The sequence below is a fragment of the Herpailurus yagouaroundi genome, unplaced genomic scaffold, assembly GCF_014898765.1.
Source record: "Herpailurus yagouaroundi ecotype Mexico unplaced genomic scaffold, PumYag 77, whole genome shotgun sequence".
Lineage (NCBI taxonomy): Eukaryota > Metazoa > Chordata > Mammalia > Carnivora > Felidae > Herpailurus > Herpailurus yagouaroundi.
This window is the reverse complement of record NW_024412388.1, coordinates 714,777-784,500: the sequence shown is the minus strand read 5'-3', so window position 1 is coordinate 784,500 and position 69,724 is coordinate 714,777. Positions and strand designations below refer to the sequence as shown.

General features: G+C 47.6%; 1 protein-coding gene and 1 long non-coding RNA gene across 3 annotated transcripts; one reads left to right on the top strand and one right to left on the bottom strand.

Annotated features, from left to right (window-relative positions):
* The first annotated feature begins 20,690 nt into the window (after positions 1-20,690).
* GNB1 (G protein subunit beta 1) lies at positions 20,691-68,428 on the top strand. Of its 2 annotated transcripts, none has more exons than XM_040458657.1 (11): positions 20,691-20,745; positions 35,800-35,902; positions 41,590-41,628; positions 43,379-43,485; positions 48,345-48,408; positions 49,344-49,506; positions 61,439-61,505; positions 62,873-63,074; positions 63,939-64,155; positions 66,363-66,478; positions 66,701-68,428. In XM_040458657.1, exons 2-10 carry the CDS (start codon positions 35,846-35,848, stop codon positions 66,467-66,469), a joined length of 1,023 nt encoding a protein of 340 aa, XP_040314591.1. In that variant the 5' UTR covers positions 20,691-20,745; positions 35,800-35,845; the 3' UTR covers positions 66,470-66,478; positions 66,701-68,428. The 2 variants fall into 2 exon arrangements, with proteins under 2 accessions (XP_040314591.1, XP_040314600.1); XM_040458666.1 differs by lacking the exon at positions 20,691-20,745 and adding an exon at positions 32,076-32,206.
* LOC121019312 (uncharacterized) lies at positions 38,899-60,441 on the bottom strand. The gene is made up of 3 exons (XR_005785529.1): positions 60,321-60,441; positions 52,691-52,694; positions 38,899-38,909 (listed from the first exon to the last, which is right to left on the bottom strand). It is a non-coding gene; the product is annotated as an uncharacterized LOC121019312 (long non-coding RNA).
* Positions 68,429-69,724: the final 1,296 nt, after the last annotated feature.

Below are 69,724 nucleotides of genomic sequence, written 5' to 3'. Positions count from 1 at the left end.
AGTCTCTGTTAGAAACCATCACCTTGAATTTTGGAGGTAAAAGAAAACATTTGTCAATGGTGACTAGAATATAAACTCAGTGAGGGCAGAGAGCTCCATGACATGTGCTCTGACACGGTAGTATGTCTCTGAATATTTGGGGAATGAATAAATGGTTGAATCTCCCTGCCTATCACTAGGGATTGGTTACGTTGAGGGACACTCACAGAATACTGTGCATCTGTTTAAAAAACATGTAAGGTGGCCCTTTTTTGTCACGAGGAGATGGCCACAGTGCAGTAAATTGGGAGGAGAGGAGAAGGATTATGTATAGTGTCATTTGACTCATTTGTGAGAAATTATGCACCTGCGTATCGAGGTCTAGAAGAAACACATGCCCCTTTTCACCCCTGTGGGTTGATGGGGGCAAGGGACACGTTATAGTAAGGGACTGTTTTTTCAGTATTTTTTGTGGAAAATTTACCAACATCATGATAATTAGGGAAAAGAAATTTTCATTTTGGAGGAAATGTAACAAAATATAATGACTTAACATTTGAACGTATTAGAAGCTTCTCAAAGGTAGCATAACTGAAGTAAGCGTACTACAGAAATCTCAGTAGTTTGAGCTTTTTTTATTGAAGTGTAATTGACTAAGTTCACCTTTGAGGTAGATGATTTTTACTGGTGCTGTCGTCTGCTCCTTCATAGCATCTTCTGTTCCTGGTTTGCTGTTTTTTCCTGCATCTTTTCATTTTTTGTAAAAGATTTAATGCCACAGGTATTGTTATAATTGACATAGAACAACTGCAGTCTCAGTGTTTTTTATTAAGAATTTATGTTTTTAATTAAAACGTTTATTTTATTAGAGAGAGAGAGAGAAAAAGAGCATAAACGGAGAGGGGGAGAGAGAGAGAGAAAAGAAAGAGAATCCCAAGCAGCTCCTGGCTGTCAGTGCAGAGCCTGACACGGGGCTCGATTCTGTGAACTACAAGATCATGGCCTGAGACTAAATTCAGAGGCAGATGTTTAACTGACTGAGCCACCCCGGTGCCCCTTTTAAGATTTTATTTATTTTTTATTATTTTTTAAACATTTTTAATGTTTCTTTATTTTAGAGACAGAGCACAAGTGGGGGAGGAGCAGAGAGGGAACTGGAGACAGAATCTGAAGCAGGCTGCAGGCTCTGAACTGTCATCACAGAGCCTGTCGTGGGGCTCGAACCCATGAACCAGGAGATCATGACCTGAGCTGAAGTCGGACCCTCAACCAAGTGAGCCACCCAGGCGCCCCTAAGATTTTATTTTTAAGTAATCTCTACACCCAGCGTGGGGCTTGAATTTACAACCCCGGGATCGAGCGTCGCATGTTCTACCAGTGGAGCCAGTCAGGCGCATCTGGTGGTTTTCAATAACAGTACTTTATTTTTTAAAAATACTTATTTATTTATTATTTATTTTGAGAGGGAGGAAGGGAGGGAGAGAGGGAGAGAGAGCACATGTGCAGTGGGGGAAGGGCAGAGAGAGAGAGAGGGAGAGAGAGAATCTCAGGCAGGCTCTGTGCTGTCAGCACAGAACCCATCGTGGGGCTCAGTCTCATGAACCATGAGACCTTAACGTGAGCCAAAATCCAGAGTTGGAAGCCCAGTCAACTGAGCCACCCAGATGCCCCTAGTAACAGTACGTTAAAGTGATGTCAGACGGTAACGCTGCGGTCAGTTTGTCTAAGGCAGTGAGGCAAAACCAAAGACCTGGTGGGATTTACTGAGTGAAGCTCGTTGTAGCTGATGTGGACTTCAGGTCCTGGGAAAGAGTGGAGGCGTCCACACCATTCAGTGGATACCAAGATGTGGAGGGCAAGATACTGGTAGATGTTCAGCTACACTCATAACCTCTTGGTTAACATAGAAATTGTAAGGGATAGAATTCTACTTCAAGTGTAAATTTGTGCGTGGGGGGAATCTTCTGTCGAATGGATTTTCAGAATTGACTGTCAAGATTATGAAGTTCGATTTGAAGAAGCAGAGTTCATTTGTTGGAGCGCAGGAGTGTTCGGGGTATCTGACGTGTGAGTGCGCTCTCCAGGACAGCAGAAGCCGCTGCTTGGAACAGAGTTGGTAGGTGAGAAAAGACAACTCTCAGTGAAATTAGGAGGTCAGCTTTTGGTTCTAAGACAGTGGAGATTGACAGCATGTAGCTACTGTGGCCTGTATTTCAGGATGGTAACTGTAGCCATGGGCCCAGCACTGTACTCTAAGCCAGAGGTTGGCACAGCTACATCCGCTGTCTCTTTCTGTGTGGCCCAGGAGCTAAGAAGGAGCTAAGAATGTGTTTTACATTTTTAAATGGTTAAACCAATTGGAAGGAGCGTACTTTGTGACATGGGAAAGTTAAGGGAAATTCGAGTTTGTACCCATAGGTAGTTGTATCGGAGCACAGCCTCAGTCCTCATGCATGTCTGTGGCTGCTTTTGTGACAGCAGAAGCAGCAGCAGAACCGAGTCTGCTTACAAAGCCCCAGACATTGGCTGCCTGGTCTCCATGGGAAAAATTGCCACCCCTGCTCTAAGCTCTTGACCAGCAGAGCATCTTTTGACCTCTTACCAGCAGAGAGTCAGCAGGTCTGAGGGTGAAGCAGTTGACCTGAGGTCACAGGGCTGGGACCCAAACTCACCCTTTGATCCCAGACTCTTTGTGCAACTGACCTTCAGCACGGCCTCTGCAGAAACAGTGCTGAACATGGTTCCCCAGGAATACGGGTTGTTTTCCTTAACAGTGTTCCTGTTGTCAGTCATGTGCTGGCGTGCACTAAGCTGACAGAGTATTCCGCAAACAAGATACATAGAGATAGGTTTTCTAAATTCTTCCAGTTTAAATTCCCTCTGGAGTCTTACTGTGATGTTTGAAATTCGGGTGTCTATGTACTGGAAGTACCTTCTTGGAAGGAGAATTTCTCTGGGATGGATATTTGTACCGAGGAGGGTCTAAAGGTGAACTCTGAGGATAAGGTGTAAATTCTTTGGGTTTATTTTTTTTAATTCTCTTGTAGTTCTCAGGACACCTGGGACATATTGGGACTTAAATCAGTGTGGGCTTAGCCATGAGAAAGGCATTTCTATCTCTGAGGAGGCATTTCTATCAAGATGGTTGTTACGTGTACAACTGTGTGTAGTGTCAGTTTCAGGTGGCCAGCGCCCCCGCCCGTCTCCTTTCCAGGGCAGCAGCCACTGGGGCGGCGTCGCCTGTCTGAATTGTCCAGTGTGCTTTCACTGGCGGATGACCTTGAATATCGCCTATGTCAGTCATAAGTTCTTGCACGGTTTACGTGGTTGGGCATTTGTCACCTAGTCTCTTTGTCCTGTGCGGCCCTCATCGATGCCTCTAAGCTCGCACTGCTCCGGAGCCTGCCCACCAGGAGCTGCTCTCACGGAACTGCTTTGATGGCTTGGAAAACCTACGGGCCATTCATGGACCCTGTTGACAGGCAGTGGGGAGGAACAGCGACTGAATTCTCAGAAGGACATTTGTGGTTGTTATGGTGTGCGCTGTACTACTGGTATCTCCTAGGTAGAGGCTGGGGTGCTGTCTGGCACCCCGCGGTGCACAGGGCTGTCTGGTGTGAGCGCCCCTGATCTCTGGCCTAGCGCCACACCCTTGGAAGGTCGAGGGCTGTGGGCTGTGTAGGGTCCCCTTTTAGGTTATGGTGGCAGTTTGGTGGCCTTGGCCCACTGCGATTCGAACTCAGCTGCCTTCCCTCCCCGTGGTGTTTCCGAATGTCCCCAAGGGGTGATTCCCTGCTTCCGAATGTCCCCAAGGGGTGATTCCCTGCACTCCACTGAGCTCTCGTTCGTTTCTTTATCTTCCTGCGGGGCTCATTAGTTCTACTTCCATAAAAATGAACTACTTTATACCACAGGGTAGTTAACTTAGGAAGCGGGGAGCACAGCCCCCACACTGTGAAGAGGAGTCAGTGGGCAGGCCACACCCCAGTTAGATGCTTGTCAGTCTCCTGATTGCCCGGTCTGCCAAACCTTGGAGGCTCAGAGCATTCCACTCTTAGCCAAAGAGCCAGCCCCTCTGGCTGAGATCCTCCTTCCTGCCAGACCTGGGAGAGGTGAGGGTGTCCCCAGTGGTCACTGATGGCAGACTGGGCCACAGGGAATGTGCTCCTTGTGTCCCGTTTCACCCTACACGTGGTCGCCAGGGTGTTGTCCTGATGGGCACGTGCCACTTTTATGCTCACACAAATGTGAGTTTAAGTAGAAGGCAGGACGCGTGGGGGGCCCAGTCGATCAAGTGTCTGACTCTTGATTTTGGCTCAGGTCATGACCTCTTGGTTTGTGAGATTGAGCCCTGCGTTGGTCTCTGCAGTGACAGCGAGGAACCTGCTTGGGATTCTCTCTCTCCCTCTCTGCCCCTCCCTTGCTTGCTCCCGTGCACACTTGCTTATTCTCTCTCTCTCTCTCTCACTCTCTCTCTCTCAAATAAACTTTAAAAAAGAGAAAGAAGTAGAATGTAAAATTCACATCAGTTTCTCACATCTGTTTCCCGCTTCACCACCAAATACATCAGTGTGTATTTTTGAGAACACAGACGTGTTTTTATAAAACCACGGTTCACTCATCAAAATTTGTAAATTCAACACTGATACCAAGTTGTTTCCTGTTTCCTGTTTCGTTAATTGTCCCTGTAATGTCTTCTACAGCTGTTCTCCCTGGTGTCCGGGGTCCAGTCAGTCCAGAACACGTGTTGTGTTTGGAGGTCATCTGCATTCTTTGAGAATCTGTAACAACCTTTCCCTCTTTGTCTTTCTTGCCCTTGACATTTCCAAGAGAACAGGCCAGTTATGACCCTCACTTTGGGTCTGTCTGGGCTTGCTAATGGTTAGATACAGGTTTTGCATTTTGGGCAGAATACCACGGGAGGGTTGTGTCCTGGGCCTTCTCTGGTGAGCGTTTCTGGCGCTCTGCACTGCTTTGAGGGTCCTGTCTGAACCCCGTCAAGGCTTGGGCTGTGTCTGCTGTGTCCCTCTGCACCAGCTCTCAGTTTCACTTGCCCTGCGCATGCCAGGCCCACTGGGAAGCTGGCTTCGGCTCTGCTGTGGTTGCCCCTGCCCTTCTCTTTCTCTCTCTGTGCCCCAGGGATCCAAGGTCTCCGAGATGCACCCATCCTCAAGGCTGCATTTCAGAACTTGCTTTCTGTGGGAACAAGTCTTTTAGTAAGCAGTTACTAAGTTCATCTTGGGTTTCGTTCAGAGAACACAATGATGAGGAAATCAGTTCCTACCCTTAATGAATTTATAGCTTATTGTCTGATTTTGTGGCTCACACCTGAGGTGGGGGCAGAGAGTAGGCGAGGTTCTCTGGGTGGAGTGGGGCCAAGTGTGGTGGTGTAGGTTGGTGAGGTGCCATCCTACTCCCTCTCTATCCCCCAAGGCCCCGGTCTGAATCTTAATGTAAAGATTCCCAAATTCGTGGCATGTGTAGTGCTTCTAGGATTTTCACAGTGCCCCTACACCAAGATAAATACCTAAAGTTACCTTCGTTGAGTCATTAGAGCCAAAGAACTTAAACATTTATGTCCCAGGAACTTACCAGTAGTCTTTTTATTTTTTAAGTTTATTTTTATTTATTTTGATAGGGATCTAGAGAGCAAGTGCGGGAGGGGCAGAGAGAGAGGGAGACAGAGAATCCCAAGCAGGCTCCATGCTGTCAGTGCAGAGCCTGGTGTCGGGCTCGAACTCACGAACTGTGAGATCATGACCTAAGCCAAAATCAGATGCTTAACTGACTGAGCCACGCAGGCACCCTCTTAGTAGTCTTTTTAAAAAGGAGTATCAGGGGGCGCCTGGGTGGCGCAGTCGGTTAAGCGTCCGACTTCAGCCAGGTCACGATCTCGCGGTCCGGGAGTTCGAGCCCCGCGTCAGGCTCTGGGCTGGTGGCTCGGAGCCTGGAGCCTGTTTCCGATTCTGTGTCTCCCTCTCTCTCTGCCCCTCCCTCGTTCATGCTCTGTCTCTCTCTGTCCCAAAAATAAATAAACGTTGAAAAAAAAAATTAAAAAAAAAAAATAAAAAGGAGTATCAGTACATTAAAAAAATATATACTTTATTGTTAAGTAAACCACTGTTGTTAACTAATGGGCTATGTAGCTTCTCAGACTTCAGTATGAGACTGGATACCACCACCTTCATTTCCTGTTCCATGTTGATTTTCTTGTAGTGCTTCCTTTATTATCAAAGCAACCGCTGAAAACCTCGCTTTGCAAGGACGTGACGTCATCACAAAGGATGTAGTGCCATCTGCTGGTGGAACTGTGACCTAGCCACTCGCGCTAACTGCTCCCTTGGTGTCTGTCCGCTGTCAGGTTTCCCTGTGTGTGTCTCCACTTTAAAATATCTTGTGGTGTTCTGTGAGTTCGCTGCAGCGTCCCGGGTATCTCACCGTGCGTGTTGGGAACTGGGGTTTCAATGGCTCGTGGGTCTGCCTGAACCAGTCACTGCAGCCCGGTGGGCAGTGTGTTCCCAGGAGAAGGGCTTCCCCACCGGAAGTGCCTGGGTGAGGGCGGAAGGAGGGGTTCTTCCCTCACCCGGAGTCAAAGGTAAGCCCTCTTGGTGATGTCACCAGAGGAGAAGTTGGAGGACACACAGAGGCAACCCACAGATGTCGACTAAAGAGGCCTCACCAGCATTCATAATGTGGCTTCTAGACAAAAATGGCATTTATCTTCTAAGAAACTCTACTTAAAAATGGACTTTGGGAGGTAGCAGCTCTTCTTGACACTTGGGATAGATGAACTAAAGATGTGTGTTGTGTCAAAAGAGCCAGTGGCCCCAGTGCTTAGATGCTCTCTTAGCTTTGACGCCATAAGCGGATAAGACTGTGGGGATATTCCCGAATGCCTTTAAAGAAGACAGAGATTAAAGAGATTTTGTAGTTGTCTGTTTTATTTTTTAGGGCCGCATGTGTCTGTTGACCATAAGTTGTGGGGAACTAAATTATTGTGTCTTTGGATTCGTGTATGATGCTTTATGACTCATCCTTTGGAGCTGACTAAAAAATGGTGACAGGGTAAAGGAATAAACGCTTACATAACTTACAGGGGGATGTTTGTTACTATATTGAAGACACCGGTCATTGTGTCACAGCCATAGTGCCTGTGGCAGGGGCTGCCATCCTCTCCTGTGCTGCAGCTGGCTGGCCACCTGGTCTGAGGACAGTCAACCACTGAGCTGGTGCAGAGGAATTTTTCTGGAAACAGACATGGCTGACATCGGGTGCTGGTTAGGATGTGGGATTCTAGGTGGTTTTGGACTGCGTACAAGATGACAGTGGACGGTCCGGAGAGAGGGTGGTAGAAGGATAGAGAAAGCGCACCGAGAGGAGCAGAAAGGTCATCAGGAGCCAGCCCAGACTGGGTTCTGGTTCCTGTTTCTTCCCCATTTTTATGTCTCCTGGAGCCCACCGTTCTCCCTGTCCTTGGGAACTGTCAGATCCCTCTCCACTTCCCAGTAAGGCTTTTTTTTCCTTCTCTTTCTTTTCTTTCTTTCTTTCTTTTCTTTTCTTTTCTTTTCTTTTCTTTTCTTTTCTTTTTTTTTTTTTTTTTTGGCAAACAGAAGAGCCTTGACTAGATCAGTCAAACTTTTGGGGGCAGGGCAGGGTAGTTAGGAGGAATCAGGAGTCATTGTAATTTTTCACTCGTAGAGTTAACCACTTCCTAAAAGATGTAGTTGTTAATAACAACTTTCCTTTTTTTTCCTGTGAGGTTTTTTATTTGCAAACAGGACAGATAATCAGATGATGAATTTATCCCATGAAAGTATATGACATAGTTAAATCAGAGTATGCTGTCCATGTAACTTTTCTTGGATGCCTTCTCTGTGCCATTGTTTCCTGGGACACTTCTCTCAGAAGGCTCAATGGTACGCGAGCCTCTTATGCTCTCTGAATTAATGCTATTTGTCGCTTTAAAAGAAAAATGACTGGTTGTTAGAATTTATATTTGTGATCGTCCCAATGCATCATCAGATTGTCGATTACTATATTAGGTGGGATTGGGAGGAGGAAAAATCATTCGTTGAATTAAAGAATGAACTGATATTAGATGTTGGGGAGGCAGCTTTGTACCAGACCTGGGCGCTCAGAACCGCAGGAAGAATGAGCCGGTGTGGTCGCGGTCCTGAGCTCCGTACATCCAGGTGCTGTCCTCTTGTCTCCACCAGCTCAAGAGTCACTTGACTCACCTCACATTATCCAGCTCTGTGGAAGGACCCCCCCCCCCCCGCCCCCCCCCCCAGCCAGCACGCAAACTGCAGGTGACCTTCCAGGGCTTCCCTCACCGCATAGCTCGTGGTGACTCTGCTTTTCCTTCTCTGGGGTCTTGTTGGACTCCTTGGCTTTTTAAACGTTCCTGAGTAATGAATAACTTGGATGGAATTTGGCTTTCTGACATTCAGTAAGCTTCTTGGGAATTCCTAAAGACTAAGGATTCTTTGATCAGGGAATTTTATCTTACTTGAGTATTTGCTTTTTTACTGTGTTCCCCCACCTTCCCCCTTTTTTATGACCAACCTTTTTTGTAACAGCAAGGTTTCTGTTAAGAGAGGGATAGCCGTTGCACTAAACAGGGAGGGACAGAAAATTGATTTGTCAGCTTCCTGTCCCCTCCAGAGATAAGTGGCAGGGTTACTCGTGTCTACGGGGGTAGGAGGCTTAAGTACCAGGAAGAAGTCAGTGTTCCAGGGACTTTGCACCTGCTCATCCGTCTCCTCAGGACTCCGCTCAGACACCTCCATGCCTTCTCTAGCCGCCTTCGTAGAGGATCCCCGCACCCCTCCTCCCCTCCCCACCTCCCGCAGTTTTGTTTTTCCTTCATACTGGACAGCGCCTGACGTGTCAAAACTACATACTTGGGTTATTTACTTATGCCTTCCTCAGCTAGAAACTAAGCTCCCCGGCGGCAAGAACCGTGTCTTGTTTCCTGAGGGACACCCCTGCTTCAGTGCCTGGCACGGGATAGAGTTTTGGTGAATCTTTGTTGAGTGAAGCGAATGAATGTGTGAGCCGGGCTCACAAATATGCACCCGGATATCAAGGCCATTTTATCGTTAAATCTTTTGTCAACGATTTAAAACTTTCATCCACTTTCAGGGTTGTTGGGTAGTATGGCCGCACATGCCCTCAAACTGGAAGTAAATATTCCTGTTTACCTCCTTGGCCTAAACTGGTGCCAGGCACAAGGATGGGCTCAAAGTGCTTTTGTGACAGTGACCGTGTAGTAAACACAGTTGTCCCGAAGCTTTACTGGAAAGAGCGCTGCATAATTCTAAGCAGTCTGAAGGTACAGAGTTTCTGTCCTTTCCAGCTCCCACTGTAAGTCACACATGAGTAGGAAGAGGAGTTACAGAAGCTTCCAGTGCAGAGTGCTTTCTGTGTTTTGCAGTTATTAGAGGAAATTTGATACTCATGTCTTCAGCTCATACTTGTTGGAAGGACATCCTCTTTCTTGACTGTGGGGGATATTTTGCTTTTTAAAATTGTCTCTATTCTTCCAGGCAAAAATGCATTCATGTTTCTCGGATTTATGTTTAAGAGAAATTCTGTGGAAATGGTCTGGATCTTGGTCCACAGGTGGCAGAGAGCAGCAGACTCTCCTGGCGTGTTTGTGTACGTGTATCTGGCCCTCCTCAGACTTCGTGATCGGAGCCCTAGGGGAGGGCACCTGGGACACGGTGGGTGAGGTGGAGAGCTTTAAATCAGGCTGGGCTAAAAAATTTGATTTTCTTCCGTAGGAGGAGTGTTTGAAGAGTTGAGCGGAGGAGTCAGATGTCAGAGCTGTCCTTCAGAAAGATAAATGAGGCAGTGATGTGTAGGGCGGCTTGAAGAGGGAAGGAGACAGCTGGGGGAGCGAGTCTGTAGCAGGCTTGGCAGGGCTGGAGGCCAGGGGCCTCGGGGCTGGAGTGCAGAGCGGGGAGGGGACGGGTAGAATTGAGTGGCAGCCCCGTGGGAAGGGTGTTTTGAGAGTGTGCTTTGAGGAGAGTGGTGAGCCCAGCGTCAGTTGGTTGGGAGAGGTCAGGCCTGTAAAGAGCAGGACCTTGAGCCCTCAGAACACTGCAGGGTTTGGGGTTCTAAGAACTGCGTGCAGTGAGGGGAAGGAGAAGAAAGCATGGTGTCCCTTAGACCAGTTGGAGGGTGGAGCTCGAGGAGGAGGAGGAAGTGATGAGCAGCCTGGGTTGCTAATACAGGTCAGGTGGGGAGGAGGGCTGGGTTCTGTTGCCGTGGTCCAGGGGGGAGACCGGTGGAGGGTATGTCATCAGAGGCAAAGCATTGCATCTTGGAAAGGCATTTGGGAGTCCTCTTCCAGAGGCCATTTTGAAGCCATAAAACCAGGAGTTCGTGTACTTACTTGCAAGCACCTGGGGAATGGGTGCTTGGTGCTGGCACAGGTGCAGGGTACAGACTGAGACAAACAGCTGATGCTCTAGATTAACGAAACACAAGAAGAATTAATTATAAGGACTGGCATGTAGAGGAGCCTGAGAAGGGACGGGAACAGGGGCAGTGGTGAGCGTGCTCCTCCCGTGGGTCTCTCGCTCTCTCGGCTGCTCAGAAAGCTATGTCCCAGTTGTGAAGGGTAGCCAGCCACAGCTTTCAAGTTCATGTCCCACTGCCAGTCGTGGAGAGCCTGCCCCACTGACAGTCTCAGTTTACGCATAATAATGCGAACGAGTTTGTTCTGTCTCTTGAGCTGAGTACCTTTTCCTGATCTGGTCAGTGATGATTGGGGTCAGTGGTGGGGAGACAGGCTTGTGTAGTGTGAACCCAGTGCCAGGAAACAGTGGATCATCCCAAGACGGGTTGGGAGGAGGATCCATGGGGGTAGCTCCTGGAAAAGGTGGTTTATAAGCTGAACAAACCGCCTCCCCCCCCCCGCCCCCATCCAAAATGGCAGACGAGGCAAGGCACAGGCCCAGCTCCTAGTCTAGTAGGATAGAGAAATAGAAACGGAGCAGGAGAACGCAAGGGAGATCGGTTAGCTGGGGAGAGAGTGGCAGTCAGGAAGTTTTAATGAAATGTGTCTTTAAGCTCTGATTTTAAGGTTAAGTGGTATTTCCTGGCAGAAGGAGAGAGGGGAAAAGTCTCAACAAAGGGACAAGCCTTAATTTTTGTATCTGGTTTTCTTTCTCTTAAAAAAATTTACATAGACTCCTTGTCTTTTTTTTTTTTTCAACGTTTATTTATTTTTGGGACAGAGAGAGACAGAGCATGAACGGGGGAGGGGCAGAGAGAGAGGGAGACACAGAATCGGAAACAGGCTCCAGGCTCTGAGCCATCAGCCCAGAGCCCGATGCGGGGCTCGAACTCACGGACTGCGAGATCGTGACCTGGCTGAAGTCGGACGCTTAACCGACTGCGCCACCCAGGCGCCCCTAGACTCCTTGTCTTAAAATGAGTAAATATAGCATCAGTGGAATCCCCTGGGCTCCGTCCGGTTGCTGGGTATAATACTAACTGTTCGTACAACTTTGAGCTAGTTACTGACCTTTCTTTGCTGTGGATGTCTTTTTTGTAATTTTACAGAATTAAAATTACAAGGAGTGATGATAGTTGATGTGTCATTGGGTTAGAGGGGTTCATCTGGTGATACACAGAGTACTTACTTAGCACCATAACACCTGTCATACAAGTACAAGAACATACAATTTTAAGTTTGAGTAAAAATTTAAGCTTTATCTTTTTTCCAGCTATACTCTTATTTATTTAAAAAAAATTTTTTTAACTTTTATTTTTGAGAGGGAGAGAGACAGAGTGTGAGCAGGGGAGGGGCAGAGAGAGAGGGAGACACAGAATCCGAAGCAGGCTCCAGACTCTGAGCTGTCAGCACAGAGCCCAACGCGGGGCTCGAACTCATAAACTGTGAGATCATGACCTGAGCCAAAGTGGGATGCTTAACTGACTGAGCCATCCAGGTGCCACTCCAGTTATACTTTTAAAATCTTGTTTCGTGGCTTAGAATGTATCTGTTTACGGGGCCTGGCAGAGGAAGAGGTGTGCCGTTCCTCTGTGCAGTCACTGTTTACTTCCGTTCTGTTGATTCATCTCTGGTACTCAGCAAAAAATCATGTAGTACACACAAGGTGGTCTGTTGTCGAGAGGTAGATCAGTGGAGCGGACTTGGAGGTGACCCAGATGTTGGGACTGTTGGATGGGCCTTCAGAATGATTGTGGTGGCAGTTGAATTACATTAGAAATCAGTAATAGAACCCCATCTGGAAAATCCTCAAATACCTGGAAATTAAGCAAGTCAAAGATGACATCATAAGGGAGGTTTGAAAATACTTGAATTTGAATGGAAGTGAAACAAACACACGGACATCTGTGGGGCACAGTGTGAGCAGTGCCACGGGAACCGTGAAGGAACGATGCGCTTGTTGTAGAAACAGAGTCTTCGCGGTCTGAGCTTTCTGCCTTCTGATGCCAGAAGGACACTTTGAACACAAAGCAAGAAGGAAATAATGATGAGGGTAAGAGGAAAATCCATGAAAGTGAAAACAGGTACAACAGAGAAAATCACTGGGACTGAAAATTATTTTATTTTATTTTTTTCAGTAGGCTTCACGCCCAGCACGGAGCCCAGTGTTTGGCTTGAACTCAGGACCCTGAGATCAAGACCTGAGCTGAATCAGATGCTTCACCAACTGAGCCACCCAGGTGCCCTGAAAAATTGGTGTTTTGAAAAGATCAAATTGATAAACCTCTAGCCAGCCTCAGAAAAAGAACACTTAAACACTGTTAAAATGAAGAAAAATTAAATATAAAAAGTAAAAATGAAATATTAATTCATCTATTTTTCAAAGTGGCCTTAGAAACCAAAGAGCATTGATGGTGTCAGGAAGTCATGAACATGTGCTGTGCCTAGTTTCCCGGCTGCTGAAGGAGCTCCTCTCACTGCATCAGTCAGGGAAGAGTCAAGAGAGTTATGAAAACACAGTAATTTCCTCTGATTGATCTGTAGGTAACCTCATCTTTTGTTAGAGAATGTCAAGGGCATTTTAAAAGAACATTTATATTTGCTTTTCATTGACCTTAGTATTCTCCTACCCCCTAACTTTTAGTTTTGAAGCTACAGGAAGTTGAAAAAATAGGTCAGTGAATATTCTGTACCTTTTACCAAGTAATCTGTAACTTTTGGGGGGGGTCCACATTTTCTGTCTCTTGGTGCTTTTTGGTGAATTGTTAGAATGTTGTAGATGTCATGATACTTGATTCCTTACAACTCCAGCCTGGTGTCTCAAGGACAAGGCCATTCTTTTGTGTTTCCACAATAGTATCATTACATGCCAAGCTTTAACATGGATTCAGTGACACCTAATCCAGGACACATGTCAGTTTCTTCAGTGTTCACCCAGATGTCTTCATACCCTTCACATTCCGGATTTAATCAAATTCATGTGTTGCATGTTTGGTACTCGTGGCTCTACCTAGGCTCGCAGCATCTTGAGTGGTCTTCCCACTTTTTTTTTTTTTTTTTTTGCTTGTTACAACATTGACATTTTTGAAGAGTTCAGGCCAATTTCTTGTAATGTCTCACATTCTGGATTTTAATGTTTCCTCGTAATTGGATTCAGGCGTGTTTTTGGCAAAAGTTCTGTGTAGGTGACCAAGACTTCACGTTTTATCATATCATAAGATACCTAACGTTAGTTTGTTCCATTCTTGGTAATACTAAGTATCATCCTTTGATTAAGGTGGTATCTATTAGGTAATAACGTTTGGTTTTTAAAATTAGGAAATTATCTATGAGTGATACTGTTAGACCTTGTGAATGTCTTCTAACAACACATTTTAGCATCCATTGGTGATCTTTGCACATGTTACTACTCTCAAGGCCCCAAAATAGTAGTTTTCTAGACCTCTCATTCCTTATACATCATTGCATTCCTTTTAAAAAAAATTTTTTTTTTCAACGTTTATTTATTTTTGGGACAGAGAGAGTCAGAGCATGAACGGGGGAGGGGCAGAGAGAGAGGGAGACACAGAATCGGAAACAGGCTCCAGGCTCTGAGCCATCAGCCCAGAGCCTGACGCGGGGCTCGAACTCCCGGACCGCGAGATCGTGACCTGGCTGAAGTCGGACGCTTAACCGACTGCGCCACCCAGGCGCCCCCTGCATTCCTTTTTAAAGAAGAGCTCTATCTTTCCTCTTGTTTATTTTTTGAGTATTTGTGTGTGTGTGTGTGTGCATGCGCGTGTGTGTGCATGCACGTGTGTGTGCACGTGCACGTGTGTGTGTGTTTTCAATGAGATATATTCCATTTTACCCTCAGATCTTCCTAAATTTGGCAAGGGGACTCTTTCACATTATCATTTCACCTTCTTGCTCAGAACATCTCTTTTTGTTTATTTATTTTGAGAGAGAGAGAGAGAGAGAGAGGGAATGAATGGTGGGGGGTAGAGATAGAGGGAGAGAGAGAGGATTCCAAGCAGGCTCTGTCAGTGCAGAGCCTATGCGGGGACAAACCTGTGAACCGTGAGATCATGACCTGAGTCGAAATCAAGATTCGGACACTTAACTGATTGAGCCACCCAGGCACCCCCAGAACATCTTGTACTAGAGAATTATTCAGAAGTGAGAAGTTTACTTTGTTTCTTACAAGCCTTCCCAGTCCCTCATGCAAACTCTTAAGACTGGATGTGTTCTGGAATCCCGCCTTTTTCAGGGTTTAGGAAGAAAAAGTGGTGTATATATCATGGATGCACGCTACCTCCAGTAGGGCTTGTAATCAAACACCTTAAAGCCTGTGATAAAACATGACTGCCCACACTTAACAGGGTAAGGACTAATTAATGTCCTTGGGTCTGCTCTGCTCTGGTCTGGGGATGTCAGGATTGCAGGTGACCGTACACCTGAATGTTCTTTCTGTCTTAGGGTTATGTTGATATAAAAGAAATCATTCCCAGGAGATGTACCTTTGCTCGATTTGAAATTTTAATGCAGCCAGTAAAGGAATCCTCTAGATATGTCTCAAGAAGATTCAGTTTTTAGCTTTTGAAAAATATGAAAATAACAATACTCGTAAATACTAGTATTTGGTCCTTAAAACCTCGTGGTGTATTAGAATATATATGTATAGGAAAGTTTATCATTAAATATTAATATCAATATCAATGTCAAGGTAATATTTAATATTGCTAAGTTAACAACTCTGTAGAGTCAACCGTAGGCTCAGCTGATTTTTTTCCAAGAGGCTTCAAAAGACACATAACCTTTGACATAATAATCCCATCTTTACAGGACACCTGGGTGGCTAAGTAGGTTAAGTGTCCGACTTTGGCTTAGGTCATGATCTCAGGGCCGGCGTTTGAGCCCCCTCATCCGGCTCTGCTGACAGCTCAGAGCCTGGGACCTGCTTCAGATTCTTTGTCTCCCCCACTCTTGCATGTGATGTCTCTCTCCCTCTCTCTCCCCCCAAAATGAACATTAAAATTTTTTTTTATTTTTTATTTTTTTTATTTATTTTATTTTATTTTATTTTATTAAAAAAAATTTTTTTTTCAACATTTATTTATTTTTGCAACACAGAGAGACAGAGCATGAACGGGGGAGGGGCAGAGAGAGAGGGAGACACAGAATCAGAAACAGGCTCCAGGCTCCGAGCCATCAGCCCAGAGCCTGACGCGGGGCTCGAACTCCCGGACCGCGAGATCGTGACCTGGCTGAAGTCGGACGCTTAACCGACTGCGCCACCCAGGCGCCCCCAAAATTTTTTTTTTAAATAATGATAATTCCATCTTTTTTTTTTAATATATGAAATTTATTGTCAAATTGGTTTCCATACAACACCCAGTGCTCATCCCAAAAGGTGCCCTCCTCAATACCCATCACCCACCCTCCCCTCCCTCCCACCCCCCATCAACCCTCAGTTTGTTCTCAGTTTTTAACAGTCTCTTATGCTTTGGCTCTCTCCCACTCTAACCTCTTTTTTTTTTTTTTCCTTCCCCTCCCCCATGGGTTTCTGTTAAGTTTCTCAGGATCCACATAAGAGTGAAACCATATGGTATCTGTCTTTTTCTGTATGGCTTATTTCACTTAGCATCACACTCTCTTGATAATTCCATCTTTAGAAATCTGCTCTAGGATTTTAACCTTCTTCAACCAGGGAATCATAATGACCTTGGCTATTGGGTATTTCAGCTAAGTGAGCTGTGATGCCCACAGTTGCTGAGAATGGCTGAGCTACCACCCCTCCCCTTTTTCTTCTGTCAAGCGGCCTTTTCCACAGTGGCCCATGTCTTTCCCCCTGACCCCCAGAACAGGAGCTCTTTCCTCCCTGATCCTTGGAATCCTGTCCTGGCCATTCACCTGTGGTGCAGGGTGTCCTGTGTGTGCATTTCTAGGACTTTGTATGGATCACACAGGCCTGAGTGAAACTAGCCCTTAAGTTTACTTGTATTGGTAGAGCCCCCCCCCCCCCCCGTACATTATAGGCTAATGTCCCCTGGCCTGGGAGACCCATGTGGGGGCACCTAGGCTAAGCTGTTTTGATGGCTTGTGTTCTCAGCATCCAGCACACTGTCTTATATCCTAGGTATTAAAATGTATTTATTGAGTGAACGGATAGACGTTTAGGAGATTTGACCCATAAATCACTTAAAGCCAGGGTACTCAGGTAGACTTCAAAGACTCGTGTTTGAGGTGTAGCCAGAGGCAGCCTGAGACAGTGCTGGAAAGGAGGGCGTATAGTGTCCAGCAGTCTGGTCCTTTTGTGAGGGAATGGTCTGGAAGCTTTGCACCTGACTTGCACAGTAGACCTGTCCACAGGAGACAGAGGGTCGCACAGTAGGGCTCCTGCCTTCTAGCAGAGCTGCCTCCACCAAGGGAAGGGGGTCTCAAAGCAGTGTTGTTGGGTGGGTAAGGAGTTGTTCATTCAAATTATTAAAAATGTTTGACGGGGCACCTGGGTGGCTCAGTCGGTTAAGCGTCCGACTCTTGATTTCGGCTCAGGTCACGATCTCATGGTTTGCGGGATGGAGCCTCGCATTGGGCTCTGCGCTGACAGCTCGGAGTCTGCTGGGGATTCTCTCTCTGCCCCTCCCCTGCTGGTGCTCTGTCTCAAAATAAGTAAATAAACTTTAAAAAGTTTGATTTGTTCATAAGATTGCTGAGACATTTGTATTTACTCTGTTAAATCTATCACTTGAATTTTACATATTTTAAATTTTGATTAGGATTGGCTTTATAAACTGTTAACCTTTTTCTTGAATTTTTGTCTATGTCTTCCTTTATCTTCCTCCAACTTCCATTATGGATTGCTTTCTAAAAAGATGTGAGAAAACTTCAGCCTGTCCTCATGCCACCCCTTTGTTCCACTTCATAGCAGCACCCCTCCCTTGTAGCCAGGCTTCGGTGTAACCCGGGAGGCCCTTCTCCACCTGTCTGAGAACCATCGTTCTCAGGTCTGGGCAGGCACTGCCCCCCGCCCCGCTTGTGGGCCCTAGACACCTGCTGGCTGGAAGGGATCCAGTGTTACCAGCTCCTAGGAGTCTAAGGATGCGCATTGCCTCTCCACTTACTTTTGCCTCCAGGAGGCAGAGTAGCATCGTGAGACTTCGGCTTTGGTCTCATTAAATCCCCAGTTTCCTGATTTTCTACAAGAGTGATGCTCCTGGCTTAGGATCACATGGCTGTGTGCTGCTGTCTGGAACAGTGGTCTTGTCTTCTGCGCCGAATAGTCAGTAAAAGAGCCCCATCTGGGTCTTATTTTTAGCCAGAAACAAATCCAGACAGCTGTACGTGTGAATCCAGGCTGAGGCGGTTTGATTCTGGTGTCCACACCCTTTCTCCCACCGTGACTGTGCCCATAGGAACTGCAGGCTAGGGAAATACTTATGGGGGTGTGGCTCCCCGTTTTCTTCTTCCAAAGAAAAGGAATAGGGAGTTTGCTTTCATGCCTTGAGCCACGGCAGTCTAGGTGTGTGAATCAGAGCAAACTGTGATACATTTTTCCATTTTAATTTTTTTCCTACTTGTCTCTTGACGTGGAAAGTACCTCAGAGGATTTGTATTTGGAGACTGGGATTAATTGTGACAACCAGTCTGAAGGTGGAGCTCTCACCTGAGCCCATATTCTCCCCAGGGACACCTAGTGGCGTCCCGAGTTAGTTTTGGTTGTCACACTGGGGAAGGAGGTGCTGTTGAATATCCCACAGTGGGCAGTACAGCCCCCTCCCCTGAGAATGACCCAATCTAACCAGTCCTGCCGGAATTTGCCACTGCCTGCTTATAGACTCGGTAGTTCACTGACACGTTCACTGACACGGCGGGTGTGCCCTCCCGAGAGCTCCCCTCTTTGGGTTTGTGAAGGCCAGTTGGCCAGCTGTTCACTGATTTTCTTCAGCTTCCTCTTCCACCTCCACACCAACTGGTTTGGTTGTTCTTTTAAGTACCTTTAATGGCACATTTCCTCCCCCCCCCCCCCCCCACACCCTCTTTTTTGAAATACAATTTGTGATACGTTAAGGGAACCAGTTAAACGTGAACGATTTAGTGGCATTTAGCACACTTCCTGTGTTGTGCAGCCATCACGTCTATCTAGTTCCAGAACATTTTCATCTTCTCAAAGGGAGCCCTGTATCTTTTGAGCAGTATTCATTCGCACATCCATGTACACAGAGAGCGCCCCTCGCAACCACTGCATTCTGTCTCTGTGGGTCTGTCTCTTTCCTAGAAGCAGAATATTTTCTATTTCACGTAAATGGAACCATATACTTTGTGATCATTTGTGTGTGCTTTCTCCACACAGCATAATGCTTTCGGGGACCGTCCACACTGTAGCATGTGTCAGTGCTGCACTCTTCTTCGTGGCTGGAGAATATTCCATTGTTGGCTGTGCCACATTTTGTTTATCCACTTATTCATTGACGGACATTTGGGCTGTTAGCACCTTTGACCATTGTGAATAGTGATGCAGTGAAGCGTGTGGACACGCGTTGAGTACCTGTTTTTGGTTGTTTGGGGCTACGTGCCTAGGAGCAGCCGTGCTGCATCACATGGCGAACCTGTGTTTAACCTTTTGAGGAAACTCCGTACGGTTTTCTTTCCACACTTAACTTTTATTGACAGGAAAGCTTGTGCTTCATTACAACTTATGCAATGTAATTCCCAAATAAAAGTATTTTGTGAGGTAAGTGTTTTAGAATTCACAGTTCAACTGGGGGACATTTCATTTTGTTACTACCTCTCCTGACCTCCAGACTAGATGTGTGCCTGGGGGTTTGTAGCTGCACAAGGTAGTGAGTCTGTCAACAGGCAGGTAGGTGGTAATCTGTGAATCATCCAGAATTGGTCTTTTCACATAATTTGGAGAGATCACAAAAGCCTATTTAAATATTTTCAAATTTAGTTTCTGAGAAAGAACAAGCAGAGATTTCAGAAGAAATCTAGAATTAAGTGTACTTCGGTTCTGGCTGCAGTACAGAGAGAGGAAGAGAGTCGGGGATTCTTCCAGATGCCAGAGCTGGGGCCCTGCTGCCGCAGGAGTGGTGCGGAGCTGGCGGGTTGCACGCACACCCCTGTGGACCAGTCACACTTGGAAGCAGTCATGCCTTCTTTGAGAGGCAGATGAGGTCCTTTACATGTCAAATGGCCAAGTCTGGGTGACAGGACTTTAGAAGCTTCTTGAATTGCAGTGATTGTTTTTACCATAATGTAATTTTTCTAGTAACTGGATTCTAAGTAGGTCTTCCCCGTGTATTGTTCAGTTGGATTCAGAGTATTTTCCATGAGGCATTTCTAAGTTTTCTTTTTTTAAAGAAATTGAGGGACACCTGGGTGGCTCAGTCGGTTAAGTGTCTGACTTAGGCTCAGGTCATGATCTTGGGGTTTGTGATGTCGAGCCCTGCGTTGGGCTCTGTGCTGACGGCTCAGAGCCTGGAGCCTGCTTCGGATTCTGTGTCTCCTTCTCTTTCTGCCCCTCCCTCACTCATGCTCTGTCTCTCTTTCTCAAAAATAAATAACATTAAAACATTTTTTTTTTAGGGGCGCCTGGGTGGCACAGTCGGTTAAGCGTCCGACTTCAGCCAGGTCACGATCTCGCGGTCCGGGAGTTTGAGCCCCGCGTCAGGCTCTGGGCTGATGGCTCAGAGCCTGGAGCCTGTTTCCGATTCTGTGTCTCCCTCTCTCTCTGCCCCTCCCCCGTTCATGCTCTGTCTCTCTCTGTCCCAAAAATAAATAAATGTTGAAAAAAAAATTAAAAAAAAAAACAAAACTTTTTTTTTTTTTTTTAAAGATAATGAGATCGAGGGCACCTGAGTGGCTCTGTCAGTTGAGCGTCTGACTCTTGATCTTGGCTCAGGTCATATCTCAGGGTCTTGGGAATGAGCCCCTCATTGGGTTCCACGCTGAATGTGAAGCCTGCTTGGGGTTCTCTCCTCCCTCCTTCTGCCCCTCTCCCCTGCTCCCACTTCCTCCCCTTCTCTCTCTCTCTCTCTCTCTCTCTCTCTCTCTCTCAAAAAAAGAAGAAAGAGAAAGAAATTGAGATCAGAGTTCTTTTGCACATTGAAAAGCCAAATACTAAATTAGTGTAAAGCACCAAGTGAAATGGTTTGGGGCAAGAAATGGTGATGGAGAAGGAATGGATTTATATGCTTCTTCAAATGTATGGAATGTTACTCCTCTCAACCTGAATGCAGTGCATATATAGCCTTTTCTTTGTCTGTTGCAGACAATTTTTCATGCATTGGAGACCAGACCAGAAGCACTTCTGAGTTAAGGTAATGTTGAAGTAATTGATCCTTGTCAGTTTTTAAAGCACAATGTTTAAATTTTTTTTCAGGGTTTCTTATTTTAATAATTTAATTTTTGTGTAGTTTTGCCCACCTCTTTTTAAGCCCATAGTTGGTTTTCAGAACAAATTGTTCCTGAGAAACATGTTTCTTTGAAAGGCTCCATCCAGTGTTCAGAAGGAAGAGTTAAGGCCCCAGAGACGGTTGTTCACGTTCTGGACAAGAGCAGAACTTCTCCAGCTTTTTTAATTAGAAAGCAAGAGAGCCCTTTTTCCAAATCAAATGTTGGTTCAAATACCAGCAGATGGTTCAGATAGACGTGAAGCCACATGATTCAGAGAAAAATCCCCGTAAGTGTGTACGCAGTGAGAGTGTCACAGAGTCGGGGGTCAGTGAATCTGGTTGAGGGTACAGAGTTCCTTGTGAAATTCTTGCAACTCAGGATAAGTTAAGAGAACTTTAAATTAAAAAGCAGAGCTAAATTGAATGAATTCGTTGCTTGAACGATTGGTTGTCCCTGTGCAGAGGGTTAACTTGACACCATAGACAAAAATTAGAGTGAATCATAGACTCTAAATATTAACGCTAAAAAGAGGACATAGAAGGTTGTGAAGACTTCGGGTTTGGCGCAGGTTTCTTAATTATGACGTCAAAGTTAACAATCCATAAAAGAGAACATTTGTAAGTTAGACTTCGTCAAAATTAAAAGCTTCTGCTCCTTCCAAGACACTATTAAGAGAAGGAAAAGACCAGCCACAGGCTGGCAGAAAGCGTTAGCGTGTGACATGCCTTAGATGACAGGTAAAGAGCTCTCAACATTCAGTATGAAGGACGCGAGTGATTTGAACGGACGCTCCACCAAAGAGCATGTAGAGACAGCAGATGAGCATTTGAAAAGATGGCCAAAATCATTAGTTATCAGGGGATGGAAATTAGATCTGTAAGGAGACACCACTGTCCTACTAGATGGACCAACAGGTGATCCCACCAAGTGCCGAGAAGCGCGTGCGGGAGCGGGGCTTGTGGGCGCTGCCGGTGGGAGAGGAAATGGTGCCAGCACTTTGAAAACAGTTTGGCAGTTTCCTGGTGTTAAGCATATGCCTACCATGTATGCTCCACTCCTCGGTGTGCACCCGAGACCAGTGAAAGCAGGTGTGCACATAAAGACTTGTACGGGCAGCAACACGGGTGAGTCTCAGCAGCGCCGAGTGAGTGGAGCCAGACCACGAGAAAGTACATACTCTGTGACTCCATGGGTATACGCTCCTGGAAGTGTAGTGTATGCTGCTGATGTGTCGTGACAGAAAGCAGATGAGTGGTCACTTGGGGTGGGGCAGCATCCCAGCGGGGCACAGGGGGACGCCTGCACACGGTGGAGGTGTTCGTTATCTGAGCTGTGTTGTGCATGTGTCACATGTCAAGTTGTGCATATGTGTCGTGTGACCTACACTTCAGCGAAGATCAATTATGTTTTAAATACTAAATGAACAATTAGAAAGCGGCGTGAGCAGGTCTGACCTCTACCTGGTGAACCCTTGTGTTTCACGGTCGCCACTGTTGATGTGTTCTTGGTTTCTGCAATGGGGCCTACTCTACTGACTCTGGGGAGGAAGTCTGGTGGGTGAAGGAGGAGGTAATTTTCTGTCTCTTAAATCATTTCAGGCTAAAAAATCTTAGTACTACTTTTACAAGTTCAATTTAGTGAGTGTTTACTATAGTTCAGTCAGGTTTTAAGGGCCTTGTGTGGGTTCTCATGGGCTCCTCATAGCAAGTGAGGTGTGGATACCATTACTGTCTCCATTTTTGGACCAAAAACCAGAGTCAGAGAGAGGTTAGGAGCTTAGTGGAGGCTACCTGGTGATGAGAGGGTCAGAATGGGACCCTGGGCCCGAAGCACGTGGCCACCACACTGCCTCCAGCTGGCAGTCCTGCTCAGGTGGGCTGGATGTGCACACGAGGCCAATAAAAACTGTTTCTGCCGGGAAACCCAGGGGTGTCCCTCATAGTTTGCAGGGAGTGTAAATGGCACCGCAGGGAACTTGGGAGTGAGAGCCCCTCACAGGTGCTTGAGGTCATGAAGTTGTTCCCTCCATGGTGCGTGTGATTGATTTCCAGCTCCCATCACCTTCCCTGCTAGACCTTCTTTCTGGATGTGTGCCATTTGTTTCTTAGACCACGTTAATCACGTATGAGTTCTGGCTCTGAAATAAAGGTGGGACTTCCTGTTTGGCCTCAACAGGTTTGCAGGGGCTGGGTTTATTGAATAGTTGTTTTTGTTTTTGTTTTAATGTTTATTTATTTATTTATTAAAAAAATTTTTTTTTAACGTTTATTTATTTTTGAGACAGAGAGAGACAGAGCATGAACAGGGGAGGAGCAGAGAGAGAGGGAAACACAGAATTTGAAACAGGCTCCAGGCTCTGAGCTGTCAGCACAGAGCCCGACGCGGGGCTCGAATTCAGGGACCGTGAGATCATGACCTGAGCCAGTCGGACGCTTAACCGACCGAGCCACCCAGGCGCCCCAATGTTTATTTATTTTTGAGAGAGACACAGAGTGCAAGCAGGGGAGGGGCAGAGAGAGAGGGAGACCCAGAATCCGAAGCAGGCTTCAGGCTCTGAGCTGTCAGCACAGAGTCTGACGCGAGGCTGGAATGCAGGAACTGTGAGATCATGACCTGAGCCGAAGATACTTAACTGACTGGGCCACCCAGGCGCCCCTATTGAACAATTTTTGATCACATAGTATGTGCTAGGTTCTGTGCTCGACACTGGAAGCAAAAAAGGTGACCTAGGCTAACGACGAGATGTGGAGGGAAAACATGATGGCACAGGTGGGTTCCACCAGACATAAGGTTCAGGAGAAAGGCTCACTGGTCATTTCCTGTGACTCCAGAGGGAGAGGTGCCCTCAATGAGGGTAACTCATACCTGCTCTCCAGCACTGGCTCATCCTGGTCTTTCCATGACGTTGCCTGAGCTGCCATCCCCGAAGTACTTTACGGTCCCCACCACGGTCCCCACTGTTCCTCTGATTGCTGTCATCTGGGTGGGTGACTGGTTTGTCAGGGGACGAAAGGGAAGTGATGTGGGGACAGGAGGCAGGGTGGTAGGGACGGATGGGGACCACGCCTCTCTCTGTTTCTGATTGGGAGGACTAGGATTGGCTTTATGCAGGGAGAGCCTGGTTCCTGCTCTTCTAGCAACATGATAAAGTGAATTCCACCCCGCACCCCCCATTGAGTCTCTTCCTTGTGAACGAAGAGATGAGGATGGACTGAGAGCTGTGCCGGCCACTGTGGCAGTCGTACCGTCGGCCACGTGTGACTCGGGCGCTGTGAGTGAGGCTGGTCCAAATCAGAACGTAAACCACACATTGGATTGTAGAAGCTTAGCATGACACACAAATGTAGAATATCCGTTTATAATTTTCTCTATTGATTACGTATTGAGATAACATTTTTGATATATTGGGTTAAATAAATACATTATTAAAATTAATGGTAACCTGTTTCTTTTTATTTTTTCCCTATGTGTACCAGAAAACAGAAACTTCTGAAAGTGGTTCACGTTGTGTCTCTGTTAGACAGCAAGCCAATTGGACAAGAGACGTAGGAGCCTGTGAGCATGGGGGCTGGAGGGGATGGGAGACCCAGAAACTCTTATTCCTAATGAGTGGCTTCTCCTGACCTAGCTGGAAAGCAATTTTAAGATGCTTCCTCTAGAAATGGAGAAACCAAGATCTCTTGCCCCCGATGCAGCACTTGCAACAGGAAGGAGAAAGGTCTCTGTGCTTCCCGGGTCAGAAGGCGGCCTGACGTGTTAACTTCTGTTGCATCATTGTCAGCTTGCCCTGGCGGAGTGATATGTGGGTGCAGGTGACCGAGAAGTGGAACGTCTTTTTATGGTCCTGTGACCGTACCCAGCCAGTCACAGATTGCTTATAGTGCCTGGCGTGGTCAACTCCAGAGGTACCTGAGTCCGAATTGTGGTCTTGCCATTTGTGACTCCCTCTATTTCTCTTGTTTCCCATGTGGACAGTTGGTAGGACCTCTTCCCAAGATTGTGAGGACACAGCATGTGCTCCTGAGTCACAGCTGTGACCTGGGAGTAGATCATAAATCCCTTTTTACTTCTGAAGTGGTTAGGAATCCAAGCGGTAACATCCTGGAGACCTAGGTCCGCAGAAGGACGTTTGACTGTCACTCTTTTAGACTCTGGTGCCGGAAGACAGGGAGTTTGTCTTTTCACCACAGTGTCCTCTGTCCATGGCAGATGCTTAGTAAACAGATGTGAGTGAATGAATAAGGTGTGTGTAGAGTGAGGCCAGGAGTGCTGCTGATTCAAGAATTCAGGTTTTTTGCTCTCCAGCTGGACATCACACCCGATCAGAGTGAGCAGGCTGCACCTGTTCCCATTGCAGCCGAAATGATCTGCTGTCGAAGAAGCAGAGCTGTCTGGTAGAAATCAAGACACATTCAGAAGAAAGAAGTAGTGTTGACGGTGCGAGTCGTGCTTCTGGTTTCTGCAACTTTATGGGGAGATGCAGAGCTACAGACCGTCTGAATCTACAATCTGCCGTGAGAAGACGGCTTAGGACGGTTCTGCTCACCAAGCATAAGACACCAGCTCCCTGGGGTATCGGTCAGACTGTCTCTCACCGCTGTCACCTAGAATGTGGTTCTGCATCCTGGTCGTATGTGTTTCCACTCCCATGGCCTGTGTTTCAAATCATGGACACCCCTTGGCCACTGCCTTCAGGTGGGAGGGAAGAATCCGATGGCCTCAGAAGGAAGCATAAGGGCAAGCTGGGCACAGGCGGAGAGAGTGCCCACGGACCAGCTCGCACGCACACGCGTCTGACTCTGGAAGAGGCTCTGGAGGAAGAGCTGCCACCAGATGAGGGACATCTGGTGAGGAGTGGCAGAGAAGAAGGGCACCCCTCGTCCTGGTCAGAGACAAGCCGCCGTCCGCGTGTCTTCGTTCCTTCGGCTTCCTGGACTCAGGGGGCAAGTGCCGTGTGAGACGCCGAGGCTGGAACTGGGCGCGGGCGGTCTCCGCTTCTCTGAGGCCCCTTCCGACAAGAGGCAGCGCCACAGAGGAGGGGCTGGGCTCAGCTCCCCGGGGCTCTGTCAAGGGCTGTAAGGTCCCCAGGGGTGTCTTCCAGGTTCAGTTTGGTGCTCTGTCAGCCAGAAATATGAGGTGGGCTAAGTTTCAAGTTCTTGTCTAGTTCAAGAATTTTCCTAAACAGGCACAAAATAGTACGCATAGTTTAAATAAGTCTGAATTTAAAATTACTTAGTACAGGGGCGCCTGGGGACCTCAGTCGATTGAGCCTGACTTCCGCTCAGGTCATGATTTCATAGTTTGTGAGTTCAAGCCCTGCGTGGGGCTTTGTGCTGACAGCTCAGAGCCTGCAACCTGCTTCGGTTTTGTGTCTCTGTCTCTCTCTGCCCCTCCCTCACTCACACTTTGTGTGTGTGTGTGTGTGTGTGTGTGTGTGTGTGTGTGTGTGTGTCTCTCTCTCTCTCTCTCTCTCAAAAATAAATAAACATTAAAACTTTTTTTTAAATTAAATTATTTAGTATAGATAGCAGAAATGCCTTCTCTCTCGGCCTCTTTGGTCTTGGCTGCAGAAGCGAGGTGGTGAAGGGGACACTGTCACTTGGGAAGTGTAACAATAAGATGCACAGGCAGTGCCACCACCCTCAGAAGTCAACCTGTGGCAAACGCGGCTACCCTGCCAAGCAGAAGGGAACTTGCACCGGAGCATCAAGGCTGAAAGATGAAACACCCGTCGGGACCAGGTGAATGAGGCACCTAGAAATGGGGTGCTGCAGATGCAGGTCTGGATCCCGGGAGGGGCAGCACCTCGACCCACAAGGGCAGCTGTCTCAGCCCCTGGTTCCTCTTAAGGATTTCAAGGAGACGTCGCACGATAAGTGTTCTCGCTGAAAAAGAAATGATACAGTGCAATCACAGGATACAGTTGACCCGCAAGTGACACGGGGGGTAGGGGCGCCAACCCTGCCCCACCTCGGGCAGTTGCAAATCCTCATAATAGCTTTTAACTTCCCAAACACTTCACTATGAAGAGACTGCTGTTGCCCAGAAGCTTAGAATAAGTCTATTAGGATGTATTTTATACATATGTCATATGCCGTATTCTTAGGATAAAATAAATAAGAGAAAAGAGAACATCTGTAAGAAAATCACAAGGAAGAGAAAATACACTTATGGTACCGTACTGTATTTATCAAAACCGATCCATGTGCAAGTAGACCCGTGCAGTTCAAACCCCTGTTGTTCAAGGGTCAACTATATTTGAAATTAAAAAAAAAAAATTTTTTTTTAATGTTTATTTTTGAGACACAGAGAAAGAGCATGAGTGAGGGAGGGGTAGAGAGAGGGAGACACAGAATCCAAAGCAGGCTCTAGGCTCTGAGTTGTCAGCAGAGCCCAATGCGGGGCTCGAACCCGCAAGCCGTGAGATCGTGACCTGAGCTGAAGTCGGACACTTAACTAACTGAGCCACCCAGGCGCCCCTGAAATTTTTTAAAGAAGTTTTCAGTGACATACATCTTATCAGATTTAATTTTAATATGTTCTGAAGTATAAATTGTTTAGAGTAAAAATTTATTTTATTTTTTATATATTTTTTAATGTTTATTTTGAGAGAGCGTGTGCATGCAAGAGCAGGGGAGGAACAGAGAGAGAGGAGAGAGAGAGTACCAAGCAGGCTCTGAGCTTTCTGTGCAGAGCCTGACACGGGGCTCGAATCCGTGATCTGTGAGATCACGACCTAAGCCAAAATCAAGAGCTGGATGCCCAACCGACTGAGTCCCCCAGGGACCCCTCTGGTAATTTTTAAATGTGGCACTGCATGGCGGCCTGGAAGTAACTTATGCATGGAGGTAGAAATAGTGCTTTCTGAAGAAGGGGTTTAAGTAAATAAATAACCCTTGGAATCTGTAATTGTTGATCTGGCTGCCTTCTCAATCAGGCACGTCTCCGTGTAGGGGAATAGGGAGGTTTACAAAAGTGATTATTGTTATTTTTTTATGTTTATTTTTGAGAGAGAGAGAGACAGAGTGTGAGCAGGGGAGGGGCAGAGAGAGAGAGAGGGAGACACAGAATCTGAAGCAGGCTCCAGGCTCTGAGCTGTCAGCGCAGAGCCCGACACGGGGCTGGAACCCACGAACTGCGAGATCGTGACCTGAGCCAAAGTCGGACGCTCAACCGACTGAGCCACCCAGGCGCCCCATGTTATTATATTTTTTTTGATAAAAAGTCTTACTTTTTGTCATTAGACAAACTGTGTGCTTTACAGTCTGTCCATGTTGCATTGCTTTCCTGTTGTTGTGAGGCTCATGGCTAACTTTTGTCAGATTTTGGTGTACGTGGGCCTGTTCCGACCCCTTGCTGGAGCACTGGTAGAGAGCTGGGAAATCAGGGAGGTGAGTGCCAGAGTGCATTGCGGCCATTCACGGGGCAGCAGGCTTTTCCACTGCACTGATGTCGGGGTTGAGCACAGACTTCTGGAAGGACATGTTAGGTTCCCACCAATGCACTTGAGTGTGAGTGGCATTTGGCTATCAGTGACTCTCTGAATTGCCTGTGTAGGTTTTGTCATTTGAAAAGCATTAAGAACCTTTATTTTTTTTTCAACGTTTATTTATTTTTGGGACAGAGAGAGACAGAGCATGAACGGGGGAGGGGCAGAGAGAGAGGGAGACACAGAATCGGAAACAGGCTCCAGGCTCCGAGCCGTCCGCCCAGAGCCCGACGCGGGGCTCGAACTCCCGGACCGCGAGATCGTGACCTGGCTGAAGTCGGACGCTTAACCGACTGCGCCACCCAGGCGCCCCAAGAACCTTTATTTTTAAAAAGTAGTCAACAGAAGTCAGTGAGGCTCCTCGTCTGCCTTCTAGAATGTCGGTTGGGGACCTCAGGGTAGTCAGACCATTTGTAGGGCTACTAGGTGTGTTCGCTTTCTATAGAGATTGTTTCTTGGGTCTTACTTTTCTGTTCACAGAACTAGCATGCTTGTTGTATGAATTTATTCCTACTGAGGATGATTAAATTTTTGCATTCTCCTAGTGCTTTAGGGGATGCACCTTAAATGGCGTTTACCGGTAAACTGAGAAAATTACACCGCATCACCCATAAATGCAAAACATGCAAAGTGGAAGTCTCTTGCGGGTGCATTATCTGACAGTAAGCCACTTAAGTAAGTGGGGCTGTTTATGATCTGCGTCAGAAAGTTAAGAGCAGGAAAATCTGAGGGGACCAGGGAGATGCTGAGGGCAGATTATTTAAACACACCGTATCCTAGCAGAGTGGCGCACACACATCATCCCTTTTCAAATAACATGTAAAAGTCTGCCGGATCGTTAACACCGAGCCAAATGAGGATGTCCTGTGATTACATTTCCTGTGTTCGTCTTCGTTACCATTTGCTTACCCGTATAAAGACTAGTTACGGTTCACTTTTTATTTCATTGAATGTTCTGATATTTGCTACTTCATAGAAGCCGATTGGGTGGTAATTATCATCAAAACAATTAAGTTTTTATCACTTTCTTAAAGTTTTTTTTGTTTATTTTTGAGAGTGCGTGCGCGTGTGCACACACGTGTGTGAGTGGGGGAGGGGAAGAGAAGAGAGGATGACAGAGGATCCGAAGTGGGCTCTGTGCTGGCAGCAGAGAGCCCGACGTGGGGCTTGAACCCGTGAACTGTAAGATCATGACCTGACTCGAAGTTGGGACACTGAACTGACTGAGTCACCCAGGTGCCCCCTATTTTGAGAGAGACAGAGACAGTGGGAGTGAGAGAGGGACGGGGGCGGGGGGAGAGAGAAAGAATCCCAAGTGGGCTCCGTGCTACCAGCTGTGGAGCCGGGCGTGGGCTCGAACTCATGAAATGTGAGGTCATGACCTGAGCCAAAACCAAGAGTCAGACGCTTAACCGACTAGCCACTCAGGTGCCCTTTTTATCACTTTTCAAACGTGGATATATAAGCTTCTCTCAAAAATAAACATTAAAAAAAAGAATAAAAAATGATTTATTTCATTTTTTTATTAAAAAGATTTTTTTAATTTTTATCTACTTTTGAGAGAGAGACAGAGACAGAGCAGGAGCGGGGGAGAGGCAGAGAGAAAAAGGGAGACACAGAATCCGAAGCAGCAGATCATGACTGACCCAAAGTTGGACACTTAACCAACTGAGCCACCCAGGTGTCCCAAGAATTTAAAAAAAAATTAAAGCAAATCCCAAGATCACATCATTTCACCAGAAGTAGGAAGTATTTCTAACCTTTGAGGGTTTTACTCCCCTTGTGAGCCAAACAAAAGAACAGCAGCTCTCAGACGTCACCAGACCCCCAGGCCATGTTCAGATTTTCTTGATTTTCTCTAAGAAGTCTCTAACATTTTTAAAAACCATTTAATGGAAAATCGAAATGCATCCAAAAGTTAATAGTACAAGAACTTTGTCATCAGACTAGAGCAGTTACCACCTCACAGCCGGTCTTGCTTATGTACGTCTTTGCCTGTTTTCCTCCTTGTTTCAAAGCAAACTTCAGACCCGTCATTCAAGTCTTTACTACGTTAGCATGTACTTCAGATGACGGGCTGTGGGTGGGTCGTGTTGGATGCAGTGTCCACAGTGTGCTTCCCGGGGCGCCTGCTACAGCCACAGTGACCCATCGTGGCGGCGACGGCCTGCCCGGTGTGGCTCGTGGTGTTCGGGTGGTATGTGAGGCGGGGAGGGTTTGAGTTTTTTCTGTTGCCCTTTGGATTTGCGCACTTATAATTTTGGAGATTAACTTGGATTTGGGAATGACAGAACAATAGAAAAACTGAAGACAGGTTTAAATTCCTGGTGTAAATCCCTGTCTCTCAAAATGCTTCATTGTCTTGGAGATGAGGGAGGGCACTTCTGTGGCTGAGCTGATTAGAACGAACCGCTGCCCCGTGTGACGCTGGATGCGCAGCGGCGCTCGTTTTGGTTTCTGAAGTTTGAGAGTTGTGTGAAGATTAAGGGAAACTTCACTAAAGTCCACTGGGGATACTAGAAGGGGAGGCTGATAGAGCCGGTGCCACACGATGTCAGGTACAGGCCCCAGTTGGAAAAGATGTGCGCTGCGGCTCCTACGGGAAGTCCACCGCCCCTGCCCCTCAGCCAGTGAGAAACCTCGTCCCCCGGAACCCCTGCTTCTCTCCAGTGGGCTTTCATTCAGAACAACCCTCCCAACTTCCCCTTCCTCCCTCCCTCCCTTCCTTCCTTCCTTCCTTCCTTCCTTCCTCCTTCCATAACATAACGTTCCTTTCCTTTATTTGTTGGACTTGCCTATGGTTTTGCTGTAGCTCGCCTGTCCGGGATTGCAGTTCTCTGCTGTTCCTGAATAAACTTGTCTTTTGGTGGTAAAGTAACTGGCAGTTCTATTCTGAAGGTTAAGAGGTGCTCCTGCCATTCGGTTCAGTGCCGCACCGTGGGCCCAAGGCTGTGCCAGCAGCTCATGTCTTGGGTTGCCCTCCTTTTGGCCGCGAGACCACGTGTGTGCTCTGTTGCAAGGTGGACTTCACGGTCTAATCGCTGAAAAGCTTACAGAGCACTTTCCAGCTGTCTTACTTAATTTTCATTTCAGCTCTGTGGTTTGGGTGACAGGATTCCCATTCTGTAGCAGACGGGCCAGAGTACAAAGTGACTTGATGTCATGTTCCTGGTATGTGGCAGAACCAAAACTCGGAATCATGTTTTCTTTAACAGGCTTCACACCCAGTACAGAGCCCACCACGGGGCCTGAACTCATGACCTTGAGGTCAAGACCTGAGCTGAGATCAAGAGTCAGACGCTTAACCAACTGAGCCACCAGGTGCCCCCTAAATTTGGAATCATTTTTATACCATCACCCCATTTTGCCATTAACAGACTGGCAGTATGAATGTCATTGTTAGTAACTATAGGGTGCTGGGGGCACCATTGAAGTTCCTTCCCGTACTTTACTGGGGTCTTGAGGAGAGGGAAATGATGCTGCCTTTATCACGAAGTGAGGGGGAGCTACCTGAAGCACGTTATGTTGCAAATGTGAAATATTTGAATAAAAAATTTGGGTTAATGCTTTGACTTACAAAGATGTTGGATACAATCTAAATTAGGGCAGATCATATACTTGCTTTTAAGTTATTTAAATTTCTATGAAAAATATTTTCAGAAGTTCTAAATAAAAGCTAATGGCAGATGTGGGTCATAAAGAACAGATGTGAGATTCTCAGCAGGTCCTGTCTTAGCGGATTAGACTAGGGAACGCACTGAGTCAGCACAGCCAGAGCTTAGCAGTGACTTTGCGGGGAAGGCGAGACTGAGCCCCGGCCACGGAACCTGATGGTGGGGCTTCCAGAAGCCACTGGGGAACCAAGGGTAGTGAAGAGAAAAGCAAAGTGATCCCATGTAAGTAACACTTAAAATGTATAGTTTTTAAATTAGCAAAACTAATATAAACTGCATTATCAATATTTGGAAGATGAAGAGGAAAACATAACCAATAATTCTAATGAAAATACTATTAGTCTTTTTAAATGTCTTTCTTTAACTAAAATATATTTTGATTCTTCTAAAATAGCTAAAATTATTACACACAAATTTGTTTTGATTTAATATACGACAAGCATTTTCCCAGATGTTTGTACCATCAGACTATTCTTATTGATACGTAATAGTTCTCCCAGTAAAAAGTTGACATTAACTAGTCTTATTTTGAAAACTGAAAAGTATGGACAAAAAAAAAAAAAATGTATGCTTCTTGGTTTCAGAGCCCAGATAACTTGTTAACCTTTTATTTAAAAAAGATGTTTCTTCTTTTTAAATACACAAAAAGAAAAGCATCATCATTTATACACTATTCTGTACCTTGTTTATTTCATTTACTTTATCCTCATAGAAGAGCATTCAGGTGAACTTTTAGTTGATAGGAATAAGAAAGTTTTTTGTTTCCTCTCAGTCCCGCTGTGTATTTGAGTGCGCGCGCTCCGTCCTCGATGTCCGTGGGATGCCACTTTCTCTTCGGGTGAGCATGGACTGGCTGGTTTTCCGCCTATGATGCAGGGTCGGTGTCCATTAGCTTCTAGCGAAGGGGGCCATCCTTCTGTGGATGCACATGTACATCTCATCAAGGTGGTCCTGGACAGGGCCCACCTAGTGACAGGAAGGCCAGTATGCTGGAGACCCTGAGTGCCCCTTCATCAGTGAAAGTCCATCCATGTATAAAAAACTCCTTTTCCAGATTTGATTTCAGAAGATAACATCTTTGAGGTGGAGAATGGAGAATGTAATTTAAAAAAAAATTTTTTTAATGTCTAACCATAGGTTTCTCTTTCTCTCCAGGCCAATCATGTAAAATAGGTCTCCCAGGACACTTATTTTAGTTCTAGTAGCGGTAGGAATACCTCTTTTCTTAAAAATGAACAAATGTGGGTTTTGAGTCTCTTTGTTGAGACTCAAATGTGGGCACTGCTTGTAGAGGGATCTGTAATTAAAAGGCAGTATTAATAATTTATGCTATTTACTGATGAAAGAGAAATAGATCTGGTTTTGTTCTCTTTGCTTGTGACTAAAGGTTCAAATCAACAAGTATTGGTATTATTGCTTCTGAAATCTTGTGGGGTAACTGAGTTAAATGGATCTTCTCATTTTTAAGACACGTAGGTTTTCAGTTAATTCATTTCTCTGGTTTAAAGCAATGCAACTAGGTGATTACCACATATATAATTCTACAATATATTTAAAAAGAACATCTAAGATGGGGCGCCTGGGTGGCTCAGTAGGTTGTGCGTCCAGCTTCGGCTCAGGTCATGATCTCACAGTTCATGGGTTGGAGCCTCGCGTCCAGCTCTGTGCTGACAGCTCAGAGCCTGGAGCCTTATGTGTCTCTCTCTCTGTCTCTCTCTCTCTCTCTCTCTCTCTCTCTCTGTCTCTCTCTCTCTCTCTCTCTCTCTCTCTCAAAAATAGACATTAAAGGGGTGCCTGGGTGGCCCAGTCAGTGAAGCGTCTGACTTCAGCTCAGGTCATTATCTCACAGTTCGTGAGTTCGAGCGCTGTGTTGGGCTCTGTGCTGACAGCTCGGAGCCTGGAGCGGCTTCGGATTCTGTGTCTCCCTCTTTCTCTCTGCCCCTCTCCTGCTCATGCTCTGTCTCCCTCTCAAAAAACAAATAAACATTAAAAAATTTTCAAAAAAAAATAAAAATTAGCTCAATATTTTAGTGTTTAAATAAGAAGTTACATGTGTTGACTAAAACTAACGAGTCAGTTCACGTCATGAAAACCATTAACTTATTTTTCTTCACAGTTCTTAAAAGGATGGAATAAAGTGACTTCTTTATAGACTAAGAACAGTTCTCTAACATAGAGGCGGTGGGTGATGTTGCTGGAATCCAGCTACTCCCAACTCTGCGTAATCGTGTAGGAGATGTGATATGATCACATGTACATACGTGTGTGCACGTGAGCGGTGGCAGGACGTCCTGGCCGGCAGGAAGAACCAGGGCAGTCTACAAGCTCAGAGGACACAGCATCCCAGCTTCCTCTTGTGAAAATTCCCTCGTATGTTCTTGGTGCTCTTACTGTCACATACGTTAATGTTCACAGCTTGCAGTCCGAAAGAGTTTGTAGGTGAGGGCTGGAGTGAGCATCAGCCTGTGTGCCACAGGCTAAAGTGCCTGCAGTGTAGCCTCCCCGGTGCTCCCTTTGATCAGGGAGGCTCGAGGCGTTCTTGGAAGCATTCCACATGCTTCCGGCACCCGCTTCAAGTAATGCCTTTAGAAACAACTATTTTGGTCAGAAATATTTCTGAAGCTGTGTCACTGTGTATCACCTTCCCGAGGTGCCTTTACCTCCTGTCCTGTCCCTGTAAGGCCTTTCCTGATGGTTCTGCGGACTTTCACTGCAGGTCAGTGCTGGTGACACGAGATTGCTTTCTGGAGGTCTAGCGTGCACCCTGCCCGCCCCTCTGTCCTCTGCCTGGCCTGTTCTGTAGCTGTGAATAGATGGCACGGTTGAGAGCAGGAACTAAGAACCCACACACGCTTTTTAAAGATACTTCTTCTTGGGAAAGATATTTTTGTTTTCATCAGTAAGTATACATGGAGTTTCTGTAATGGAAACCACGTCAATTTATTCTGAGTGCGTATGTGCAGAATAGGGAAGTTTATCTAGACTAGGAACTCTAACAAACATGCTTCCTGGGTCCTCCAGACAATTTCCCCCAGATATGTTTCAATCTCAAGAAAATGAATAGCCATTGTTAATTAAGTATCTGGTGATTATAATATTAACTCTGTGACTTTTGCATAAAATCTCCTTTGTGTGTTTGCAGAGGACGATGAGGCCCCTGGATAAGCCACGTTTGCACGGGGGAGCCAATTGTTAAGAGATGTTGATATATCCTCAGTGTGGGGATACATTGGTCATAATTATGACTGACTTAGTCATGTTCTTGGTCGGAAATGCAACCCCCAATTATGACATTCCCTTGGAAAAATAAGTCTCTGGTTTAACGGGATGATTTTGTTTGGACTCTGATTTAAGGAATGGTGTCTAGTAAGACTGGGGTGGAGCGGGGTTAAGGGTGGGTGGCATGGCTGCTCGTGGACCTATAAGGACTGAGGTACTGCTTCTGAGTTTACTGGGATCCCAGGACCTGTTTTGGTGGGAGAGCAAGATGTCCCTGAAGCAGGGGCCTGCTGGATGCCATATTGAGTCTTCTTAGAATTTGCTGTGTGGGCATTCTGACATCGTTGGGGGGAAGGGGGGTCATGGGTTCAAGATCATTGACATGATGTTGAGGTACAGAGCTGATGAATAGTAGTAATTATAATTTATTAATCCAGCCCTTGGTGGCATTTTATAAGTTCTGATGAATGCTGAAGAAAGGTGCTCTGATCTATAATAAAATCTTAGCTCTCAAATTTGGTTCCTTTTCTCGTCTGCTTCATTAAGTTCCTCAACCACTGTTTATTAATTTTTTTATGCTTGCATTTCTGTTTCAGATCTCAGATTCCTTGAAGTGGCATTAAAGAGCACTAGGACCTGAAAATGAGTGAACTTGACCAGTTACGGCAGGAGGCCGAGCAGCTTAAAAACCAAATTAGGGTATGTTGCTATATGTGCGTTTAGTTTATTTTGTAAATCATTTGGATTTCAGGTCAGATGTTACCTGTTTGGGGAAAGGTGGGTTTCAGAATGACTGCTGAGTGTTTTGGATTGAAACTGAATTTTCTCTGGCCCAGGATGGGCTCATTACAGAGTCAGATATTTGGCCTGGCACATGGCTTTCAAGGTTTTGTTTTCTAGTATATCATTATTTGAATATACCAAAAACGCTTTCAATTTATGAACATCTCTTCTGTATATTTTTTCTTAACCTTGGGAATTTGCTTCATGACATTCTCTTGGTCACTGTGTGGAGTGTGGTGTCTGCTTCCCTCCCTTGTGACTGTTTAGTCGAGGACAAGAAACTGGTTTAAAAATAAGGGTATTAACAACAACAATGGCAAGTGTCTCCCGTGTGCCAGAGGTGGGCTGGAGAAGAGTGCTGGCATGGACCTGGGCGTCTACAAGTTTTCATAGGCTGTTACATGAGAGCAGGTGCATCTAGCTGAAGATGAAAACACCACACATCGTTCACCTGCCCTGTACAGCAAGGAGCCCCCGACTCTTAAGGTGTGAACCCCAGCCTGTCACTGGCGTGTGCTGTCCCACAGCAGAGCCCTTGCACTTTGGAAAGGCAGGACTAGGAGGGTCTGAAGGCATCAGTTCTGCTCTCCTCCGGTTTCGTGAGACCGTGTTTTTAATGAACATTTTCTGGAGGAACATTCAATGCCAGTACTTGCTCCTGTTCTCAGACTGTTGATAAGAAGGCCTGAGACAAGGAGGGTGGACCCCGGAAAACCCATCCGCAAGACACTGAAGCAGATCCATGTCCGCTTGAGGCAGGGGCTCCTCAAGGCCTAGCTAGTCCCACAGCATCGTTTTCATTTTCAGTGTGTGTCTGAGCAACAAATTGTTTTTCTGAGTCCATGATGAGATTGGAGCCTGGTTCCTTTCAGATGACCAGCTGTATGTTCAGAAAGCTGGGTGGCAATTGGAGAAAGAAATCATCATCATTGGAGCCAACTTTTTTCCTAAGCTTGAGAAAAGATAATGGAGTTTTTTAAGTTACAGCCAAGAGGAAACAAAGTAGCTTTCAAATTCAGATTTTAAATCTTAACATTTAAAAGATCAGATACATAGCTCAATAAAAATGAGGGAGATTTGGTGTTTTTAATTGTTTGCTCTGATCAGACTTGTTTAATATGTCTGTCTACCTCTACCCTCCAGAGTAGAGAAATCAGAACTTTGTGTTTCTAACAGCTATAAATTGTTTAAGTAGAAGATGTTGTTCGTAGTGGATTCAGACCTGTTCACAGCAGATGCAGAAAGTTTGCGTGTTGCAGGAGAGAGACCTCTGGTTTCAGGCAAAACCAATAGCCTGAGAGCTCATGTTGTGTCTCTTCCAGTCTTGTGGAGCTGGTTATGTCGTGAGCCTCAGACAGCCCCCCGGGGGACAGCGTGAGTGTGGGAGCCACACATGGGGTTTGAAAGTATGAAAAGAGGGGTTCCTGGCTGGCTTAGTTGGTGGAGCGTGAGACTCTTGATCTTGGGGTCCTGAGTTCAGGACCCGCATTGGGCATGGAGATTAGTTAAAAATAAAGTTAAAAAATGAAAGTGTTAGAAGAAACAGGCGGAGGGGCGCCCGGGTGGCTCAGTCAGTTAAGCGTCCTACTCTCGATCTTGGCTCAGGTCGTGATCTCAGGGTTCGTGGGGTCAAGCCCCATGTTGGGCTTGCACTGCACTGGTGGCATGGAGCCTGCTTGGGATTCTCTTTATCCCTCTCTGCCTCCCTCTCTCTCCCTCTCTCTCTCTCTCTCTCTTTCTCTCACTGTCACTCTCAAATAAATTTTTAAAAAAAGAAACAGGTGGAATCAATTTTTTTTTTATTTAAAAAAAAATTTTTTTTTTTTTTAAGAGACAGCAAGAGAGTACATGTGTGAGCAGGGGAGGGGCAGAGGGAGAGAGAAAGAGAGAGAGAGATTGAGAATCTTAAGCAAGCTGCACACAGCACAGAGCCCGACGCGGGACTCAATCCCACAGCCCTAGGATCATGACCCAAGCCAAAATCAAGAATCAGATGCTCAACCAACTGACCCACCCACATGCCCCCAGGCGGAATCAGTTTTTAACAGACTGTCTAAACCAGTGTATCTAAAATATTGTCATTTCAGCATACAGTTAATAGATTTAAAAAAAATTTTTTTAAGTGTTTATTCATTTTTGAGAGAGAGAGAGAGAGACAGAGTATAAGTGGGGGAGCGGCAGAGAGAGAGGGAGACACAGAATCCAAAGCAGGCTCCAGGCTCCGAGCTGTCAGCACAGAGCCCGATGCAGGGCTCAAACTCACGGACCACAAGATCCTGATCTACAATTAATAGGTATACATATATATATGTGTGTGTATGTATACCTATTAATGTTTTATTTATTTTTGAGAGCGAGAGAGAGAGCACATTTTAAAAAAAAAATTTTTCTTTTAAACGTTTATTCATTTTTGAGAGAGAGAGAGAGAGACAGAGACAGAGAGACAGAGTATAAGTGGGGGAGGGGCAGAGAGAGGAAGACAAAGAATCCGAAGCAGGCTCCAGGCTCTGAGCTGTCAGTACAGAGCCCGATGTGGGGCTCGAACCCATGAACCACAATATCGTGACCTAAGCCAAAGTCTGACGCCCAACTGGCGAGCCACCCACGTGCCCCGATTGATAAATATTAAAAAAAAAATAGATATTTGGGATGCCTGGCTGGCTCAGTCCGTGGAGCACGCAACTCTTGATGTCAAGGTTGTAATTTCAAGCACCATGGTAGGTATAGAGAATACTTAAAAATAAAATCTTTATGGGCGCCTGGGTAGCTCAGTCAATTAAGTGTCTGACTTTGGCTCAGGTCATGATCTCACGGTTTGTGAGTTTGAGCTTTACATTGGGCTTTACGTTGACATTGTGGAACCTGCTTAGGATTCTCTTTCCCTCTCTCTAACCCTCCCCTGGCTCACACACACTTGTGCTCTCTCAAATAAATAAACTTAAAAAAATAAATAAATAAAATGTTTAAAAAATAAAAATAAATTAATAATAGTATTTTTATTATTTTATATTCCTTTCTTTGGACTGGGCCTCGAGAATTCAGTGTGTCCTACAGGCCTCACTTTGTCTTGCTGTGTCTCATGTACGAACTGGACCACCCCGAGGAGAACACCTGAACCACAGCCTTTTGTACACCCATCTGCCCTGGGCCAGTCTCAGGAGCCACATCTGTGCGGTTTCTTTGTACAGCCCAGGAACGGGCAGCAAAGGCTGTCCCGAGTCCATTACACCAAACAGAAAGAGAAGGCTTTCTTTCAAAAAGAAAAAAGTCTTTTCTTTCTGATTGCCCAAGGAATACATACGTGTTAAAGAATGCAGGGCGTAGGGAGTCCAACAAGCAATGGTCGGTGACTCTAACAAGGTTTGCTTTCTCAGATTTGTGTTTGAGCTGAAGGACCCCAAGGACCATCTCATCCTACTTTACATGGTGAGGAAACAGGGGCTCGCAAAGGGATGCTGATCAAACCGTGGCATGTCTCAAAGTACATGAGCTAATCAATGGATCCAGGAGAAACTCGTCAAGTACAGGCGCAGACCATTGATGAGGTGACCGTGCCAACCGTCACCAGTGCGAAGGCTCAGTGCACGACAGAGTCCCAGGTCCGACTGAGCAGAGTAGGCGCCTTCTCCGGGTCCCGAGCAGGAGGAGACCTCCCTGTGTGCTCGCTGGTTTGGAGGTGCCGTGGTTTGAGGGGACAAGAGATGACCTGCTACCTTCAGGGCCTTTTCTCTCCACGGCCGGCATGGAAGCCGTCGCACTAAGTAGTGGAGCCGTCACGCACATTCTCACCAGGCCGTTAAACTGGAAGTTAATCTGCAGGATGGGCGGGCTGTCTGTGTTTAGGAAGCAGTCACAGAGACTGTCTCCATTAGAAGACTTCTTCCTGTGACATAGGCAGTCAAAGATGCTCATTCTGAGAAATGCTGCCTTCGGCGACGTCCAGCACTTGTTAAAAAGTAACAAGTAAAATAAAATGGCTGTTCCCTCCGTTTACCAATAGTATTCCCATGGTCTCTTGTGTGGTATGGTATGAAATACAGTTCGATCTCCATACACTATCCAAAGTGAAGTTGCTTAAGTCCCGTGGTTTATTTTTCCCCACGTAAAAAATTCTCATTATTCTTTTTTAAAACTTAAAGCCATGTATAACATCAATAAGAATGGTATTGGGAAATAAATGTTATACTTGTACTTGGTAGGTAGAATCCACCAATGAAAGACTTGCTACTCTGGACCTTCCCTCTGCTCGTCCCTTACCCCAGATCGAGGTGCTGGCATAGAAATACTTCATGGCGTAATTTTTTGGTGTTTTAATTATTTAATCCATTAAGTAGAATTAATCAAGCAGAATGACTTCTATTGGATAATTAAACCTGAATTTGAAATCTAGAACTTTGGTACATTTATAACAACAGTCTTTCTGACTCTGTTTCCATGTTCTCAGTTGGTTCCTCCCAGCTTCGTGAAATAAAGATTACCCCGCAGTGAGGCAGTCTGCCCTAGAGAATGGCGTCCTGGGGTCCCACCGGAGCCTGTGCACGTGTGTAAATGCTGTCATGTGGCCAGCTGTCATTTTGAAAGCAGCTAATCAGATGGCTATGTAATGGAAACATTTTTCTTACTAGAGATTTCTCATGATTTGCTTCGAAATTATTCCTACACTCAAATTTTGACCCTTTTAAAAAAAAGCTGTTGTCTCATTTTCCTTCATAATTTTCTATATTTCCTAGTAATTTTGGTCACTGAGGAACAACAAAAACATCTTCATTAGCCTTAGCATATCCCTGTTCATACCTGCTTCCCAAGGTCATTTTATAGGTAACAGATGCAAGAGCCGGAAAGTCTTAGTCGAATTTGATTGTCTTGATTCCAGATCCTTTGCTCTTTTTCATAGAGTTTAGCATTAGGTATTGTTTGGCTTGAAAACAAACCCAGGGACACCTGGGTGGCTCAGTCGGTTAAGCGTCTGACTTCAGCTCAGGTCATGATCTCACGGCTTGCGGGGTCAAGCTCCTCACTGGGCTCTGTGCTGACAGCTCGGAGCCTGGAGCCTGTTTCAGATTCTGTGTCTCCCCTCTGTCTCTGCCCCTTCCCTGCTCGTGCTCGCTCGCTCTCTCTCTTTCTCAAAAATGGATAAACATTAAAAAAAAGAAAACAGAATCTTAAGATAACATGATCTGGAGGGAAAGTTCTTTGGGCTAGATCTCCAGTGCTTTTTGGACTTGTTTCTCTGAGCCTCACGGCTCCCGCGCCGTTAGAAAGACAGAGCAAGGTGCACAAGCAGGTCTGTGGACAAGCATAGGCGCCGTGGCCAGCAGGAGGGGGAGCCGCAAGGGCGATTCCGGGGTCGCAGGGGTGCGGTGCTGGCTAGGAGGTGAGCCGCCGGCCTCGAATGCAGCGGGTATAACCTGGAGCATGGGAAGCAGGACTGCCAGCGGCCCTGGACTGTGTTGGAGCAGAGGAATGGGGAGAGGGCGTCATCCTCTTGCTTTTTGCTTTTGCTCCTGGCAGTCCGTGAGGCGCTCCGAAGCTTTGGCGCGAGGACCTGGGATTGAATGTGTGTGACGCGTTACTGACTCTCCCTTTGTCATTCTTTTTCCTAGGATGCTAGAAAAGCGTGTGCAGATGCAACTCTCTCTCAGGTAAGGACCCATTTACGTAGCGTCGCCCGCCTGGCATTGAGGCTGGTGCCCGGCAGCACCTACATTTGTTGCCACGAGGGCGAGCTGCACTCTGGCCCTCTCCTCTCACACAGCGAGGGTATAAACACTGCTGGAAGCATTGCACTCAGAAGGCACAGGGAGTAGAGGTTTTTTACATGAAAGATTAATGTCTCACAAGCCTTAGGTAATTACTATTACGGAGGTCAGAATTGCAAGATATGACAGTCTTAAGATAGTTTGAAGCTCTTCTCCTTAACACAGTTTGCCTCAGAACTTGGCTTTCTAAAAGTCCAGTTTAGCAGATCCCCAGAAAGTTGCACACCAATTACGAGCCAGCAGGTCTGCTCCTAGATACAACCCGAAGGAATCAAAACCTGGTGCTCAGACAGGTATATGCACGTGTGTGTTCTCAGCTGCCCCGTTCACGGTTTCCAGAAGGTGGAGACAGCCACGGTTTCTGTGAACGGATGACCGCGTCAGCACAGTGCAGTCCCTTTACACAGCAGAATATTACTGGGCCGTAACCAGGAAGGCACTAGGGGTATATCTAGTGCAGGGATGAACCTCAAACAGGATGCCCTGTGAAAGCCCGGACGTACACGCAAGGGCACACGGTGCGGGGCTGCCCAGAGCAGGCAGACCCCCGGAGGTGGTGCAGGTTGGGGGCTGCCGGGAGTTCGGGCGGGCCGGGGGGACTGTGGTGTTTCTTCGGGGGGCGAGGGCGTCCTGGGACTCGAGAGAGCGCGGTGCTTGCACAGCAGTGTGAACGTGCTGAACGCTGCGGGCTTGTTCACTTTAAAACGGTGAATTGCACCTCATTAAAAGTCCAAAGAATTAAGCAAACATGAACGAAAATTATGTCCGTACTTGTACTGAGGATGGCTAAATGTGCTACGTTGTCCCAGTGCCTTTGGGGACGTGCTGTAATTGGAGTTAAACAGTAAGTTAGAAAAAACTGCCCTTCATAGAATTCCTAAATTTGAATTCTCAGATATACTTGGGACTGTGCATTTTTGAAGCCCACAGTTGGGGTGCCTGGCCAGCTCAGTAGGTAGAGCACACAGCTCTTAGTCTCAGAGTCGTGAGCGTGAGCCCCATGTTAGATATTTAAGCACAGATTACTTAAAAATAACATCTTTTTTAAAAGGGCCCCATTATTGCAGTAATACTCAGTCTGTCTGTCAGCTCCGAATCGTTACTGTCCGTTTTTACGTGTCACGGTGAACCCGCGGGTGTTCACGTCTGGCTCTGTGCCGGAAGCAGCAGCATAGTCCGCATCAGTGCACGGCCTGGTCGCTGCGGACAGTGTGTGAGCCGCGGGCCTGTGTTCGGTTGTGATGGAGGCTGAGACTAATGTGGAAGGAGGGCGGGAGGAGCTGCGCCTGGACAAGCAGTTGGGGGAAGTGGGGGAGACTCGGGCGGGCCGCACACCTGTGGACGGGCGCCGTGTGTGCACTCTGGGGGGGATGGAGCTCCTGAAAAGCAGGTAGAGCAGTGGACTTCCTACCGACCGCGAAAGGCAGGTAGGTACCACGGTAAGCAGGAGGAGTCACAGGGAGAGCCAGCCGGGTGACCGGCGGGAGATGGGTGGGCACAGCGCCTTGGGCAAACGGCACAGACGGCCCGAGGCAGCTGGGGCTGCCAAGCAGGGTGGGAGGGGAGGAGAGGAGGCCCCAGGGGAGGTCATGCCATCACAGACTTTTAATTTGCAGTAACTTTTATTTTTAAGATCACAAACAACATCGACCCGGTGGGAAGAATCCAGATGCGCACCAGGAGAACGCTGAGGGGGCACTTGGCCAAAATCTATGCCATGCATTGGGGCACGGATTCCAGGTGTGTGGGGGCATGAGCAGAACATAGTGCTTGGTACTCTCAAGGATTGTTCTGTTTTTCTGAGGGAAGATAAACCTAAAGTCATTTGCTGTTATTTGTAAAGAAACCATGAGGTTGTTAGCTATCTGGGCAGGCCAGGTATAGCATCACAGTGCACATTCCCTGTCCGTATTTCCACTCACATTTCATCACGACCCTCGTCGTGTTGACATGAGCTCCGATTCCGACCTCTCCGCACCCCCTTGCTCGCCCAGCTCCACTGTGCGGTGCCTGTGTGACTTGGGGAGGTTATACAACCTCTCGTGGCGCCTTGTCTTTCCAGCCGTGCCTCACGACTCCTTGGCCCATACCTTCTTAGGTTTCCGTGTCCGGGCTCAGGGATCGTAAACCTACCTACCCTACATCGTAGGGAAGATTAAGTGTGTGGAACCTTACAGCAGTGACCCCAGCATCCCGAGTGCCGCGCGTGGGTTTGCTGTTGGTTTTCTCGGAGCCCCAGCAGACGTGGCGACGCACGACTTAGCTACTGCCATTGTCCATTCCTCTGGCCCGTCTGCCCACCTTCCTTTTATCCACCGTCCCAACAAGAAAACTGCCTGCACGGGACTCACTGTGTTAGCTTTAAATTCTGCCCTTATTCAGACGACTTCTTCCTCTCAGTGGTTCATCTCCATCGTGTTCTGGGTCCTTCTCCCCCGTCATTCTCTACACCCATTTCCCTTAACCTGCAGCATCACTTAGGTGAAACCTATTCCGCCCTCTTTTCTTTTTCTTTTAGAGGCTGCTAGAAAGTTTGTCTCTTCTACTTATTCTACCCAAATAAATAAAGTGCTGTGTGACTATAGCATACTGTTTCAGATACCTAATACGTGAGTCTTCAAATGCGTTTCTTTGAGTAGCATTTTTTTGTGTGTTTGTCAGAGAGGAATTGCTTGATTTCCTCTTTGTTCATGAAATTGTCTGCTTCAGAGTGTAAACAGCTACGGAACAAAAGAATCTATCTTTAGTTTGTTCTATACAATGTTCTGTACAATTTCAGATGCAAATGAGAGCTAACTTCAATCATTTTAATGATGGCAGGAATCAGAGACAATAAGAAAGGAGAAAGAAAAATACCCTTGCTAGTCGATCTACCTTGGAATTTGTTATCAAAAGTAGACAGTAACCAAATGGTATATTACCTCCAGGGCTTCTCCTCCATCTGTAGCAACATCAGTGTCCTGATTAGACAGGACGTTCGATAGACAGTCCTGCAGCCAGGTTGTACTTGGAACCTGGTACTCAGGAATCCAGTACTTGAAGCCTCGTACTCAGAGCCCAGTACTCAGGGATCCGGCAGTTGGAGCCCGGTACTCAGGAACCTGGTACTTGGTGCCCAGTAGCCAAGTTCCCTAAGCAGTTGCTCTCCTGCAGCAGTCAGGCTCTAGTGTGGGGAGTGGTAGAGAGGACGTGTTCCTCCTACATCAGGGTGACCAGGGGAAGTTGACCTGCAGGCAGCTGTGTGGCCAGAGCAGTGGAAATGAGGATCGGGGCTGAGGGTGAGGCAGGAGGGCAGGCGGACACCAGACCATCTAGCTTCCTGATAGTTGTGTGCAAGGCATGTGCCGTCAGTTTCAGAGCACAGATGGTGTTTTGAAAGCCTCAGAGTCAGCAGGAAGAAAAGCAAAGACATGAATGAGCAGCACCGAATTCAGGGTCCTGGGCACCCCTTAAAGAAGGGTGATGTGGAAGACCCTGTGGGAGGCTGCTGTGCAAGTCTTGTTCTGTTTCGTGGAGGGCGTGGTGGACACACACACTTGTTTTATGACTGCTCGTGAAACTGCACGGCTCTGTCCGCAGTGCCCTTCTATGGGGGCCTTATTTTGGAATCACAAACGGTAGGAAAACAAAACATGATATTAAAAAAAAAATTTTTTTTTAACGTTTATTCATTTTTGAGAGACAGAGAGAGACAGGGTGCAAGTGGGGGAGGGGCAGAGAGAGAGGGAGACAGAATCTGAAGCAGCTCCAGCCTCCGAGCTGTCAGCACAGAGCCCAACGCGGGGCTCGAACTCAGAGACCGCGAGATCATGACCCGAGCCGAAGTCAGATGCTTAACCGACTGAGCCACCCAGGCGCCCCGAAAACAAAACATGATATTAAGGAGGATCTATGCTCTTCAGAGCCTTTCAGAGATGACTTTTTCTAGATAGCCATGTTTTCTGGGTAGGTAAAGTTTTGCCTTTTTAAAGTCCAAAGTAGTTTTTAAAATTTTGGATGTGCATTTTGCTTACGTTGTCTTTATATTTCCTGCCTCCTTCATAATAAATAAAGGTTATTGCACCAGATTTTTCCATAACTCAGGGCTCTAATTCATGAATACCAGTTATCTTACCACGTTTGTGTAATTTGTAGATGCTCTCAAATGTTGCACTGAGTGGCAGTTTGTTTTTCAGAACCACAGGAGACCCCACGATAAGAGGTTTGTGTGTCTGCCTGTGTCAGTGTATATTCTGTCTACCTTTATGTTTATCAACACACGTATTCATTTGTGCCTAAAGTCTCCTTTCTACATTGGCGAGTCTCTTTCAGTTACAGAAGTTAATGTAAAACTTTTTCTCCCCCTGCTAAAATCTGCTGGAGTCTTGTTGTAATTGAGAGCGAGACACAACTAGCCCAGCCAGGCTTGAGAGCCCTCCCTCCTCCAAGGAAATGAAGGGCCGGACGCGTTAGGATGTGGGCCTCTGTGTGACCTCTGTTTTCGGCTTCCCGGAGCTCTCACTTCCTCGCCGGCTCTCGCCTGTGTGTTCTGGGTGGACAGTGCCTCATGGGAACTGACTTGTGAATAGCTGACAGCTCCGGGGCAGAATCACCCCAGTTCTCCGGCGGTTGTCCTGTCTCGGATTAAGAGGTGTCTTTACTCACCTTCTAGAGGATCATCGGACAGCTTAACGTTTCTCTAACCCCTGGGCGAGTCAGCAAATATTAAGCTCTCTGACCAGGAGAGCTTTCTAGAGGTGACCCTCCCAGAGGACGCGCTCCTTTGCCTTGGCTCGGGTGGTCCGTTCAAAGCCAGAGATTGAGCCGCACGGTGAGCGCTATTCGTTACCTGGAAGGAAATAGCTTTAAGTGCCTCACGTGTTTGTAACTGAACCAGGTGCAGGACTTTGCTTTAAGAAACTGCATCTGAAAACTGATAGGACTGGACGTGCACTTGGTTTGGTTCTGTGATACATTTTGCAGTGCACCACCGAAAATGTTTGTGTTCCTTGCCAGACTCATTGTTGACTCCTTGTGAAGGAAGTTTGTGCATCAGAACCTAGAGTTTGATGGAAAGTGTCACAGTGTCACAGTTGTGAGAGTGTCCTGAGTAGATTTTACCTCCAGGTTTTGTTCAGTTCATTAAGCCAAATGTGCGTAACCCGTGTTTGATTAAAATCTTTAAAATTAAAAATCTGTTGGGGTGGTGGCCATGTGGCCCCCTCCACACCTAACCCATCCTCCTGTTTTCACATACCTAGTATGTCCCGGCAGAGATTTAAAGACCCTTGGGGGTCACCTATCAGCCTCAGTTGGGGCTGTTGGGTCCATGGGGAGTCCAGAGACACGGTCCTTCTCCTTGAGGTCTGGCCCTGCCACTGTCCTCTCCTCCGATAGGAGGGGCCCACGGAAGACTGGCCCTGCACACGTGTCCTTGGGGGAGGTGGGAAACCCTGGGCGCCTGCGCAGCACCTGAGCTCACCCCTGGGGGCAGTGCCGGGATGCCCTACTTAAAAAACAGGAAAGAAAAAAAATCTGTCATCACACACCATACTGCAGCATATCTCTAGAGCTTCCTTGCCATTCCTTGAAAACAGCATATTTTGTAGGACAGAGTTCTTAGGGTATCTTATGAATAGCTGTGGTTCCCAGAATTACTCATGCTTTCCTTCTGCAGTATCCTGTCTTAACGCTGCAGATATAGACAGTGCACCTTTCAGCACAAGATCCCAAACTTAGCAGTTATCCAAAGCAAGAAAATAGTCTTGAAGAAAATTCATGACAGTTACTAGTCTCTTCTGCTGGACGAGGCACGGTTCCGCTATAGTCAGTCATCTCTTTTAAAAGCAGGTGGGAGGTTAAGTGCCTCCTTAATGTTTCCAGGAGACCTGGAGACTAGATTTAGCTCAGCCGAGGAAATCTCCATGATTTGTTTGTCTCATAAATTTGGAATAGCTAAAAGCTTATTATTCTTTTATATCTGAGCTTTCTACATGTCTAAATGGAAGTATATTTGTGTATTAAGTATTTTCTGCCATCTTTGGTTTTTGAAAGATCTGTATGTCTCAGGGCTCCTGGATGGCTCAGTTGGTTAAGCGTCAACTCTTGGTTTTGGCTCAGGTCACGATCTCATGGTTCGTGAGTTCGGGCCGCATTGGGATTCTCTCTCTCTCTCTCTCTTTCTGTCTCCCTCTCTGTCTCCCTCCCTCCTCTCTCTGTCCCTCCCTGCTCACTGTCTGTCTCTCTCTCAAAATAAATAAACTTTAAAAAAGAAAAGGGAAGATTTGTATGTCTCAAATTTGATGAACAGAAACCAAACCTAAGCAGGTAGAAGAACTCAGCCTGTCCTATCTCAGCAGAGAGTGACTTTAGTGATCTAGTTTGCATTTGAAAGCGAGTGCTCTTGAATCTGCACTGTTGTTTGTGGGAGTACTTTCTTCCATGCTTTCAAAGTTGCGTTAACAATCGGACCTTTTGTATTTTCTCATACATCGGTATGCGTTGTCCCAAGCAAATGTGACACTGAGGTGTGTGTTGAGTCGCAGATTCAGTCTGTACTGCTGCCTTCGTGCGATGCTGTCTGTGGTGCCATCAGTTTGCTCTTGTCCCTCTCCCTCTAGGCTTCTGGTCAGCGCCTCACAGGATGGCAAACTGATCATCTGGGACAGCTACACCACGAATAAGGTAAGGGCCGTGTGGGGTCCCCTCCCTGAGAAGCTGACCCCGGGGGAGGCGGCCTTTTAAACTCTGGTTCACTTGTGTAAAACCTCTCACAGGATAGGGAGGGGGCCGTGGTGCTTTCTGTTTTTAGTGTGAAGGCAGATCACATGGCTAGCACACGTTAGTAGTCTCGTCTGCACAGATTATTATCTCCTTACAGGGCAGGTGGGAGGTTAAATGCCTCCTGGATGGTTCCGAGAGACCTGGATTCCAGATTTAGCTTCGTCTGGGAAATTTTGTGTTTTATTTAAAAATGTAGAAATTCAGCTTTTCATTTGGTTGTTAGTTTTTATGAGCGATAACCTGAAAGGCAGTATACTTTGAGGTATAATAAATGAAATTATTTTAAAAACTTAATCCAAGGTTGTGCTGAATGAGAAAGTACTGTCACTGGGTCCAAGCGTATGAAAAGACCAGACTCAGTCGTATTTTACTGGAGAGTCCTAAGCGTGCACAGACGATTACAGTATTTTTAACAAATTTATCTGAAGCACAGGGAGGTCTGTGGCAGGATTAAATACAACGTGTAGTTTGGTTACTTCACTGAAAACTTTTTGCCGATCAGTTTATAGCCATTTTGACATGCCAGTGAAATGTTTTCTTTAACATCGAGTTTGAGTCAGGAGGCTCTAAGGCTGTTATTTATGTGCACATCTAACCGTAGATTGTGACTTTATTAAGGCTGCAGATTAAATTGGTGTGCAGGGCCGGATTGCTAGTTAAATTAGTACTTTACTGACTGGCCACGCATATAAATTACTTTCAAAATACTTTTGGCTGTTGTTTTGCTCCGTCACCTTCCGTGCAATGAGAGTTGAAGACTAGAAATAGAGCCCTGGAGTCCACAGTTGGCGTTGTTGAACTTGAATGTGTCTGCATCTCTGTGTTCTGTCATGTAGGTGCATGCCATCCCTCTGCGCTCCTCATGGGTCATGACCTGTGCATACGCGCCTTCTGGGAACTACGTGGCCTGCGGTGGCCTGGATAACATTTGCTCCATTTACAATCTGAAAACTCGTGAAGGGAATGTACGTGTGAGCCGTGAACTGGCTGGACATACAGGTACCTGTTGTCATCAGTAAGCTCAGAGTTGTAGAAGATGGTTGCATTGTGTGCTTTGGACTCTCCCCTCTTGTCAATAATGATTCAATGAGATTGCTTGTAATAATGGCCACAAACACTCTGAAAATGAAATCAAAGACAGGCTTGGATATGCCTTTACCATGAAGAAGCCTTTAGATTGAAGTTGCTGTGGCATCCTGTTTTCAAGGGTCGCAGGGACTCAGGTCACTGCCTGAGTAGCTGGCAGCCACCTTTTTGAGTTTATGTTAACACAGTTGACTCTGTTACCTCCGTCTAAGCCATCTTGTATCTTAAGTGCCTTTCCACAGGGGTTTCCTAGTCTGAACGTGCACGTTTATCCACGTGTATACGTACCGTGCATTCCCGCGCCTACTTGTCCGGACTGGTCATCTGAGCTACTGGACGCCAAGTAGCACTCTTGTGGGATAGAGTGCTGAACACGGCCAGCGTTAAGAGTTCGGTGGTACATTATTTTGCCAAGTTTAGTTTCCCTGCGACACTTGTTATTCATAACAAAAGGCATCGTATTTCTGGTCTCTTTCTAATATTTTACTTATATTCTCAGTTCTCAAACTTATACCCTGCTAGGCTCACCTGTTTTACGTGCAACTAAAGAAATGGTCATAATTAAAGGAGTAAATAATACTGCTTTTGACTCTAGGTAAGCCTTGTGTTAAATTGATTTTAGTCAGATAAAAGTATGTCCATTCTCCTTTTTTTTTTAATTCGTGTGACTTCTTGTGTTGTTTTGTGGAAGTGTAATTAACATACAGTGGTACCAGTTTCAAGCATACAATATAATTAGTTAGCACTCTACACATTGCTCAGGGCTCATCATGGTAAGTGTGTTCCTGCTCCCCTGTATTTCACCCATTTCTCCCCACTCACCTCCCCTCTGGCAGCCACCAGTTTGATGGTATTGGTTGTCCTTCTAAAGATAGGCTCCCATTGGGGCGCCTGGGTGGCGCAGTCGGTTGAGCGTCCGACTCCAGCCAGGTCACGATCTCGCGGTCCGTGAGTTCGAGCCCCGCGTCGGGCTCTGGGCTGATGGCTCAGAGCCTGGAGCCTGTTTCCGATTCTGTGTCTCCCTCTCTCTCTGCCCCTCCCCCGTTCATGCTCTGTCTCTCTCTGTCCCAAAAATAAAAATAAACGTTGAAAAAAAAAAAAAATTTAAAGATAGGCTCCCTGTATTTTCTCCATTTCTGTCCTGCATTGTCTCCTGCCCTCTGCTTAGTTGGGGGTGATTCCGTCTTACTTTTCTAGTGTCTTAAGGTGGAAACTTAGATCTTTTTCAGATTTAAGCACTTGAACCTATACATTTCCCTCTAAACATGGCTTTTGTTCTACTTGAAGTATCTTCAAACCCTTTTGATTATTTCTTTGATTCATGGGTTACTTAAAAGTATGTTGCTTAACTTTCAAGTACCTGGAGTTTTCTTAGATAACTTATTACTGATTTATAATTAAATTCCATTATGTTCAGCGAACATATTCTGCAACACTTCAGTTCTTTTCGGTTTATTGGGACTTGTTTTTAAAGGAGCAGATAATCTGTCACAATGACCTCGCCACATGCACTTGGAAATCGAGTCTGTTCTGTAAGTGCTGGGCAATGTTCTCAATGTGTTCATTAGAGCCAGGCTTTTGAGCCAGAGTTCTTGATACTGTTCAAATCTTCTATATCTTTATTTCTATAAATTGCTGAGAGAGGTTTTTTTTGTTTTTGTTTTTGGTTTTAATGTTTGTTTATTTTGAGAGCGCGAGAAAGGGAAAGAAAGAATCCCAGGCAGGCCCTGCACTTTCAGTGCAGAGCCTGAGGTGGGACTCAAACCCACGGACCGTGAGTGGAAATCAAGAATCGGCTGCTTAACCAGTTGAGCCACCCATGTGCCCCTGAGAGAGGATGTTAAAGTCTCTGATTATGGATTTATCTTTCTCCCTTTAATTCTGTCAGTTTTTGCTTTATATATTTTGAGCTCCGTTAGAAGTGTATGCATTTGTGTTGTCCTGTCTTCCTGATGAATCGATCCTCTTACCATGATGAAATGTCCCTTTTTCTCTCAGAATATTCTTTGTTGTAAGTCTGCTTCATCAGATGTGAATAGAGTCACTCCACATTTCTGTTTATTGTTTCCATATGTTTTTTTCCATCCATTTTCTTCCAGCACGACCGCATCTTTATAAATAGAGTCCGTTATAGACAGCTTACAGTTGGGTCTTGCTTTTATCTATTTTAAAGGTGTCTGCCTTTTCACTGGCATGGGGTTCGTTTCTGTGTCACGTAATGTTGGCATAGTTGGATTTAGCTTTGTCATGCCACCACCTGCTTTTCCTGCCTGCCTTCTTTTCGGTTAGAATACTAACCCAAATTCTTAGAATCCTAGTTGAGCTTATCTGTTGGCTTTTTTAGTTTCCTCTTTGCATTAATTTTGAGTGGTGTATCTAGGGATTACAATGTACATTCATAATTTTTCAAGGTCCATTCAGAGATAATATTGTATCAGTTCATATAAACTTCAAGAACCTTGCAGCCGTAAAGGCCCATTTTTCTGCCCTTCCTCGTTTTTTATGACATTTTCATGGCTCTTGCCTCTATGTGCCCCCATAAAACATTGTTCTACTTTTTCCGATACACATTCTTAGCTGTTTGAAGAGATTTGAGTTGTCCTTTACGTTTTCTCAACATTTACCATCTCGAGTGCTCCTTCTTCCTGTCCGAGGATGGAAGGAAGGGCTCCCTTTGGCCTGATGCGTTTGTTTTAAGGTTTCTCACAGTTAGTGGAGGTCTGCTAGCACAGTGATTACTCTCCATTTTCATTTATCTGGAAGTATAAAATTTGAAAAAGAAAAATTTTTTTTAATATTTATTTATTTGGGGGAGGGCGCAAGCAGGCAAAGGGCAGAGAGAGGGAGACATAGGATCCCAAGCAGGCTCTGTGGTGACAGCAGAGAGCCTGATATGGGGCTCGAACCCACAAACGACGAGATCATGACCTGAGCCAAAGTTGGACGCTCAACCGACTGAGGCACCCAGTTGCCCCTTCCTTCATTCTTGAAGAGTTTTTTTTGTTTTTTTTTTTAAGATTTTATTTTACTTTTTTAAAGGAATCTCTACACCTGACGTGGGCCCGAACTCACAACCCCAAGGTCAAGAATTGCACACTCCGCTGACCGAGCTGGCCAGGTGCCCCAGTTTTCCTTCATCTTAAAGAGTCTGTTTGCTAGATCTATTGGTTTCTGGGGTTGATAGTTTTTTTCTTTCAGTACTTTAAAGACTTTTCTTTGTTTTTGTAGCAGTTTGACTGTGTCGTGCCTCTATGTGGTTTTTCTTTGTACTTTGCTCCAGCATCTTGAATTTGTGAAGTTTTGACTTTTACTAAATTTGGGACATTTTAGGTCATGTCCTCAAGTACATTTTCTATTCTGTAGTCTCCTCCTTTTGCAATCGGATTTGGTCCTTTCAGACCTGTCCCCAGGCTTATGTGACTTTTGTCACCTCTAGTATTCTGACTACCCAGCAACCTATGTATATGAGATGTTCTGTTTTTAGTTCTAGAATTTTTGTTTGCTTTTTAAAAAAACAGTTCTTTTGTTTGCTGTTTAAAAAAACAGAAAAACAGTTGTTTTTCTACTGAGATTTTCTTCTTATTTATTACATGCATATTTGGTATCTTTCATCACAGTTCTGATAACTGCCTTCACAATTCTTGTTGGCACTTCAGCAGCTAATCCTTTTGAGGCTGGTCTTGAGGACTCTTTTCAGTCTGGGTGACGTTTTCCTATTTATTAGTATGTCTAGTAATTTTGTTTTTAAAATTTTTTTTTTCAACATTTATTTATTTTTGGGACAGAGAGAGACAGAGCATGAACGGGCGAGGGGCAGAGAGAGAGGGAGACACAGAATCGGAAACAGGCTCCAGGCTCCGAGCCATGCGCCCAGAGCCCGACGCGGGGCTCGAACTCACGGACCGCGAGATCGTGACCTGGCTGAAGTCGGACGCTTAACCGACTGCGCCACCCAGGCGCCCCTAGTAATTTTGAATTGTATCCTGGACGTCGTGAAGTGCTGTGCTGTAGGCCCTCTGTACTCTTGTGTCCTGTCAGGCAGCAGCAGGAGCCTCGTCTGTCCTTTTCCCATCAGCCAGGCCGTGTGGAGCCTGCTCTTTGCCCGTGTGGTTCAGGTAGAAGCCTTGGGCACTTTGGTGCGTGGTTGAGGGCTCCTCTTCTGTCGCTTTCTCCTTTCTAGGTTTTCTTCTTTCACTTTCTGCTATGGTTGGCCACAGATCTGTCCACTGGCTATTGAAGAAGGTTGGACACGGATCTTACCCATGTGGTGTCATAGATGGGGGCCTCCCTTAGAAACAGGCTCCATCAACGCCTTTCTTTTCTTCCAAGTGTAGGCTCCTCTTCATTCTGTCTGCTTCTGTTTCCTGTGCCTTTAGTTGTTTGTTTGTGTGTTGTAAAGGTTTTATTTTTAAGCAATCTCCACACCCAGTGTGGGGCTTGAACTCACAACCCTGAGATCAAGAGCCGCCCGCTCCACCGACTGAACCCGCCAGGCACCCCGTCTGTTTTTTGTCCGGAGCTCATCGTTGTTTTCTGTGGGGGAGTTGAGTTGCTCCTGTGGCCAGAACTGCTGCCCCATGGCTGGAAGCCACATAGGCCACCTGTGTGGTCCTCGTGAGCCATGTGATTGTCCAGTGAGCACACTTCAGAAGTCACTTGGTTTATAGCATTGATGAACTGCCAACACTTAAAAATATATATCCTTGGAGCACCTGGGGGACTCAGTCAGTTAAGTGTCCGAGTCTTGGTTTCAGCTCAGGTCATGATCTCTTGGTTCGTGAGTTCGAGTCCCATGTCAGGCTCTGGGCTGACAGTGCGGAGCCTGCTTGAGATAGTGTCTCTCTCTCTCTCTCTCTCCCCCTCTCTCTCTCTCTCAAAAATAAATAAACCTTAAAAAAAATACATTCTTAGTGTTTATCAGTCTCTGATTTATAATCAGATTCAGGGTATTGACTTCCATTTATAATTAAGGATTTAGATATTTTAACACTATGTTTGTTGAAACAAAAAACAAAATTTGGATTAGAGGAAATACTTAAAAGTTTTTGTTTCCTTCATATTGTCATGAAATTTTACTTCCTGGGAGTTGGGTAGTTTCTTAAAAGCATTTGGCTGCTTAAGAGTATGCGTAACTTTCTTCAGACATGATACATCATTTTTGGCTTCAAGTCAATATAGTTAAAATCTGATAAGCTTAAAATAGTCTTGTTTGGGGCACCTGGGTGGCTCAGTCGGTTAGGTGTCCGACTTTGGCTCAGGTCATGATCTCACGGTTCGTGGATTCTGGCCCCTCATTGGGCTCTGTGCTGACAGCTCAGAGCCTGGAGCCTGCTTTAGATTCTGTGTCTCCCTCCCTCTCTCTCTGCCCCACACTACTCACGCTTTGCCTCTCTCTCTGTCTGTCTGTCTGTCTGTCTCTCAAAAATGAATAAACTTAGGGCGCCTGGATGGCTCAGTTGGTTTAAGTGTCCAGCTTCGGATCAGGTCATGATTTCACAGTCCATGAGTTCGAGCCCCGCGTCGGGCTCTGTGCTGACAGCTCAGAGCCTGGAGCCTGCTTTGGATTCTGTGTCTCCCTTTCTCTCTCTGCCCCTCCCCTGCTCATGCTCTGTCTCTCTTGCTCTCAAAAATAAACAAACAGAAAAAAAAATTTTTTTAATGAATGAGCTTAAAAAAATTTTTAAATCGTCTTGTTTTAGTCAGTGGGTAGAGGTGTGAACCGTTAGTGGATTCAACACAACTTGAGTGTTTGCTGTCTTTATCTCGTCTTAGACCTGAGTGTCTGTATGATCAGTGTGGTGTTTATTACTTACGATGCCTTTCTCTGGCCTGGGTGTGAGGTTGAGAACTCTTGGTTAAGCCACGGTTGGGACATTTTCTTGTAGAATTTTAGAAACTCAGTTGCACAAAACACACCCGTGAGCGCTGTTGTCAGCAGTCATACCAGTCGGTCTTGTCTTCGTCATGTCTGAGAGTCCAAGGGGGCTCCGTTCGCTCACCTTCAGGGGTAAGGCTCTTGGGAATCAGTTGTGTGCCGCTGTTGTTTCCGTGAAATATAACAGCCCACGCGGAACAAACAAGTTTCTGTCTCTGGAGTCAGTTACCCAGGGTTTGTAAACCCTTTGCCAGTACCGCAGAGAGGAAACCTCAGATGGTATTCGCTCTTGCAGAGTCAAGACGCCCTTTGGAAACGGCCACTGGACTGAATTCACAGTGATTGAGGTGGGGCACTTATTATCATTGTTATAAATGTATGACATGCAGAATATAACTTCCCAAGTGCTGTTTTGGTGGGAATAATAACGTGAGAAATGAGGAATTTCCCTAAAGACTCCCATCTGATGACGGTGTCAGGCCTGGTGTCACAGACTCTTCTTGGAGCAGGTCCCTGCATGCTGCTAGGAAAGCTGTGACGCCGGCTTTTATGAAGGAAGGCTCCTTCCTTAATAAACCTCTCATTGCAGTGTGGACGCTCTTCCCTTCCCGAGGTCGTTCTGGTCAAGATGGCCACAGATGCATTAACATTTGGGTCAGGAGTTTAGCCAGAGACGTCCTGGGCACAGCCTGGTGTGGTTGCTCAGCGACTGCCTTTCCTTCCTGCCAAACCAGCTGTGGTAGCTGAAGCTTCGTTCTCTAGGGACGATCTGTTCATATAGTCTGAGGCAGGGTATTTTCTGTTCGTGTGAAAGCACAGCGGACCAGACCCATTGTCTAGTGAACTTGGATATTGGGGGCGGGGGATGGAGATGTTTTCCCCTAATTCTGCAGAAGGAGTCATAATAGGGCTGCTCTTTGGTACCCTTTTCATTGGCGGGTTAAATGTGACATGGGCCCTAGGCTTCTTGCGTGTTTGCCACAGTCTGGGAAGCACAGGTCCCACTGCTCACTCACGAATCGCATGGACCGTATGGGCAGGAGGTGGGGGGGTGGTGGTCAGGCCGCCTGACCTGGGGCACCTACTGGGCACAGGGGCTCACAGTGCTGTCCGCACAGTGGGCGTGCACGCCCCTTAGCTTCCCTCCGGATGGCTCCTTGGACCTACTTTCCATCTTGCCTATTTGGCAGCCCCGGCAGAGAAAGAGAGAGCCACAGGTCCTGGCCAGGCCTGCCATTGGCCACACTGGATTCCGCACCCGCCCCATCTAGCCCTTGGATCGATTGCCTAGATCCAGACCTTAGACCGTCCGGGAAGAATAATGGCAGGCTCTACTGAAAACCCTAAGACCCGGGGGGGCGAGGCCACGCAGCCTTGTGGGTGCATCTGAAGGAGTTTCAAGTCTGCTTTGTCTTCATCGGATCCCCAGCTCTGGCATTCGCCTTTCACGTTGGCCTCTCGTTGGGTGTTGTCAACCCTCCTGACTCTTAACAAAACCCTTCTTTGGCATTTCCTCACTTCCACAGCTTCGAGTTACTTCATAGGCCTTCTTTCCTTCTTAGCAGACTTCTTGAACATTGTGCTCTCACTCTTGTCTCTGCTGCCTGGCTGCGGTGCGTCCCTCAGCGTGGGGCAGGCGGCTCTTCATCCAGCTCCGGGCTGGAACGTGGTCCCCCCCAGAGTGGAAGCCGCAGCTGGCGCTGCGTGGGTGCCTGGGGTGGGGCTTTGTGTCTCCAGCTCCCAACTTTGACTTAGCCATAGTGCCCAGCGGGGCCCAGTGCTCTCTAGGCGTGGGCTCGGCTACACCACCAGCATGTGCTCGTTGTAGAAATTCGGGGAAATACCCTGAACTTCTTCCTTTGTGTGTTTTCCTTAAATGTTTATTTTTGAGGGGCAGAGAGACCGAGCACGAGCAGGGGAGGGGCAGAGAGAGAGGGAGACACAGAATCCAAATCACACTCCAGGCTCCGAGCTGTCAGCGCAGAGCCCGACGTGGGGCTTGAACTCAGGAACTGTGAGATCATGACCTGACCCGAAGTCGGATGCCTAAGAGGCTGAGCCACCCAGGTGCCCCTCTTCTTTTGTGTTTTTAACCTACAGTCTCACCCAGAACTATTCTAAAGAGTTGAGAGAGTTCAGTGCGTGCTGATGTGTCTGTTGCTGGATGTCTGGGCAGTTTCCGGTTTGTCAGTAGTGTGAACGTTCTTGCAGGTGGATGACCCCTCAAGCCTATAGCATTTTCTTGGGATAAATTAGCTAGCCAGGCCCTCTGGTCTCGGGGACCACATGAGTCACTTTTCTGTGCACGTTGGTAGTCTCGGTTTTGCTCTCTCTGGGTCGGCACCTTCTCGAGATGCAGAAGTAGGCGTCTCTGCTCCTCTGGCAACAGATTCCCAGCCAGGCAGCACACTCTGTCGGTACGTCCTGCCTCTGTCCTCCAGGCCTCAGCCGACAGCACACCCTGGTGTCCCCCATGGTCCTTGACCCAGGGACCTGTTCCCTGCACTGTCTCATGTCAAGCCTCCTCTCTCTGGACTGTGTGGCACCCTTGTCCCTGCACTGGGCTGCCCCCCAGCATGTCCTGACACTGTTATCCGTGGTCTCCATGAGGCGTAAAGGAACACTCTTGTGCCTTTGCACCTCCAGATTTGGCACCCATGTGTGTCAGGGTCTGTTTTCCCAGGCCCTCTGTAAGGCTCCCAAGAGCCAGCAGCACCACTGGCTGGCCACTGTGTGGCATACGGCCACACCTGGTGGGGGCCATGTTCGCCCGAGGTAACCCCCCCGCCCTCTGCCACACACACACACACACACACACACACACACACACACACACACACGATGGGATTCATCTCTACCCGAGGTGACTCCGTTCTCCCCCCCCCCACACACACACACACACGTGTGTACACAAACAGCCCTCCCAGGGAATTTATTCATTCTTCAGTTTTAAAGATGGTAACTGCCACTGGTCGTTCAGGACTTAGTGCACCGGCGGCTCTGTCCCCCCGGCAGTTCTCGGGCACCATCCGCAGTCCACGGGGGGGGGCGGCAGCTCATCAGAGAACGCGGTGCCAGTTAGCCACCATGTGAGGATTGAGTTGCTTGCTTCTGATTTGCGAGCCTGCGTTCTGAAGCCTGACTGTGCCCAGCCAGGTGGCTCCCGTGAGACCGTCCTGGTGTCGGAGTTCACGGAGAGCCGTTCGTGGGGCCCTTCTGCAGGCTTCCCTTCCACGCTCACAGGCCTTGGGAGGCAGAGCTTGTGTTGGACGGGCCCCATCACGGTGCTGTTGAAGCTTGTTAGCCTCGGTCCAGTTTTTCTTTGTGGAGGAAAAAAAAATTCATAAAAAACAACATCTACCTGGTTATTGTTTCTTCCTCTCGATGTACAAATACAAAGCGGACCACAGAAATGAGTTACCAGATTGTGAGCAGGAAGCCCTGACTTTGTTTAATTAAAAGTAGTATTTGTGTATGTGTTTTGAAAGCTCAGACTATGGAAAGTTAGGAGACGAACGTGGGAGACCGTCGTCCCCGGCACTGCCCCTGCCCCACTCTGAGCCCGGCTGTGCTGCCACAGCCTCTCAGGACCACCCTGCCCTCCTCTTCACAGCATCGGTCTTAGTCTTAAGACCTTCTGTGACTTCCTGGTGCCACCTGTTGTTTTGTAAGTGGGATCATTTCCCACAGCCTTCCTGGCTCCTAATAACTGCTGCTTGCTGATCGTCGGAGGCCCTGAAGAGTCCCCACCACTTTACCAGCTGACGCAGCATGTCATCTCTGGTTCTTGTCGGCGGGGGGCGGGGCGAGCTCATGGGTTCCACCTGGCTGGACCACAACCTGTGTGATACACGAGGTGGACAGAGGCCGTCTTGGAGGTCATGTTTCTTTGGGTCTTTGACCTAGGAGTGCCCTGCCTGGCCCTGCACGGGACACTGCTGGTGCCGAGTCTCCACGGCTCTTCTCTCCTGACCTCCTTGTGCTCCCGAGTCAGACAGGCTGAGTCTGTGATGGTGCAGCATGAGGGCCACCTCACAGGACGCTGTCGCACGCCCAGGGCTGGCTTTTGGAAGGGAGGGACGTTTGAATTGACTTGAGCGGTGGCAGAGTAGCCAGGAAGCAGATGCTGTTCTTGGAGAGGAACTTGGGCAGAGCCTCAGCAGTATGAGGGACAGGACCTGGGGGTGCACTGAGCAGCTGGGGACCAAGGGTCACATGCACGGTGTGGATTTGTTATCAGGTGATCTTTCCACACAGGCTGCTCCTCTCCTAGCTGGGCATTGATTCACCTGTGGAGTCCCTAGTGTCCCTCTGGACAGACATGACATGGCCTTCGAGAAGCGCTTGACCACACATTCTTTTCTTGTCTTTGTTTTAATGTTTATTTATTTTGAGAGGGAGAGAGGGGGAGAGAGAAAGAGAATCCCAAGCAGGCTCTGTGCTCAACACGGAGCCTGACTTGGGGCTCGATCTCATGACCGTGATGAGATCACTACCTGAGCCAAAAGCAAGAGTCAGTCACTTAACTGACTGAGCCACTCAGGTGCCCCTACACATCCTTTTCTAGGCACATAGCTGATATTTAAAAATTGTCATCCAGGGGCACCCAGGTGGCTCAGTTGGTTAAATGTCCGACTTAGGCTCAGGCCATGATCTCACTGCTCGTGAGTTCGAGCCCCGCGTTGGGCTCTGCTGACGGCTCCCGAGGCTCCGAGCCTGGAGCCTGGGGCCTGCTTCAGATTCTGTCTCCATCTCTCTGCCTCTCCCCACTCGTACCCTGTCTCTGTCTCTCGGTCTCTCTCAAATATAAATAAGCATTACAAAAGTTGTCCTCTCCAAGTATTTTGGTAACATCTCTCAGATAAATGCTTCGTTTTCCCTGTATTCTTATACTTTCCATACCAAAACCGTTCCATGGGTTTCTTCTTTGTGTATTTGTTTTTATTTTACCGATCTTCACAGCGTCACCCAGGGCCCTCATGTGGACTGGCAGGGGTGCCCTGTCCTTGTAAGAGCACACCTGTGTGACCGCCCGGCTGGAGGGGGCGGGGCGGCTCTGGCACCATCCTGGCCACCAGCCCACTGGGCACACGCCTTACGGCGGGCAGGGGGAGGGCGGTGTGCTGCACTTCTAATTCTTCGAGTCACTTACAGTAGAACAAAACTATAAACCTTGATCCACAGAGCTAATTAAGTAGAAATCCTACTGTGTAGGTAGGGAAAAACTGATTTTCTGTTTTACCTTTCCTCATACCAAAAGCTGATTGAGGTTGGGGATCTCAGTGTGCCCCACTGCCAGCATCCCGGCATCGGCACCGCAGCTCTGCCTCGCCTCCCACACGCTCAGGCGCCATCCAGCCATTTCCACGCCAACTTGCGTACTCTAGCTGGCATCCTGTAGAAAACCCCGCCGCCCCGCTTGGCGCCCCGATCCCAGCTCTGGCTGTGCCTTCCTGGAGGATTCAGGAGGCCTCCGCAGACCACCCTTTCCATTCCTTCCCTAACATGTACATACATTGTCTCTCCCTCCTGGGATGTGAGCTCACACCCCAGGAGGGAGAGAAACAGCCCTCTGATCACAGATATGTTCCAGGTGCCCACAGGGCTGCCCTCCAGGCACCAGCATAAGTTCTTGTGGGATGAGTGGATGTGGGAGCAGAAAGGGAACCCCTGTCCCCACATACGGATCAGAGGAACAGAGACAGCAAGACACCTCCCAGGGTGTGGGGCAGAGGGCTCGTGGCCTCTCCTCTGAGCTGGCATCTGCTCCTCCCGGCCTGTGGGCTGTGCCACCTTGTTTGTTCATTACTGCATGTGGGGCAGGGCGGGGGGCGGCTGGCAAGCATTGGTCTACACCTAGATGTGGAACTTGCAGGTGTGTTCATTCTGCCAGTGTGTTTTCTGTTTACAGGACCTTAGAACTGCGGGCAGGGGCTTGCAGATCAGGGCCATCTTCTGTTTGTTTTCCAGGTTACCTGTCCTGCTGCCGCTTCCTGGATGACAATCAGATCGTCACCAGCTCTGGGGACACCACCTGGTGAGCACCTGTGCGCCCTGTCTTCTCATACTGCTCACCTTAGACGTGTAGGAAATAAGACTCTTGGCATTAATCAGGCCATCTTTTATTAATTTGAAGTGGCCGTGAGGTGTCAAACACAAATTCATGAGCGACGAGCAAATTCCTTGTACTCTTGGTAGATTTTAAAGTTCAGAGTTTAATTTTCAGCAACGAAGGACTGACTCATAGGCATTGCAGCTGTAGGTGACATGCCTGTTTTTCTTCCCCCTGGCCACACTCCGTCTGGGCAACTGTTGGCATCCCTTTGGGGAGCGGGTCCCCTCTGAGCGCTGTGTCACTGTGGACTCTGAGCAGAACCGAGGAGGAGCAGGGCCTCCCATGTCAAGTGCACTGTCTCAGCCTGCCTCAGTTTGAGCTTCTACCTTACAGTTAGAAGCCCACTTAACCTCTAGAACATTACATGATCAGATAGGAGTCATTTCAGACTTAAACCATTGTCAGGGGCTTTTCTGGGCTTTGTGGCACAATGTGGCGGCATGCCCTACGCCGGGTCCCGATTCCCCTATCCGGCTTGTCCTCTTTGTATAAATCGTATAGGTTCACAAAAGACTTATAATGTAGCCTGTCCGTTTTCGGAAGAATTTCTTTATTAGAAGATATTTTTTTAAAGCTGGAGTCCTGGACGTGATTCCTTCCTTGCTGTAGTCCCTCCAGGCCCTAGCAAGGAACCCCCCCCTGCACAGTCAACCTGTAAATGGTGTAACCGGATTTGCATTCTGAGCCAGAACCAAGCAGCTTTCGGTGCTGCTGCTTCCTGGGGCTTGAAACACAGAAGTGGCCCACGCTCCACCCACAGCACAGTCGACGTCTCACCTTTGTACCCTTTAAATAGTTGCTCATCAGACATCCACGGGACACCAAACTCAGGGACTCTCCCGTTTGTGTCTCCCGAGGAAGGCCGTGGGACCCGCGCCTTGCCCTGAGCCATTTGTTGACCTGGTGTCGTCTCCGTGTCTTAGCCCGTGGCACCCCGGAGGGCAGCGAGCTGGCTGCAGCAGATCTGTGCCCGTGTGGGGCACTGGCCAGGAGCCCCTGCTGCTCCTTGCAAGCCCACATGGGGCACAGGTCACTGGCTCCCCCTTTGTTGGTGTTTGAGTTGGTGTAGAGAGAACAGCTACTCCAAAGCCTGTGGCCACATTCTCGTCTGTGTTTTGTTTGGGTGCTTGGTTTCCCTTCCAAACAAAGCCACATTATGACATTTAGATTTGTCTTCAGTAAAAGCACAGAGGTTTACTGTGGTCCTGGGGTGGTTTGAAGGACAGTTTGTCACATGACTGCTTGTCTGACAAAGTGAGGTGACTGCATGTTTTGTGTTCCCGCTGCAGTGCTCTGTGGGACATCGAGACCGGCCAGCAGACAACCACGTTCACTGGACACACTGGGGATGTTATGAGCCTCTCTCTCGCTCCTGACACCAGACTGTTTGTCTCTGGTGCTTGTGATGCTTCAGCCAAACTCTGGGATGTGCGAGAAGGGATGTGCCGGCAAACTTTCACTGGCCACGAGTCTGACATCAATGCCATCTGTGTGAGTTGGGGGTTCAGCTGTGGGTTGGGGTCCTTTGCCAGCTGTTAGCGAGTTAGATTGCTTTCTGTATACCGTGGAACACACCATTAAGCTTTAAAATGTTTTCAGGAGTAGATGTTGTCTCCTTTGTGTAACTATAACCTAATTTACAAAAACTCCTGTAGAAAGCTTACATGTGATGTGCTCTGTTGTCCTTGTGAGGCCGGCTGATTCTGTGCTGACTGTTCATCTCACAGACATTGGCGATGGGCCTACAGTGTGCAGGCCCTGGGGTGAGCCAGCGATTGGTGTCCTGGGCTTCCCTCTAGTTGGGAAGCAGACAAGGCAGTAGTTGACCCAGTCAGCACAGTCTCTTAGGAGTGGGGGACGGAGGGGGGGCAGAGGCTGAACCTTGAGCAGGAACCTTACACGCTCAGCCTTCTCCCCGTGGTTGGGGCGCAGCCAGCTAAAGGAGCCTTCCCGTTGCCGCGTCACCCTGACGTGATGGGGGTTGCAAGAAGATGTGGAGGGTGATATCTGGTTGATCAGGGCTGGGCATTCCTCCCCCGCTTTTCCTCCACGAGGCTAGTCCAGCTGCTGGCGGTGCTCAGGGGTGACCACACTCTTCCTGCTCCCTTGGGAAACAGTTGATCATGAAAGGAAGGCTACTCTTTGGCGAAGACGGCCGCTGTGCCTGCCCCAGTACCGACGCCCTCCCTTCCGGATGCCCAGGCAGCTGCCGCTCTGCTTCCCTGTGTCTCCAGAGTCCGGCCCCTGCTGACCCTTTCCTCCTGTGCGGGCAGCAGCCCTTCTGTGGGCCGGTCCTGTTTCCACGACTTCTCTGTGTGCTTTTGCCTACTCTCTCGGCTTGCTTTCTCTTTCTAGTTCTTTCCAAATGGCAATGCATTTGCCACTGGCTCGGATGATGCTACCTGCAGGCTGTTCGACCTCCGTGCGGACCAGGAGCTCATGACTTACTCCCATGACAACATCATCTGTGGGATCACCTCGGTGTCCTTCTCCAAGAGTGGGCGCCTGCTCCTTGCAGGGTACGACGACTTCAACTGCAACGTGTGGGACGCGCTCAAGGCCGACAGGGCAGGTAGGTGCTCGCTGGGCCTCCTGGGCCTCCTAGGCACTGAGGGCTCACCTTTGAGGATGGACCTGACTCCCAGAGGCTGGAATATTCGGGTTTGCACACATGATGCTGGTAAGAAGCACATGCTGTGCCCAAGTATATCTGCCTGCCCTGTGGTGTGGCCAGTGGAAGGACAGGGGACAGGCCAGGGTGTCTGCGCTCAGGGTCTCCAGCACGTTGGCTTCCCTGGCACCAGATCTCCTTACACGCACTGTGTGGGGTGCACGGAGACCACCACGGTGGGCGGACAGCTGCTGGGTCTTCAAGGCCCTCACCTTGCTTTCTCTCTCCACCGGCTGTACGTGGTGGAACCGTGTCATCTATGGGGCACAGGCTTGGGCAGGTCTAAAGTCTCAAGTTCACACATCAAAGGCAAGTGTGTGGCTGTAAAGGGCATTAAAACACAAGTTGTACAGGGTTGCCTGACTGGCTCAGTCAGTAGAGTGTGTGCCTCTTGATCTTGCGGTTGTGAGTTCAAGCCCCATGTTGGGTGTAAAGATTACCTAAAAATAAAATCTTAAAAAAAAAATAGAAAATAAAACACAAATTGTACAAAAGGTGAGAAACATCCTGTATTAAACGTGGACAGTCAGGCAGCTGAATTGAATTGACATTTTCAGAATCTTTCAACCCAGTTAATCTTGGCAGGGGGAAGAAGGGAGCATGACTTGGGGTCTTCTTGGGGGGGGGGGGTGTCTTACCTTGACGTCCCGCCTTCTGATGGGTCTTTACCCACCCTGGGCTGAATTCCCCTCCTGCCCCCCACTCCCTCTTGCATACCTCTTGCTCCCACTGCCCCAACAGTTTTCTGGTCCTGCTGCCACAGCAGAGGACACTGTTCCATCCAGCTGAGTCTGTCTCTTTGCTCAGCTGTGACACTAAGGAGTATAGGAAATGGACACGGATTCTCTGAAATTAGCCATGAGATTCTTCCGATCAGACATGGAATGTTCTGGATGATGATTACCTTTTTTTTTTTCTAATTTTTTTTTTTTAATGTTTCTCTTTGAGAGAGAAAGACAGACAGAGCACGAGTGGGAGAGGGGCAGAGAGAGGGGGACATAGAATCCGAAGCAGGCTCCAGGCTCCAAGCTGTCAGCACAGAGCCCGATGCGGGGCTCAAACGCCCAAACTGTGAGATCATGACCTGAACCGAAGTTGGAGGGTTAACTGAGCCACCCAGGTGCCCCTGGCTGATGATTATCTAAGCACAGGTGACTGAATGTCAACAGGAGGCTTGTCTCACTGTGGGGTCAGCATGGAGTCACTGTGTGACATCCCATTGGCCCCTCTTGCCTCAGTGTCCAGCCTCTCTGTTTTGTGCCCTGTGCTAGGCTCCAGGGGTTACAAACAGATGAACAGCCCACAGGCTTACACTCTTGGGTTCTAATTGCCCTGAGATTGGAATGGTTGGCTTTTTTTATTATGATTTAGATTTCTTTTCTTTTTTTCTTTCTTTTTCCTTTCTTTCTTTCTTTTCTTTCTTTCTTTCTTTCTTTCTTTCTTTCTTTCTCTCTCTCGCTCGCTTGCTTTCTTTCTTTTTTGTTTTTATTATATTTATTTATTTATTTTGAGAGGGGGCGGGGAGGGGCAGACAGAGAATCTCAAGCAGGCTCCATGCTCAGCGCACAGCCTGACCTGGGGCTGAATCTCACAAACGTGATGAGATCATGACCTGAGCTGAAATTGAGAGTTGGACGCTCAACTGACTGAGCCACCCAGGTCCCCCTATATTTCATTTTTTATTTAAGCTTCTTACCACAGTGAATACATTCAGGAGTTGGTGCCAAAGGTCCTAAGTTATTCACTGTGTGTGTCTGTACCTTTTTATTGTGTATGTTCCTTGTCATCACGGCTGTCTTAAAAACAGACTTCTTACCGGGGGCTCCAGTGCGTCTTTGTTGTGTGTGAACACTTCCCTGTGGCTGTAGGTGTGTCCATGTTGGTTTTAAGAGAGGAGTATAGTGAGCTGCACTCGCCTTGGACCAGCGTGGTTTCTCTGCCTCCCGGTGTCCTTCCCTGCCATTGGGACATTGCAGAGGAGGGGCCTTGGCGTTCTGGGTATGCTTCCGCCGGTGGCCCTGCCAGCCAGCCCTGCATAGCATCGCCGCGTCGCCCCCAGGTGGGGCACCTCTGGGTCCTGGAGTGACTGGGCTGTCATCTGCTCTCAGGTGTCTTGGCCGGGCATGACAACCGCGTCAGCTGCCTGGGGGTGACTGACGATGGGATGGCCGTGGCGACAGGGTCCTGGGACAGCTTCCTCAAGATCTGGAACTAACGTCGACAGGTAATGCAGCAGCCAAGGTGCCCTCCCTGCGTGCACGTCTGTGTATGTCTTTCACACGGCACATAGGATGGCACAGTTGCTAGATTAATTCGATGTAGAGCTGATCTGGAACTGTGCTCAGGTGATGTGTCCTTAGGGCAGACGGGCGGGACGGTGGGGAGAGCAGGAGCAGTGAGTGTGGGTGTTCTCTGTTTATATTGCTTTAAACTCTGTTTAAAACAGCAGGTGGACGTCGTGGCGACTGGAAGACCATTCCAACCTTGAAGCGTTACAGTGATAGCATTTCCTCTCCACCCCTACTAACGTGGACGCCCTGCACCCCCTCAGAACTTCAAAAGGGCAAGGCCTTTTCCTTCACTTATTGCTGAAACCAAGAGCACAATTCCCATTAAGAGAACCTCTGTGCTGTAAACTGAGACAAAATTGTGCATTCCTTCCGGGACCATCGTCTTTGTTCTTTTTTGTCTGGAATGAATTTAAAAGGAAATACCATAATAAACATGTTAACCAGAAGGTAAACTTGAGTGTAATTGTGAGACAGACACACCTTTTCACTAGTTCATTTGAATTTCAGGTCAGTGACCCTATTTTGTGCTGTTCACGCAAAACAAGTGGAGGATTTTATCTCGTAACTGGTTCTAAATTTCAGGTTGTGTTTGTAACAGGATTTTGCAAACATTCATATTTCCTTCTTAAAATATATTCCTTTACGTTCAGTAGTTCAACAGAGGAAGAGGGTCTGGTGCAGCCTCTCTGAAATTGTTAATGATGTAAACTGAGTCCCTCAGGTTTTTATTTTTTGTCCTGTGTCACGTAATTGTTACGCACAAACACGGCCTAGAAAGGAAGACAGACGCTAATCAGGAAAGGAAGCAAGCACACGCCGTGGATGGTCTTGAACGCGTGATGAAGTCTACTCCAGTTAGGCACCTGTTCCTCCCCGCCCATCCTCCCTGCCTTCTCGGGTTCAGTTCTTAATCTCACAGCGGGTTTCCTTGTGAAGTTGGAGGGAAGGAAGTCCATGATAATAGCCTAACGCTACCCTGTGCCCCGCCCCCAGCCATCAGGAACCTCTGTTTTCAAGAGAGGCGCCCGTCCCGTGCTTGGATAGTCAGTCAATTATTTGTGTATGAAACCATGTACAAATCAATGTTTTGAAAATAATGATCTCAAACTTTCTAAGTTAAATTTTAAAAAATTTGATCGTTTGCCATATTGGGTGGGTTTACTCTTAGAATCGCATGCTGTAGAAATGCTCAAAAGTGCATCCAGGACTCAGTCCTTAGATGTTCTTTTTCTTTTAAGAAATAACCTCTTTCAAGTTGTAACCATCGCGGCTCTGTCCACTTCTTGCTGCCATTCTGTGCACCGGAAGCAGTACAGCGAGCAGCCCCTCGCGCTTGGGTGGCAGGATGAGTCACTGTTTGCTTTCTTTCTTTTAAAAAAAAAAAAAAAAAAAAAAAGCCCTGTTGCAAAGGATTGCCGTTGGACTCGGGGGCGGGGGGAGCAGGGGGTAGAGACCCGGCCTTCCTCTGCCAACTCCTCTTGGCCTGTCTCTGCCGTGGGACCAGCCTTCTGCATCTGAGGCGGGTCGTCGTATAACACCCACGCCTCCCCGGTCCCGCTGGAGGCCGGGGGACAGCGGTGCCGTGGGCTGCCTCCCTGCACCCGAGCCCGCTCCACAGCAGCAGCGGGGGCTTCTCTCCGTCCTGTTTCCGCAGCATCCTGTACAGAACTGCGCTGTGCCGTGCAGTAGGCCAGGGGCTGGCAGGGAGAAGAAACACGAGCCCTCCTTCCCTCCCATCCACACCTCTGTAGGAGCTCTCTGCACCCCGTGCCCTCACTGTATTTAATTTTAAAGTCAGTGTATTGCAAGGAGGCTGGATGCGAGATAGATACTATATTAAACTGTACTGTTATTTAAGATGTAATAAAGCGGTTTGACATGAGGGACTTGGGTGTGGCTGCTTATTTGCCAGGCTGTTTGGGCTCGTGACACAGCTGTCTTCCCCTGGCCGCCCTACTCGGTGACGTCGGCTGGATGTGGTCGTGTGGGCAGTGGCATGGCTGCCTGCTTTTCTGCCATGCCTTTTGTCCCCATCGCCAAGAGTCCCTGAAAGGAGGGTCAGGTCCTCGGCCGGCCCCACGCAGTAGCAGCGCCCCAGCAGTTCTGCCACTGTCGGGGCCCAGCCGCCCTTCCCCCACCTCTCAGGCCACTGCCCAGCGCGCGAAGAGCATCCCCAGGCGCCGTCCTGCCAGTGTCTCTCATCTTCGGGGCCTGAGGCCCTTACCTCCTCCTCCCTCTGTAAGATCTAGGACGTTACTCCAGACACATGCTTTCCTTCTGACTGAGGTTTTTATCTCTATCGGGATAAAAAGAGCGGCATCCTACAAGAAAAACTGAATATCTCCCCCAAAGTGTGAGAAACCACTCGGAACGGGCATACCCCTGAAGGACCTCCACCAGGGCCCCGTCCCTTCCTCATTCTACAAGGTTATAAAAGGTGACTCGGTAGTTTTCTTGGGTTAAATGCTGGTCCTTTTTCATAAATAAGTGAAGACTGCTCTCCATGGGAAGTACTCCCGCCTGAGGCTCTCTTCTCCAATTACCAGCAAGACAGAGCAGCAGGAGGAGCGGGTGCATTTCTCCCGTGCGTTTCTGCCACGACCAGGGGTGCCGTCTCCCCAGGGACTGGCAGCCTGAATGCTAGGTTTGCCTGGCTTCAACTTCCTCCCCCATGCTCCCTGAAAGACCCTGCCGGCTGTCTTACAAAATGCCAGGGAGCATCTGAGGTGCTCCTGGGGCTGATGACTGGAGTCATTGGGAGGGAGGTTCTCCCGGGAGCAGAAAGAAGGTAGTTATCCTGCACAGAGGTACACCCTGGGATGGGGTACAATGGAACCTCAGCAAGGACTGGTAGCCCACAGATGCCCACGTGTTCCCTCTGTCCTTCAGTGCCCCAGCCTGGCACCCGGCATGTCCCCGGCTCCCTGACCTGCCCCTGCATGGTGCAGCTAGCTCTCTGCTGGCTCTGAGATCACTGTCCCACTTTCTCAGCAAAGCAGCCACTGGAAACAGGTACCAGTAGGGGCATCTAGAAAGTGGCCATCTCGCTGTGCAGAAGTGAAGGGACACCTGCACAGCCAGGGTGGACTGTGTTCGTTTTCAACCTTCAGGCACAAAACTCAAGCTTGCACGGACTGAGCAGGACCCTTTAGCACTTAACCTCTGCTGCCTGGACAGCC

Excerpts from the sequence above, each read along its gene's own strand:
- GNB1 (XM_040458657.1), top strand. The coding sequence starts at position 35,846 with ATGAGTGAACTTGACCAGTTACGGCAGGAGGCCGAGCAGCTTAAAAAC. Across the intron at positions 43,486-48,344 it reads CATTGGGGCACGGATTCCAG|GCTTCTGGTCAGCGCCTCAC; the intron begins GTGTGTGGGGGC and ends CTCTCCCTCTAG. Across the intron at positions 61,506-62,872 it reads AGCTCTGGGGACACCACCTG|TGCTCTGTGGGACATCGAGA; the intron begins GTGAGCACCTGT and ends TTCCCGCTGCAG.